At 38.9% G+C, this 72,089-nt stretch overlaps 3 protein-coding genes and 2 long non-coding RNA genes across 6 annotated transcripts in view; 4 read left to right on the top strand and 1 right to left on the bottom strand.

Annotated features, from left to right (window-relative positions):
* Positions 1–6,736: 6,736 nt before the first annotated feature.
* Positions 6,737–10,120, top strand: LOC125146090. Its single transcript, XR_007144605.1, has 2 exons — positions 6,737–7,431; positions 9,602–10,120. It is a non-coding gene; the product is annotated as an uncharacterized LOC125146090 (long non-coding RNA).
* id3 (inhibitor of DNA binding 3) lies at positions 8,354–10,120 on the top strand. The gene is made up of 3 exons (XM_027143080.2): positions 8,354–8,750; positions 8,873–8,964; positions 9,687–10,120. The coding sequence occupies exons 1-2, from the start codon at positions 8,457–8,459 to the stop codon at positions 8,927–8,929; spliced, it is 351 nt and encodes a 116-aa protein (XP_026998881.1). The 5' UTR covers positions 8,354–8,456; the 3' UTR covers positions 8,930–8,964; positions 9,687–10,120.
* Positions 10,121–21,605: 11,485 nt separating this feature from the next.
* LOC125146091 lies at positions 21,606–22,752 on the bottom strand. The gene is made up of 2 exons (XR_007144606.1): positions 22,614–22,752; positions 21,606–22,215 (listed from the first exon to the last, which is right to left on the bottom strand). It is a non-coding gene; the product is annotated as an uncharacterized LOC125146091 (long non-coding RNA).
* e2f2 (E2F transcription factor 2) lies at positions 22,671–40,531 on the top strand. Its single transcript, XM_027143079.2, has 7 exons — positions 22,671–22,937; positions 35,677–35,779; positions 36,327–36,546; positions 37,785–37,946; positions 38,099–38,213; positions 38,536–38,734; positions 38,881–40,531. The coding sequence occupies exons 1-7, from the start codon at positions 22,671–22,673 to the stop codon at positions 39,138–39,140; spliced, it is 1,326 nt and encodes a 441-aa protein (XP_026998880.1). The 3' UTR covers positions 39,141–40,531.
* Positions 40,532–54,684: 14,153 nt separating this feature from the next.
* The window catches only part of asap3 (ArfGAP with SH3 domain, ankyrin repeat and PH domain 3), a 43,986-nt gene continuing 26,581 nt past the window's right edge, over positions 54,685–72,089 (top strand). Inside the window, exons 1-3 of one of the 2 annotated variants that reach the window (XR_007144515.1) lie at positions 54,685–55,067; positions 64,084–64,156; positions 70,933–71,078. Coding sequence is in view for 1 of the 2 variants with exons in the window: in XM_027143012.2 (XP_026998813.2) it covers positions 54,942–55,067; positions 64,084–64,156; positions 70,933–71,078 (345 nt within the window). In the remaining variant the exon portion in view is untranslated. The remainder of the gene's footprint in view (positions 55,068–64,083; positions 64,157–70,932; positions 71,079–72,089) is intronic. The other variant, XM_027143012.2, reaches the window with a different exon arrangement.

Below are 72,089 nucleotides of genomic sequence, written 5' to 3' on the forward strand. Positions count from 1 at the left end.
ACTTTACCATGGTACTAATATAATAATCAATAATCAGAAATTTAAGTTAATTAATATTAATTTATAAAACATATAAAACTAGCAGAAACAAGCATCTGCTAATTTAATACCTGTTACTACTTTGGTTGATGCTTTGAGCATCCATGTTGATTTGATGTCACTTGCTGAACCTGGGTTTGAGGAGACTGTCCCTAGTTTCCAAGTATAAAATTTAGAGAATAGGAGTTTTCATTTATTTGTCATTACCACCAGTTCTGACTTATGTTTTAGACAAATGCAATACCCCAACTCTTTGGTGCATCTATGTTCATGAGGACAGTAATCTAAAAATTAGATTAGCGTCTTGGAGTCCAGATGGCTGGTGAAGATGACAGGTGAAGATGCTAGATGTGGAGGTCCTGGGCTGATGTGGTTACACGTGGTCTGCGGTTCTGAGGCCGTTTGGATGTACTGCCAAATTCTCTGAAACACCTTTGGAGACAGCTTATGGTAGAGAAATGAACATTCAATTCACAGGCAAAGGCTCTGGTGGACATTCCTGCAGTCAGCATGGATGGAGTGTGCCAATTGCACATTCCCTCAAAACTTTCGACATCTGTGGCATTGTGCTGTGTGATAAAACCTGCACATTTTAGAGTGGTCTCTTATTGTGGCCAGCCTAAGGCACACCTGTGCAATAATCATGCTGTCTAATCAGCATCTTGATATGCCACACCTGTGAGGTCCATGGATTATCTCGGCAAGGAAAAGTGCTCACTAACACAGATTTAGACAGATTTGTGAACAATATTTGAGAGAATCAGGCCTTTTGTAAACATAGAAAAAGTCTTAGATCTTTGAGTTCAGCTCAAAAACAAAAGTGTTGCGTTTATAATTTTGTGTACGTACATACTTGGGGTGTAACGTAAGTCATTTAGAATATATAGAGTATGTGTGTTACACTTATACAAACACTGATATCTGTATACTGATATATCCCAAGACAACTGGATAAAACTCGTCTGCCTATACGCAGGGGACACAAGAAAAGTGTCAACCAAGCAACAACGAAAGATCACGTTCATTAAAATGAACCTGTGGTGCTGAAGATACAATTACGGCATTCATTCAGGCATACTTAGTAACAGTCTGCTTGACCTCGGTTGTTTATTTAGGCTTCTTATTTGTTTATATTTTGGAAATATATTTGTTAAAAAATATTGCCAGCGGGTACAAATTAAATTAAAAATGATAGCCAGCTGTGGCCAGGAGACTGAGAGAGCCAAATTGGCCATGCTGTCAGGATGGGATGGACGGAATAGTCTCTGTCTCCTACTAATTGCAGTGACATTAGACTACATCTGGGCATCTGTGAGCTCATGTAGGTGGAAGAATGCAGATAGAGCTTTCCCTTAAGTCAGCGGTGTCCAATCTTTCTCTTTAAAGTGATGTGACATATAGCTAAGTATGGTGACCCATACTCAGAATTCGTTCTCTGCATTTAACCCATCAAAAGTACACACACACAGCAGTGAACACACACACCGTGAATACGCACCCGGAGCAGTGGGCAGCCATTTATGCTGCGGCACCTGGGGAGCAGTTGGGGGGTTCGGTGCCTTGTTCAAGGCACCTCAGTCGTGGCCGGCCCAAGACTCGAACCCACAGGGTTAGGTCCAACTCTCTAACCATTAGGCCACGACTTCCCCAGTCTTACCCAGAAAGGGTCGGTGTTGGTGCAGGTTTTCATTCCAATCAAACAGAAGCCACACCAGAGTCTACTAAAAGCCAAGAACAACTGATTAGACAGGTGGAATCAGGAGTGGCTTCTGCTTGGTTGGAATGAAAACCTGCACCCACACCGGCCCTTTCTGGATAGAATTGGACACCGCTGCCTTAAGTGTATAATGCTGCTCCTGTGATGCAGCATGAGCAAAAGTTTAAACAATGAATGGTGGTGACAAACATGTTAGACTTCACGTTCTTTGGTTGGGGTGAGTGGTCAGCACATATGCATGGGTTTCTTTGAGGTTCTATCCCCCAGTCCAAAGACATTGCATTGGACACATATTGTATTTGTGTGAGGTGAGTGATTGTGCCCTGCACTGGGTATTGTTTTAATGCACTAATTAATAATAAAATAAATAAATAAATAAAAACACCTGCTTGGGAAACAGTACAATCAAAACACTTATTTTATTAACAAAAAGAATTGAACGTCACGGTTTAGTGCTTGGCCTATTAAATAATGTATAACAGCTTTTCTCCAGAATATTCCCTGATCTTTTCTTTAGCTTCGCATGTCCCTCGGTAAGAGCTGATAAATAAAGAGTCTTTGTGCACGGGGATGGGGTTAAAGACGCCCTGAAAGCTTTTCTTTGGGAGGAGGCACTAATTATGCGCGCCGATTGTCGACAGCTCGATTGTGCGCGTCCAGCTGCACGCGGGAAGGTCGTGCGAGAGAAGAAGAGCGCGCGGGTGCGTGTGTGTGTGCGTGTGTGTGCGTGTGTGTGCTTTGAGTGCGAGAAGGCGAGAGCGCGAGGCAGACACACTGACGCCGCTCGCCAAATTCTTCCCATGCGCTGGGGGAGAGAGAGAGAGAGAGAGAGAGAGAGAGAGAGAGAGAGAGAGAGAGAGAGAGAGAGAGAGAGAGAGAGAGAGACGATTGTGTCTCTCCTTTATATATTCTTTTCCTCCCCGAGATGAGCGCGTGATGTGGGGGGTGTTTGGGACTCACCTGGTCCTCGCCACTATGCTGGAAACACAAACACAGCGCGAGACAATTGTTATAACGTGTTATAACTCCTTTGTGCAAGATGAGCCAGCTTTTCTGTTAAGATTAACTGTAAAATGTTGAATTGTTGGATTGTAAATGATTCAATATAATGACCAAGAAACACAAAACGCTGACATTCCTTATAATACGTGACAGATGTTGATAAATGCAGAAAAACAGCTTCAAATTTGTCTAAATTGAATTTGAGAAATTTTCAAGTCTTAAAGGTGCTTAAGCTATGAAAGTAAAACCCAAAGAAAGATTCACAAAATAAATATTGTACATTGATTTTAGTTTAGTGGTTCACAAAGAAAACAGCACAAAGCTAACTATGAACATCTTAGCATGTTAGCAACTCTGACCATACAAAATGGCTAGCTAACATACGAGAGATTAGCATTAGCTAACTCTAACTAAAACAGCTTTATTCCTAATTGTTTAAATATTAGTTAGCAAAAGTTAGCAACGTTCCAAAAGCTAGCTAACATTGGTGAGATTATTACAGGTAAATAACGACAGCTCTGATCCTAATAGATTAAAATGTTAGCATGATACTCTGACAATGCTAAATGCTAATAGTTAGAGGGGGAAAAAGAAAGAAACAAAGCAACATATTATATTTGTTTGGATTCAGGGCCAACTCCTGGAAGGTCTCGGATGTTAATAAGTCAGCATATACAATATGATTATGGAGAAATACATTTACAGCATTTACCTGACACCCTTATCCAGGGGTGCCTTACATTTCAGTTTATACAACTGAGCAATTGAGGGTTAAGGGCCTTGCTCGGGGGCTCAGCAGTGGTAACTTGGTGGACCTGGGATTTGAACTCATGACCTTCCGATCAGTAGTCCAACACCTTAACCACATCCCAAGATCAAATATGATTATGGGGAAATGGAGTGTTTGGAAATGTAAGGAATAAAGGTTAAGAAAGAAAGAAAAACTCGTTATCAGATTCACAGGCTCATTAAAATGTAATTAAAAAGTGTTATAAGTTCAAATGTGCTTACAGCAAAATGTGCTTACTCGTACTAAAAAAAGTCTGCTACTGAAGGTGAATAGATTATACTGCACGTGAATGCACAAGGTTTAAGATGACTCACATTATTATGAAATATCAAGGGCAGGCTATCACTATATCTAGACAAAATAGCTCATCAGGCCAGATATTTTGAGTGTTGCCAAGTAGAACTATCAGGGCAAGTGCGCTCAAAGGCATATTATCCACTTTCAGATAATTCTGTCCTGAAACTTCTTAATTGGATGTCAAAGTCGCTGAAAATGTTAGATAGAACAGTTCAATGGTGGTCACATCGTGTTTGGTCTAAATCAGCTTTCTAGTTTTGCTTTCAAACATATTCTTTGTCCTTATTAAGAACAACAGCACTTATTTTTTATTCAAGATCTTTTCCATTGTCATGAATAGTAACTGTAGTTTTTACTTTTTGTACACGTGTCATGAAAAAAACTCAGACTGCAGAATGAAGCAACGTCTTGTTTTTGTCATATGTAATGCGTTATAGGGTGTGACTTACATAATTTGCGGATAATTATGGTTGTATACCTGGTATTATCCCACACTAAACCAAGAAAGGAGGAGGTTGGATCATTGTATTTGTTTAGCACTCATCCCACTGAAGAACTTTGTTTCACAGGGAACTCCTTGCAATGAATCCATGGTTTTATAAATTGTATACAGTGTTAAAATAGTACATAAGCATTTACTTTGGGCAGGCTTTCTACATACAGTATGCAGTACCTTTTTTTATGCACCTTTATTATACAGTTAATGTTCCTATTTTTATTTTCTTATTTTAAAAATATTTTTATGTTTATACTCACAATTTTCTTGGCTTATATGTCTTATGTCTTTATATTTATGCTTCTTTGCTCACCAGTATATACCTGTACACCAAGGAAAAGTGTACAATGCATGTAAACTGAGGGTACTTGGCAATAAGGTGGTCCTGATTTTAATGTAAAAACCCTGAAAGAGAGTAAGAAATTAGATAAATATATTGGTATGTTTTATTTATATTTTTTTTATGTGTTATAGTCAGAGCTGGCTCATAGGTGAGCTCTTGGATCCTGCAAACATTAAGTTTAGTTTTATTTGTGTAGCAATTTTAACGGTAGATTTTGTCACAGCCCAGCCTTACAGAAATCTCGATGTAAATATAGATCCCTAACAAGCAAGCCACTGATGACAGTGTTGAGGAAAACTCCCTAGGACAACATGAAGAAACTCAATCCTCTTTAAGGTGACACTGGATAGTGATTACTCTCCAAAAACTGTATACTGCAATGTTAAACGCTACTAAGTGGGTTGAAAGTATGTTCAGTATGAGCATATTGTGGATAAGTGTACTGGGACAAGCACAGGAAAGTCTTTGAGATTACATACTTCCTATGAGAGCTTATTCCCTAATCTCACCCTTTCTTTTCTTGAGGGGAAAAATGATATTTCCTCAAGCAACATATAGGCTGTAAAATGTGCCATAAATTTAGTGTATACATGACAGGTAAATATATCTTTTTTTTTTTTTTTTTGCAAGCAAGGTATATGGTTAATGGTACATGTGAAACAGAGCATCACTAACCGCTAGTTAATTAAGCTGTCTAAAATAATTGCTTACGAATTATTCCAAAATTCTATTCTACTAAGCAGTAATGTTTAATTTGACAGTTCCTTTTTAATTTCCTGTTAAAACAATATTTACATGTAATATTGTAATGACATGAGCTTGCAAAACATTAGTAGGCTTCAATTCACTAGGACCTTGAGTCCCTAAATATTGACTTATCTGTAGCTTAATGCTAACAACAAACAAATCTACATATAGGTTACATACGGACTACTGATTAGAGGGTTGTGAGTTCAAATCCCATCTCTGCCAAGCCAACATTTCTGGGGCCTTGAGCTAGGCCCTTAATCCTCAACTGCTCAGTTATATAAATGAGATAAATGTAAGTTACTCTTGTTAAAAGGCAAATGCCTAATGCTATTGAAACTTGTTGAAAGTATCAATTACCGTGATAATAGTAATATAACAGACATGTTTAAAGCGTGTCAACACACATCTCAATAACAGTCATTTTCTGTCTTTTCTCAGCCTCAGCTATCAGACCGTTTACAGAAAACAATCTCACTGGATATGAAAACAAATCCGAATGTCAGTGAGCCAACACCCCAGTCAGGTAAAAGGGTTAATTATTAAACAGAAAACATTGTGAGTGCTGCAGGCTAATGCCGTCACAGTGATAGCTTTGTGAGAATGCTGAACAGCATTACTCTTAAATTGCATATGCAGTCTTTAGCACACAAGGGCCCAAGGCTCTTACCCGTTATAGGTTAAATTGGGTAATAGCACTCAGAAACATAGCTTTAACACCGTAGATGAGCAGAGATGACTGCCAAAAAAAAATTTATGAAATGTGAACAGTTTTAATGCACTGTTCTGAAAATCTGTTTAACTATGTGATCATTTAGGTCCAAATCAATCAACCAATATTATTTTTTTATTATAGTATAAGGGTTGCATTATTATTCTTAATTCTTAATTAGTTCCTTGGCTACATGTGTCATGCCCACTGATCTCAGGGCTGGAGCCAGCACAACCATGACCAAGATGATAAATGACTGGACTAACTGAATGTGTTTAAAATGATGACAGCTTCATTAATTCCTATTTCATTTCCTAGTATAAAGCTTAATAATAAATGAATAATGTCACATGGAATTAAGATGATGCTCTTTAGATCTTTTAACTATTTTAACTATATTATTTTAAGTAAGCACCTCTATTTCTGAGATGCTGGATTCTTTTCATTAAATAAAGAAAGAAAGAAAGAAAGAAAGAAAGAAAGAAAGAAAGAAAGAAAGAAAGAAAGAAAGAAAGAAAGAAAGGGGGTAGGTTAAAGGAGTTTGATAAATGTTTCAGAAGTTCTCGTGCAGGCATCGCTTTCACCGTGTGGGCGGGACCTTGTTGCTGCCCACTTGAGTGTCATCTCGATTGACCAATGAGAGTTGTGCTAGAGCTCCGGCCGGCGGAGAACGCTGGAGAGCGTGAATGGGTGACGTCACGAGGCTGGCGCCAGGCTGTCTGGGAGTCGCGCGTTAGATCAACACAGCTGGAGCGGGCTAGGACACACAGCTGGGCCGCCAGCGCATTCCTGCACAAAAACAGGATTGTGAGAAAAAGGAAAAATGGGAACAGAGGTGGGGCGGGAGGGGCACACACACACACACACACACACACACACACACACACTTCGGAGTGTACTAAAAATGTATGAGTTAAAAAGAGAAAGGGAACAGCTTGGAGATCTCCCCAACACACACACACACACACACACCCCTCTCTCTCACGAGTTTATTTTTGGGGTTTTCGGGATGAGGAGTAACACTTTTAGAATGCACTAAGACCACGCAGTCATTTCTTTCCGTTTGTAAACATTTCCTCCACGCGATCTGATCTGGTCTGTTGAATTCCTTCAGTGTTAAACAATGCTCGATTTTTTCACAAGACAGTGTAGATTCACTCTAACCAAAAAGTCTAATTATATCCATATACCCAATTATCTCATAGCAGGAGCTCACTAGCTCTGTCTCCTACTTTCACTCTTTGTGTGTGTGTGTGTGTGTGTGTGTGTGTGTGTGTGTGTGTGTGTAGTCTGTCATGGGAGTTCGTTCCTGACGCCAGGGTGTCTGCTGGCCATGGGAGTAACAGATTTACGTGCTTATGCCATAACGCGACGTGTGTGTGTGTGGAGAGAGAGAGAGAGAGAGAGAGAGAGAGAGAGAGAGAGAGAGAGAGAGAGAGAGAGAGAGAGAGAGAGAGAGAGAGAGAGAGAGAGAGAGAGAGAGAGAGAGAGAGAGAGAGAAAGAGAGAGAAAGAGAGAGATGAAGAGAGAGATGTATGGATGAGGAGAGAGAGTGTGTGTTAGGTGTGTGAGAGAGAGATGTTGTGGTAAGTTGATAGACGATAGAGTGTAGTCCATAGATAGATAGATAGATAGATAGATAGATAGATAGATAGATAGATAGATAGATAGATAGATAGATAGATAAAATCCACAGTTATTTAGGTTGCAGGTAACATCCAATCTACACCTACAAATATTTAGACATATTTAACACCTTTTTTCGCCCAGAGAAACCTTGGGGGGGGGGGGGGTTAAATTGTAGTTAAATTGGTTCTTGTGTAAAAATTGCCTCAGGCTGTGTAACTGTCCAGGTCTTGGTAATCATTTAACTAGAGAACTCAACAGAAGCAGAGCCAGCTGTGCTTGTTCTTCCAGCTGCATGCCGTTGCTCTTGCTGACACCGGGCTGTTTGGGTTCACTGCCCTCAAATCTCCACTAGAATTCATCGCCCAGATTATTTTAGGCAATTTTAGTTTATTAAAACTGCTCTGTCTCTGCCAGCTTTCCTCATTCCACTACAGTGCCTTTGACTGGCATTTCACTTCAACCAATCAAGAGTTAAAGAATCAAACCCGACTCGAGCTTTATTTGCATGGAGCATTATTATTGGCTGTGGCTTTGTTTACATTGCAGACGAGGCGGAGCCACGCTCTCACATCCTATATAAAACCGTGGAACGGGTGACAGCTGTATAGGAGGTTTGAGCTGAGCTGTTAGTCTGGATATCGCCGTCGCTTTGGATTTTTCTTTTGTAAAAGAAGAAACGTAGAAATGAAGGCAATTAGTCCTGTTCGCTCGTTGAGAAGCTGCTACGAGGCTGTGTGTTGTATTTCGGATCAGAGTTTGTCCATTAGCCGGAGCCGGAGTCCAAGCGAGGAGCAGGTCGGCACTCTGAACGACATGAACGACTGTTACTCCCGTCTGAAGGAGCTGGTTCCGAGCATCCCACCGAATAAATCCGTCAGCCAGATCGAGATCCTACAGCATGTCATTGACTACATTTTCGATCTCCAGATAGCGCTGGAAAGCCCTACAGGCGCTCCGGACATGCTGATGGCACTCAAGGTGAGTTTCCATCCTCCATCCATCCATCCATCCTTCCTTCCTCCTCCGTCCTGACTGTGATGGCCCTGACATGCAAAACGTAATAAATATTAATGTTTGTGTTTGGTTTTGTGTTTGGACAGAGCTCAGAGATCAAGCACAGTCTGTCCAAAGAAAGTGATGGAGCTCTGTGCCATTAGAAGAGAGCGCGCGCATCAAGCTGTTTCTTCCATTGGTAGGTTTCTAAACTTGAATGGTCTCAGACTCCACCTTTGAACTTATATATGTTTTTGTTATGTATTTACTGCATGATAAGTAAAGTTGGGTAATATAAATGTTTTGGAAAGTAACAAACCAACTCATCAGACTTCTATTGGTCCTAAAATGTTTTAACACACTTAAAACACACTTTTTTTTCAGCACACTCTTTAGTGCCCTAATGAGTTTATGACTTATTTAACAAAAATGAGTCGTATTTCTTTTTAGTGTTATCTCCTTACATCTTACTTTAAAAAAAACATCCCACATTCTTCCTGTTAGTCATCAAGACAGTCATCAAAAAGTTCACATGTCTATCTTTAGTAGATTTATTTTTTATCAGATCACTTCCTGCATTTTTTTTTTAAATGTAGTCAATGTGAAAGTTACTCTGCTACTTTAAAGACAGGGCAAAATCTCACAAGAGAGCACAAAAGAGTCCAGCGCTTATCAGCTTGGGTTAATGAAAGTTTTCCAACTGGCGCCAGACTGTCTGCAGTTTGAATTGTGTGTGTGTGTGTGTGTGTGTGTGTGTGTGTGTGTGTGTGTGTGTGTGTGTGTGTGTGTGTGTGTGTGAGAGAGAGAGAGAGAGAGAGAGAGAGAGAGAGAGAGAGAGAGAGAGAGAGAGAGATTGATTGAGGGGGAGGAGAGAAAGGGAGAGCGCTGACTTTACTTTTCTCTTTCCCATCTATGTTGCAGGTGCAGGACAGAAACTTCTCCACTCATGGACAAGAGAGAAAGGGAGTGAAGGGGCTGAACACACACACACACACACACACACACACACACACACACACACACACACACACACAAGGAGTGCAGCTATTCAGAGTGTGGGAAAAGAACCTGCACTCCACTCGAACCATGCAGTCTTTGGTCACTGGACACTTGAACACACCAAAGCTGAAGATTTCTGAAGTTTGGATGGAAAGCTCTCTTATAAAGTGTTTTTTTTTTTTTTTTTTTAATACAATCATTTTTCTTTTTGTGATGCTACAATCAGGCATTATGTATTGCTGACTGGTTACATTCCAAGCTATTGGACGACACACACTTTACATTCCCTCTCTCTCTCTCTCTCTCTCTCTCTCTCTCTCTCTCTCTCTCTCTCTCTCTCTCTCTCTCTCTCTCTCTCTCTCTCAGTGATAAGTAATTTCCAAGCCATTTGGTTACAAATGGACATCAATTTATCAAATTATTGTTATTGTTTAAGTATATGTATATATTCTTTTTTTTTGGTGGGGTATGTATGGATTATAGACAGATTATAATGTGAACTCTATAAATATAGAGTGAATTGTAAATGTTTGTGGGGATTTTACATTTCTGCAGACTTTAAATGTATCTGCTGAGTTTTATAAACTCTTATCAGTTGTGTTTTGTATACATTCACTTTTTTGCATACTGAAATAAATCACTTGAAGAAAATGAAGCCTAGCATGCATGTCCGATATTGCCATCCGATACAATGCTGAAACTCAGGCTCCTATTGAGACACACAGCTGGTCATTGGGTAGTTTGTTCGTTACCAGTGAATGAGAATAATGCATGTTCAGCGGTGACTGACACGGCTGTGGGGACTCATTTAGCTTGCTTTTAAATAGCTCTTGAGTGAAAAATCCCTCAATGGGATTTTTTTTAAACACTTTTTCAAGTAGGAGTGCTGATACAGAAGTCTTGAGTTTAATCATCTATTATTTATAATTATTAATTTGGCAGATGTTTTTTATCTAAATGGAGCTGAGGAGTGTGGATTAAACAGTGTGGCAGCTCCTATCCTAGTCCAGAGCCCCAATTGCTTAACAGAACCATAGACTCAGGTTTAAGATGTCTTTCTTGAGATTAGACCCTAATTTTTAAAAGTCACCATTACATAACCATATCTAGAGCAATACACAGTTACTACACATTTAAACTAAATATTGGCTGTTTTTGTTGCTTTTTAAAATGTATGATGATATTGACAACATGCATTTGGTTCTAATTACAGACAGACATTTAAAAATAGCCACAGACTTTACTTAGATACAACAAAAAAGTGACTAGTGGAGTGAGATAATTACCCGTTATAATTTAGCACCATCTAGTGGTCAGTGAATTATTTAGCAGCCTGTGCAGTTGTGTTCCTGTTCCCAATCTAAAGATTATACTACAGCCTTTCTACTGCACAGGATTTTCTGGTGATGACTGAAATTTACTAAATAAGAAAATAGCAAAGGCCAATTAACTGAGAGTTTTACACTAAAGTTCTAACTCAGACCACAATAATAAACAAGTAACAGTTATCTATATATTAGTAAATGATTAAAAAATAAAAAATGACTGAATAATAGCCAGAGCAGAAGGCCAATAGAATCTATATTGAGTATGTAGTAAAATTAAATACAATATCTAGAATGAACAGATAATAATATGTTCATTCTATGATACTGAGACTAGTAACACACTAGTATTTGCCACAAAAAATCACAGGACCAGGATTCTTTTGGGATGCATAAAAAAAAAATCACACGATCATTTAATTTTTATTCTCATGCTGTCAGATTTATATTTGTGGGACAAACAAAGATCATGTTCATTAACACGAATGTACAGCACAGTTTGATGGATTTGCAGCATCCTTAGTAGCTGCCTGGTCAGGGCCATAGTGTTTTAAAGGCTACTAGTTTGTTTATATTGTAGGAAATAGTGGTTTAGAAGCCAACAAAATTTATTCATAGAAAACATCAAGGGCATGTTATTTGCTGTATGAACAAATAATAATAATAATAATAATAATAATAATAATAATAATAATAATAATAATAATAATAATAAACTAGTCAGATTACAGCTTAGCTAGTAAGAATAATTCAGACTGCTAGACAAACATAACCAAGAGAAAGTTTTGTTTACAGTTTTTTTGGATTGCTTAAGCACGATTTTCAAAACAGGGCCCGTGTTTTCAAAACACTACACACAATTAGCACAACCACACACACAATTAGCAAAACACTACAGATCCCTTGCATAATTAAACACTCTTGTAAAAACTATACACTTCTGTTTAAAAACCACACTTTGTTACCATATGAAACACACACGTTTCACATTACTATACTCTGTTTGCACGAGTTACACTCTGCTGTGATAAACCTAAAACACTTTTAGCACTTCTACTTCCCTATGATTAGAGTAGGCTACCATCAATAAAGTACAAATATAATGTAAATTCACCAAACACTACACAAGACCAATGTTGCAGACTGAAGAAACTCATTTATTTGTCAACACGCCCAAAATGTTGACATGTACTGTAAGTTTATGGTAAAAAATACAAAAAAAAAACTAGACATTGTCTCTTCGCCTAGTTGGATCTAGCAAGAGAATTTCATCAACATCGCAGGCAATGTTGTCATTAGCAAGACACCTTGGAAAGAAACGTCATGAATGACGAATCCGTCCTTGCATTGCTGCTACCTCCATCTGGTCACAGGCCTCCTCCATGGCTTGGATGAGGGGTACCTCAGCCTGGAGACGGAGATCATATACCTTCCACCAACTCCATTCTGTGTAATGGCTGCACAGAGTGTTATAGTATATTACCCCCACGTTGCCCTGGGACATTGACTATAGCCCTGAGGCCAATGATGTTTCTTCTCCTCCATCGTGTTCTCATCAGGTTGAACCCAGCCTCATCTACGTATATGAACTCATGCTGGATCTCCTCTCCATCCATTCGTAAAACTCTCTGAAGAACAGTGTCATGCAAAATTGTGTAGTTCAGTGTAGATATGATGTTGATATGATGATATTTTTACAATACACTGTACCTATTTTCCAGTTGAAATGTTATCACACTTGCCACTGTGTATCGGCTTAGATTTGGCTGTACTCGCAGTCCAGCCTCCCTCAGCGTCAGGCCGTGGGTGACAACGTGGTCAACCAGTGTTGTGTGGATCTCATTTGTCAGATTCGGACATCTTCTTGTCTTCCTCTTCCTCTACCTCTACCTCCAGCATGGCCTCCATCTCTTACTCTTCCTATGTTGATTCCTCCTCTGTTGATTCCTCTTCCTCCCCTTCCTCCTGCTCCTTCACGTTCTCCTTGTTCTCCTCCTCGTCTTACTCTTTCTCTGACTCTTTACAGTGTGCTTGAAGACCGATGAACTCACCTGCTGCTTTTTATATTCAATTCAGGTTCAATTCAATTCAAGTTTAATTGTATAGCGCTTTTTACAATAGACATTGTCTCAAAGCAGCTTTACAGAACATAAACATAGAGCAGAAGGTAAACATATATTATAGTGCTTATACACCTGATTGGTTAATCAGGTGTACAATTAAGCAAACAAGTGTTTGCACACCTGATGACTGTGTTGACCCGACTGGTTGGACGGTGCAGTAATTTGACAGTCAGTGCTTTGGTATTGCATGGAAGTGACTTCATGATAGATTTTTGTGTGTAATGTATGTTAAGTGTGTTTAGTGTTTTGCAAATCACTGTGTGTAGAGTTTTGCAACAAGTGTGAGGTTGACAATGTGCTTATAGTTGTGCAAATATGGGCTGATGTTTTGCCTCTTGAGTGTAAGGTTTTGCTAATAGTGTACTACTTTTAATTTTAGTGTGTAAGCAATCCAAAAAAAACTGTAAATTGATAATACTTTTGTTTAAATCATAAGTTGATTATTTTATTAAATTGTATAATTAAATTTAACTAAAATGCTGTGCACTGTATATCATAAAGCCAGAACTTTTATGACTCTAGCACTTTTACCACACAGCATATTTATGGTTAACCCTAGTGAAAAGAAGTGTGTGTGTGTGTGTGTGTGTGTGTGTGTGTGTGTGTGTGTGTGTGTGTGTGTGTGTGTGTGTGTGTGTGTGTGTGTGTGTGTGTGTGTGTGTGTGTGTGTGAAATATTGCAGTGTGTAAAACTACATTCAGTTCAGAAGCATTAAACAGATACAGTACAACTATAGCACTTTAACGGTTAAATGATCAGGAACAGTGCATTAAGTCATCAGCATGCTTTCATCAGATCGAATATTATCAAAAGTCTGTAAATATTGTTGTTTTTTAGTAGAGGGAGCTATTTGCAAGCATGTAAGATTTTTTGGGATGTAAACTTTTTCTGCTTAGAACTAATTTTGCACATTTTGTGTAAAGTTTATATGAAAAGATTTAACATAGCAGAACATATGAGCCACAGTCATTTGAGTACAGGCCCTACCACTTTGACATGACTACGACTGAACCTGCTAATGATGCCAGCTAACTTCATCTTCTTCCTGAATTTCGATTGGACTCTAGTTTGCACAAGTGGCCACAGTAAATAGAGTTGACGAAATAGATTTAATGATTTCATGTCATTTGCTGGTGGATGCTGCTTTAAAAAGAATCCAAGTTTTGACTTTCTATAATTATTTCTTCCACATTTTTGCAAACTATACCAATTTTTTCAAAGTTTTCATTGTTACATCTTGTGTGATGTCACATTCCACAATATTAAATGTAAATTTAAAAGCATACACATAATCATTTTACTGTATATCAGTCTCTAAAATTGCTGTACTAGGTCATTTTTTAATTAATTAATTAACTTTACAATTAAGTAACTCATTTAACGTGTTAATATATTTTCCTTATATCCTGTATAGTCTAGCCTTCAACCAATATTTATTTACTGTCTGGCCAGAATCATCCCCAAAAAAGGTGTTTTGAGTGTGGCAAATTAATAAATCATCACCAGAAGGGGGTGCTGTCTTAAAACACTCGAGAGTTTAAATCAACAGCTATATTCAAAAATGGATGGACGATGCAAAAGGTCACCTCAATCTTCGTCTCACTGAGCACATCATGCTAATATGTGTGCTATCTACAGTGGAATTTCTTGGTCATGAGTTGAAATCAGCGATGATGTCAAATGCTCACTGATTTAGCCCTTTTGTGTATATCTGCTGTGTCAGATATTTCAGAAGAAAATCTCAGAATGTTAATAACTAATGACTCTCTAATTGAATCACTCTAATTGAATCACTTCTGATTAAGGATTATGATTGCCTATTTGTCATAATCAGAAGTATATTAGGAGTACGTTTGCCAGTGATACCACAGAAATTCAAGCAATTCAGCCAAGACCTCATTAAAAAGTGTCTGTACAAACAATACTATAAAAATATTAAAATCTTGAAACACACAGATACTGAATCGTTTAGGAAGGAGGCACAAATTAAATCTCTGGGATGAATGAATTTTGTTCTGAGAGGTTTAACTGAACACCAAGACAGCAACCAAAAACTGGTGAAGGAGTTGGAGGCTTCACCTATTGAATATATACATTCACCATTAACAGCATCTGACATCATCATGGCCTTAAAGTCTGTTGTGCAAACAAGAAGCCCCTATTCCAAAACCAGTATAAAAAAGGTAGACTGAAGTGCCTAGGTTTGCACCATTCCCACTGTGAAGCATGGGGGTGGCAGCATCACAATGTTTTGGGTGCTTTGGGTTTAAAAGGGATTGGTGGTTGAAGTAAGATTAGCGTGAAATACTGTAATTATCATCCAGAAAGGTGATTGCAACTAGGTTTTCCAGGTATAGCATACCTCTAATACCTATAATGTAAGCTTTCTTTAGTATCCTGAATGAAAATGATGGCCCATGGCAGTGAGTCTAGGAACCACAATTAGCAGTGTTCTCTGAGTGGGAGGGACAATATTCTCTCTCTCTACCCCTGTGGCACTTCCCAACTGTAGGCATCTGTGAGATCATGCATGTAGAAGAGGGTTGATAACGCTTTTCTCTGGGTATGTTATGCTGCTCTCTGATACAGCATGAGTTTGAAAAAATAAGGTTAGCTGGCTTTACATGTCTCAGAGGAAGCGTGTTGGCCTTCACCCTTCATGAAAGGGCAGAGCTAGTGGGTTTCTGAGAGAAAATGGGAACCACTACAAATTGATCTATTTTGTAACAAATGAACTGGTCAGTTATGCAGCTACTGATTAAACATTTTCTACTTTTCTAAATTGGGCAAACATGGAAATGTTCCATTAATTAAGTATTTTTCAAGATGAGCTCTAGCAGCTTCTGTATACTGAATTGTGTCATTTTCAAGGTAGTGCCAAATGGTGCAGTGCTACAATACCCATCAGTCTGCACCCTGCATGTCACATGATCTGGTGATATGTTCCCTAATCACTCTGAGTTATGTTTTATTACCACATAACGCCACTATTAAAGTTCTAGTTTTTCTGTGACTGTTTGCCAGGCTTCTGTTACTGTCGTTTGCTGTCGTGGTGAAACATTCTAGGTTCTAGACTGTGTATTTCTACCTCGTTCCCATAGCTCATGTTCATGATTCAGGGTTAGACAGTTATCAGTATTACAATATTAATATAGGGGATAAATGCATTGTACTTCTATAATACATTGATGGACTCTAAAAATAAATTTGCAGAATAGAACACAAAGTTTCTACAGAAATAGGAAGTCCTGCATCAGCAAGAAACTGCTGCTGAAGCTGCAGAACATGAAATCAGTTGTGTTTTTCACATAAGGGCATAAGTAATAGTAATTTTACTGTTTTTTAAATGAATTTTCAGTTTAATTTGAATCAAGTTACCAAGACAGAGGTCTTACTTTTTTTAATACCCTGTATATGCCTTGATAGGAAACAAACATGTTCACTTAACAGAACAGGTAAAAACAGTGCCAGCTTGTGGCTGAGAAGAAACAGGAAGTGTTTTATGCGCATTAAGGCAAATTGCAGGGTTGGATCTGCAGACGTTATCAGTGTCAACAGGAGTCCTGTTGTTTTCTTTGTGTTTTTTGTGAGATAAGAGAATGTTCTGTGTGAATCTTCTCTTCTCTGCAGAGAGGACATAAGCTTTGTAGTCGTGTATAGTCTGATTGAGCCTTACGGTAAGGAAGTCTTGTGTAACTGTAGCTGTGTGGTTTAAAATATCCCTCACATTGAGAGTGGTAAGGCGACAACATCCAAACATCCCAGTTCACCAAACCCTCTATGCCCATGAACCCTGCACCTGTTGATCGTGGCAAATTATAAACAACAAAAGGTTTACCAAATAAGGATGATGATGAGAGTTTGGCAAGGTAAAGAAGATTTAGGTGTAGGGTCAGATGTCTGATTACATTTGACAGCTAGTAAATAATCTCTTAATGAATTAGTGAATATTCATTCATTCAGTTTCTACCGCTTATCCGAACTTCTCGGGTCACCTCAGGCGTCATCGGGCATCAAGAGAGAATACACCCTGGACGGAGTGCCAACCCATCGCAGGGCACACACACACTCTCAGTCACTCACGCAATCACACACTAAGGACAATTTTCCAGAGATGCCAATCAACCCACCATGCAAGTCTTTGGACCAGGGGAGGAAACTGGAGTACCCGAATGAAACCCCCGAGGCACGGGGAGAACATGCAAACTCCACACACACAAGGTGGAGATGGGAATCGAACCCCCAACCATCGAGGTGTGAGGCAAACGTGCTAACCACTAAGCCACTGTACCCCCCAAGTGAATATTAGATTATTGAAATTTTTCAGTACTTTGCTTTGGTTGGGTGATGGATGTTCCAAGAGTGCCTTTATTTCCTCAACATAAATTAGGTTTTTACCCGTTTATGTCATTCCACTTGTCTATGGTTGCCACATTAAATTCCACTTCCTCTTCCCAGTCCAAATCTGTTACTTCAGTAGAGTTAGTGAAATAATCAGTGGACATAGAAAAGAATATTATTCAAGTGAATAATTTAAAAGGCTTAAAACATGAAGGATCTTCATCTCTTTTTACCAGGAGCACCTTTACCTGGAATGTCAATGTCAACAAATCAATGTCAGCTATCTAGCCAGCTAGTGGATCATTTTCTGCTAGTGTAGCAAAAATTTGGCCGTGTCATTACTCAAGAATGAAATGTCTTATACTTAATATTAACTGCTCTTGTATAAAGACATTATACTTGCAATAATGATTTATTATATTGTATCTGACATGAATAGTATTTTTAACATATGCTTATGTAACCTGAGTGAATCATAGCTGAGCAATGTGTGGAACCTGGAGCCTATCCCAGGGGAAGTGGCACAAGGTGGAGAAACCCTGGACAGAGTGCCAGTCCATCACAGGGCACAATCACACACTCACACACCCATTCACAAAATTGCATACAATTCAGGCATGCCAGTCAATCTACAACCAATCAGTCTAAGAAGGATGACTAGCATGGCTAGTCCAAATACATATGCTTTCCCTGCTCTAAAACACCTACAATCCAGGAAGGGTTTTTAATTTGCTGATTAGTTATGTTTACATTTGATTTACATTTTCAGCATTTGGCAGACACCCTTAGGGCAAGTCGTGGCCTAATGGTTAGAGAGTCTGACTCGTAATCCTAAGGTTGTGGGTTCGAGTCTCGGGCCGGCCATGACTGAGGTGCCCTTGAGCAAGGCACCGAACCCCCCAACTGCTCCCCGGGTGTCGCAGCATAAATGGCTGCCCACTGCTCTGGGGGGGGTGTTCACTGCTGTGTGTGTGCACTTTGGATGGGTCACTTTCACTTTATCCTAAGCGACTTTTTAGTCTGATTTTATACAACTCTATGATCGAGGGTTAAGGGCCTTGCTCAAGGGCCCAGTGGTGGCTGTATGGTGGACCTGAGGTTCAAAATCACAACCTAGATTCTCAATTAGTAGACCAATACCATAACCACTAAACTACCACATCACATCCCAAAACAGCAGAAACACAAAAATATGCAGGACAAATTGTTTGTATATGTAAGCATATGTGTTTTTATCAGTCTGTTTGATCAAGTCCATTTTACGTTTTATGATGTTTTGTGTGTGTGTTTATGATGTTTTGTGTGTGTTTGTGTGTGTGTGTGTATGTGTGTTTGTGTGTGTGTCAAGTCAAAACAAGTGGATAAGCCCAGAGGCCACTAACTGTAGCAGTGCATAACCGGGGGTCTGAACAGTTGTTCAGGCAGGACGGTGAGTTCAACCAGATTTAAATAACATATATTTTATCTTACAAAACAATTGAAATGGCTAATAAGATTATTTATTTATTTATTTATTATACCAAGGATCAGTCTTGTAAAAACACACATTTTTCTATTAGTTTTCATTAGTTACTAAATAATTCATAGTAGTTGGCATATCATATGCTTTAGGTTTAGCGCCGTACAAAAGTGCTTTTAAGTCTCTATTGATGGATACATTAACACTGGATCACTAAATTACAGAATTAGGATACCATGAGCCTAAACTCTGTTTTTTTTATTCAAATTTAATTTTAACTTATTTTTTTGTTGTATGCATATAATACAAAAAGGGGAAAAGTGCTAGTTTAAGATTTTCAGAAAGACCATTATTTCTTCACCCATCATTTGAAGATAACCAGTAGGCTGTTCATTCCATCATCATGGTGCCAGAACAAAAAAAAGTCTTGTATACCTACCTCTAACCTTGAGAGATGGTGCTCTGAAAATGCTCCTATACTCCTTATGTCAAATAACGAAAAGATCTTGAAGTATTTTGATAGGTAGGTCTGAAGGTTATTGATAATATAGTTCACATAATTAGATTAGATTATTATTTATTGTCAGTAGACATGTACAAGTACAAGGCAATGGAATGCAGTTTAGGTCTAACCAGAGTGCAAAAGCAGCAAGTGCAGGATATAGTGTTTACAAGAGTTAAATAAATTAAATAAAGTGGTAATATAGAAGTAATTTACAGATGTGTGTGTACTATGAACTTAATATACAGAATTACAGAAGGATATGTGACAAAATATATGGCTATTACTATAAACAGTAATTTACAGATCTGTATGTACTGTGAATATAATATACAGATAGACATGGTTTGAGGCATTTTTTAAGTAGTAGGGTGAATTTCCTTGACTATGGCCTTCAAATAGTCCTGTGTAAAGTGTTTTTGTATATCAAAGTGGATTAATGTCTTCACAACGATATGTATATGTGACCTTGTGGGAACATTTGAATTAATGTCTTCACAGCGATATGTATATGTGACCTTGTGGGAACATTTGTTCTCACATTTAGTTCCTAAATGTTTCCCCTGGGTTACTGAAATTAAGGTTAAGGTTAGATTTAGGTGTAATTTATCATTACTTATTAATAAAGTCATTGGAATGTTATCACGACCATTGTGTGTGTGTGTGTGTGTGTGTGTGTGTGTGTGTGTGTGTGTGTGTGTGTGTGTGTGTGTGTGTGTGTGTGTGTGTGTGTGTGTGTGTGTGTGTGTGTGTGGGTGGGTGTGTGGTCTCCCTCTGGGTGCCTGCAAGAAAATAAGAGATCTAGAAAATTCCTAAGATTCCTGATAAGACAGTCACGTCAACATTATAAACATTCCGAATGTTTCCCTTTTTTTTTAAATTAAAACTAATCATTCATCACACAAACTGATCTAAACTTATGTAGTGTTGTGATATTGATATAGAACATCGATATAACCTGAAACCATGATAACTTTTGTCTGTTGATGTTAATAAATAACAGCATTGCAATACTGAAATGTCTGAACAGTCTATGTAAAGGATGAGAGACACTATGACGTAATCACAGGTGGGTTAACCAGACAGACCGTCTCTGAGCCAACACTTAGTATTAATTACCACTAGTTCCGCAACCTTTTTGTCACAAACATGGTTCTTATTTGTGCCACATGCTATACCTATAGTAAGCTGGAAAAAAAATGAAAAAAAGAAAAGAACAAAAAAAAAAAGAAGAAGAAAAGCAGCAATGAAACAACCCTTATCTATATATGCAGCAAAACCTGTCTTAATAAAAGGCAATACATTTTAAGACAAATAATTCAGGTGACAATATATTTTTGGCTAATGCAATAGAAACAAATGTCATATGTCATCAAAATATATATTTTGTTGCTTACCAACACCTGAGTGATTAGATAGATAGATAGATAGATAGATAGATAGATAGATAGATAGATAGATAGATAGATAGATAGATAGATAGATAGATAGATAGATAGATAGATAGATAGATAGGAAATTGGTTTGCTCGAGCGGCCAAACATAGCCAGCCATACAATACAAAAGATAAAAGATATAAAAATAAAGTGGATAGTGGTAGACAAAAAAATGTACACTGTACAAAACTTTGCAAACTTTACGCACAAAAAAATCAAGTAAGTTCTCTCTTTTTTGATGATGTCATGGTATGTGACATATGCTTTGCCAGGCTTTATGACATTTGACTAGAAAAAGCCAAAGAATATACACCCGAAAATCTCCTCAGCCCTGAGTTCAGTATATGACGTCATGTCAACATGGCTGGTGGTGACGTCAACTGCATGTAAAATCTCACTTCACTGCTTTAAAATGAGTTTGTAGTAGTTTTACTTTAAATCAACCAATATAGACATGGCTGGTTAAATCCTTATCACTGTTCTGACAAAGTAAATACATCATAAACTTATGATCAGTAACAAAACACACTCTCTATTAAACAGTCCATGTTTTTCAATAATTTTGCAATAATGAGCTCAATAATGACGTAATTCCAATTCCATAATTTCTATTTCAGGGTTACACTGCATGCAGCATTTGGTCTAAACAAAATCATTGCTTTTATTTTTGTATTTTATTATTATTTGGAGATGCACAAGACAAGGAAAGCTTCGGAATATGATATTTCAGAGGATTTCCATATGCAATCATCATCCTGGTGTTGCTTTTTAATTTTTCATCACCCCATCTTGGGCCAAAATGTCTTCCTGTGTCCCTGCTGCTTAATATGCATTTAAAAGAAAAACCTGAAAACTATGTTATATTTATGACAAATATTAAAATATCTGGTAAAGAATTCCTAGCCTTAATCTACAGGCTTGGGAAATTTTTTCATCACGAATACAATTTCTCTATTTTATTGTCTTTTTTTAAAAAAAAATATTTTACAACAGAAACTCTTAACTCTTTGTTGTTGAGATAAAAGGGAAAAAGACGCGCTGGCCCTTTAAGGCCGGGGTCGCGCCGTCCTCCAACTGCTTTATGCTAATTTATGCGGAGTTGCGCGGGCCGCAGCGTGCCGTCGACCAATCAGAGCGCCCCTCAAACCGCGGGAGATCCGAATTTCGCGGGACGTAATTTGGCGCTAAAACTGCGCTCTGTCGTTCCGGCTTGGTGTCAAAGAGGGAGCAGTGTCGCCGCTGCTGGAGTCCGGAGCTCAGCTCTACTGAATTCACATCCGGGGAAAACAAACAAACAAACAAACAAAGAAGAAGATATTTAAAGATTTATTTGTGTTTTAGTGAAAATCAGCTTAATTTGTGCATCAAACGGACTGAACAGTTTGAATGAAAGGATCATTTTGAACCTCAGATAATAAGCTGAAATCCTGCTGCTACTGGAACAAAGGACACCGCACTCAAAGACCTTTACTATCAATAGGCAAATAATTTACTAAAAAAATACTGATTGTAGATTTATACATTCCTAGAGTCCTGAATTTGATCTGCTCTTTAATATAAAAAAACACTTTGAACCAAAAGAGAATTATCATCATAACTGCTGAATCATTGACTCGTACAGAAGCAACTCGGAAACGCAAAACAAAGCAAAGCAACCACACACTTTAATTTCCGATTGCTGCTTTTTTGCTGTAGCTTTAGTCGGTGCTCGGTGTGCACGATGATCCGGACTCCTAGACGCGTGTCTCCGGCCTCAGCTCGGGCTCCGGTTGCTCTGTCCTGCCCGCAGAAGAAGCTCCTCTCCGGAGTCAGGACAGATTTGCTGAGCTCGGGACTCGCGAGTCCGCCCATGAGCTCGGTGCCGCTCGGGTACTTCACACAGCTCGGAAACACACCGGCGACCGAGCGGAGAACCGCAGACTGTCTGTACGCCACTCCGCACGGTGCACGAGCTCAGAATGGCCGCCAGCCCGCTACCCGACTCCCGGTAAGACCCCCAATTTATTAACCTTCAGCAACCCGACAGTGGGGCTACGTGCGGATCAGCACATTACTGTAGTGAGTAGAAGCTTTAAACAGCACGCTGACTGTGGTCCAGTCCCACTGTGCTGCAAACATGGACACTGTCTATAGGGATATTATTCTATTAATATGGATATTGTCTAATTACTATGGGCATTATCTGATCTGATGGGGCTATTAACTTTATTAGTCAATAGGGATATTATCTGATTAATATAGACAGTATCTGATCTACTCTGGGCATTATCTGATCTGATTGGGCTATTAACTTCATTGGTCAATTAGGACATTATCTGATTAATATGGACAGTATCTGCTCTACTGTGGGAATTATCTGATCTGATGGGGCTATTAACTTCATTGGTCAATTAGGATATTATCTGATTAATATGGACAGTATCTGCTCTACTGTGGGAATTATCTGATCTGATGGGGCTATTAACTTCATTGGTCAATTAGGATATTATCTGATTAAAAGGGATATTATCTGATTAATATGAACAGTATCTGATCTACTCTGGGCATTATCTGATCTGATGGAGCTACTAACTTCATTGGTTAATAGGGATATTATGAGATTAATATGAACATTATCTGATTAATATGGACAGTATCTAATCTAATATGGTTAATATCTGCTTTCTTATTAATATGGACATAATCTGAGTGAAAATGGGCATAATCTAGTCAATGTGTGAATTATCTGACTGATATGGATATATGCGGTATCAGGAATTTTAATATGTAATGTATGTGATACTTAATGGCATTTCATATTTATCATTATTACTTATTTTATTTATTAATTATTTTCCCTTCCATATTGTCTATAACAGAGTTATTAAAAGTTTATTACAGAATTGCAAAAAATTAAAGATTAGAAATTTAAAAAACAAATTATTCTCAGATTTATGGTTTCATGTTATTTAAGGTTTTAACACAGTTTTTAACACAGATAACATAATATTTGTGTTTTGTATGTTCTCAGAGTAAGTATAGACATATTATAAACACACATTTTAAATATAAGGAAGCCGTTTCTGTGGATGAATGAATATCAATAATGATTTTTCTTGCATAGAAGAGAAAAACAGCCAATTTTGCATTTCTTTTTAAAAAGGTGATTCTCACTATGAGATCCATGAAGCAAAGGCACTTAAAAAAAGTATAAAAACCACAACTTATTACTATGATTAAAGTTTTTGTATTTATTTGCCTGTTTAACTGCTCATTTGAATAGAACAGGTTTAATCCAAACTTCAATAACTCAAAGACATTCAGGTGTGTCAACAATGGCAATAATCATCACATGTGTTTAAATAACGTTCCCGCAATAAATGTACAGTGTTACAGGGCAGTGATGGTTGAAGTGGTTAAGGCTCTAGGATGTTGATCAGAGGATCAGGGTTCAAGCCCCAGTAATGATAAGCTGCTTCTGTTGGGCCCTTGAGAAAGGCCCTTAACCCTCTTTTCTCTGTATCATGGCTATTCTTCTATTCTAGCAGCGTCTGTATAAAATTATTCTGCAAATATAGATAGATAGATAGATAGATAGATAGATAGACAGATACTTTATTGATCCCAAAGGTAATTCAAGATAATATATTTACATCTCTTATCATTTATATCTCGCATGCCCATATTGCCAAACACTTAATTTGTATTTCTCTTCATGCGCTAACAATAGTGAAAAAAAGAAAAGAAAAGAAATGTTTCTGCATTCTATATCTTCACCAGGTCGATTTCAATAAGTGAGATAATGTTTATTTATTTCAGGACTTGGTTTAAACCTATAGGTAGCTTGCTAGGTTCAATCTGTGCTTGCTGGTCTTAGGCTGCAGATCTGCAAAGTGCAGCCTGTAGTGAGCGAAAAGAAACCTGCAGATTGTGTGAGTGTATTAGAATATTATAGCTCTGACGAGTTCATGCTTAAGAGGTTTATTTAAGATCCTACAGGAGCTGAGAGAAAGAAACAGGGGGAAGGGGTGAGTAGTCTGTTTAGGTGAATATATGCCCTGGGTCTAACTGTAGTGGTAAGCTTGAGTAGGGGATGAACACCGTGTGTTTATGTCATTAGCTGTCAGCTCTTTTACACCATTTTTTCCTATATTTCCACTATTTAGAATTGCTGTTAATAAACTGCACGTTTTGGATTAGTGAAGAAAGACAGTCGTAAAGGTTGCTTATTTGATGTTTCAGTTCAATCATGAAGTCTCTTCACACCGATCACCTGTCCGCCAGGTTCGACCTGTTCGTGTCTGTTTGGAAATGATGGGTAGGTCACTGTAGCTGTAGTTGAACATTATATTTGTGTGTACACATCCTGGACCGTCACTTGTAGTTTTTGATGTGTGTGCCAAATTGGTGGGAGATTGAGCTTGTAGAATCAACAAGAGAGATCGAGAAGCTGTGATTAACTGTGAGCAAGCCAGTGACATCATTGAAATCAGACAGACAGCTTAATATTTCCAGATGTATACTACATTTTGACAATAAAATGCCCACAGAAAGCTTTTAAATACCATAGAATAGCCTCTCGTGCCCATTGGACCCTGGGTCCCATAGTCGCTTTGTCACAAGCTATATGCTACTTTCAGGTCTCTCTGAGCCACCAGAACAGCTTAATCGTCATGATTGTTAGCAGACAGTATTGCCAAAGCATCAAGAAAGAAAGAATTTAATTCAAGAAATAAAATAATATAACAATTACAAATTATAAGGTTCAAGTGAACAGAAAAACAATAAATGAATGTTATGTGAGGGAAATTATTTACAAATACACAAAATTTGCTAAATTGAAGAAGATAAATGAAAATACAAACATCAAACTACCAAAAAATACTTCCCTCTGTTGGTGTTTTGATGGCAGTGGCGAAGAGAGTTACCCGTCACTCCAAAATTTACATTTATGGCATTCAGCAGACACCCTTACTTTATACAGCTGAGCAAGTGTGGGTTAAGGGCCTTGCTCAGGGGCCCAGGAGTGGCAGCTTGGTGGCCCTGTGGTTCAAACTCACAACCTTCCAACCAGTAGCCCGACACCTTAATCACTGAGCTACCACAACCCCGTAATGTCCCACTGGATTTTAACTTGGTTGAGATAATTGAGATTTTCAGGAACATGACATGGCATTTTTTCTGTTTTACTGACATCTGGAAAGGCTGCTGAGGGAACGACCGAAAATGGCTGCTGATATATAAGAGGCAACAGATGTATAAGAGAAACAACTTGTTTTATAGATGTTATACAAGACTAAAGAATCTATAAGTAGAAAGAACAAATTGGTGTCATGCTTCTATAAGTAACAGTTGTACGGCAATTAGAGATTTCAGTTTTCTGCTTTGCATGTTGTTGAACCGATTGTTTTCAATGTCTTTTTTTTTTGCTCCCTTAAGTGAAGATGAAACTGAGCTCTTTTTCTGTCGTAGTTTCAATCTTGACATTGTTAAGTGGGGCACTGGATGCTCATGTGTGGGAGCGCTTCATGAGCTGAAACATGCTCACACTCGTAGGCGTCTGTCCCGTATGTCCATAAGCCAGTCGCACCTGTTAGGTCGGACTTTCAACGGCTGTTAGTTGAGTCTTCGAGGAATCTTTAGTAATTAATGCTGCTGTTCTTTGTCATAGTTGTTGCTGGATGGAGTTTTCTGTAACAGCAGCTCGCACAGTTGTTCTGTCAGAACCTACTTTTTTATTTATGGACTCATAAATATATATTTTTATTGTCTTGTACTATAGATTGTAGACATTGCACATAATCTAAAACAATTTAATAATAAAGGGTTTGAAAAGCAAAGAAAAACATTTGTGGTTATTGATTTTGTAAAGCAGGGGGGCATGTTAGCTTAGTGGTTAGCATATTCGCCTCACACCTCAAGGGTGGGGGTTCGATTCCCGCCTCCGCCTTGTGTCTGTGTGGAGTTTGTATGTTCTCCCCGTGCCTCGGGGGTTTCCTTCTGGTACTCCGGTTTCTTCCCCCGGTCCAAAGACATGCATGGTAGGTTGATTGGCATCTCTGGAAAATTGTCCGTAGTGTGTGATTGCGTTAATGAATGAGAGTGTGTGTGTGCCCTGCGATGGGTTGGCACTCCGTCCAGGGTGTATCCTCTCTTGATGCCCGATGACGCCTGAGATAGGCATAGGCTCCCCGTGACCCGAGAAGTTCAGATAAGTGGTAGAACATGAATGAATGAATGAATGAATGAATGATTTTGTAAAGCTTTTCTGTAGAAGGAGTCATTATTAAGAAATTAGTTATTAAGAAATCTGATATATAATTAATATAAAGTAAGTGTAATATAATAAGTAAATCTATTCTTCCATACTACTTATCCTACACAGGGTCTTGAGGAAATTGGAGACTATTCCAGGGGTCACAGTGACAGAGTGGTGACCCATTACAGGGCACAATCACACACACACACACACACACACACACACACACACACACACACACACACACACACACACACACACACACACACACCATGGACAGTTTAGAGATGCTAATCAGCCTATTTCTCAGGCCTTTGTATCTTGGGAGGAAACTGGCGTACCCAGAGGAATCAAACCCAGAGGTGCGAGAAAAACATGCAAATCCCTAAACAATCATATCCGCTTTTCTTTTTTCTTTCTTTACAAATTGATTGGAAGGAAATCTTTAAATTTGATGTTTCTCCAAATTATCCATTTAAACCCTGATATGTGTCTGATGTTTTTCAATCACATGTAACAGCATATCATGCAGTCATGGATTTGGGGATGTGATAGCTCAGTGGTTAAGGTGTTGGATTACTGATCAGAAGGCTGTGAGCTTGAATCCCAGGTCGATCATGCTGGCACTGTTGGGACCCTGAGTTTGGCCCTTAAACTTTAATTGCTCAGTTTTATGAACTGAGATAAAAAGGATTGACTGCCAAAATTCTATAGATTGATACTGGAGGAATTTCAAGCATCCAGAAGCAACATACAGAAAATAAGATTATCACAAACACAGTCGTCCTCAACACCCCCAAGCATGTGCTAGTTTTCTGTGTTTTTTGTTGTTGTTTTTTTTTAATAATGCAGATAAATGTGCTTTATAGCGTCTGTAAGCTTTGACTTTCAGCTCTTTTGGTGTTTGTAGGCTTGTTTCAGTGTGATGTTTCTCTATCATTACTTCTCTGTAAAAGAAACACTGCATGTGTTGATAACTGGACATGCCTACAGGGTTCTGTGTGTCCCTCATGCATACTTTCTGTGTGTGTTTATATGTGTGTCTGTTTGTATGTGTGTGTGTGTGTTTGTATGTGTGTGTGTGTGTGTGTGTGTGTGTGTGTGTGTGTGTGTGTGTGTGTGTGTGTGTGTGTGTGTGTGTGTGTGTGTGTGTGTTTGTGTTAAGATGAAGCTTTGTCCTTTGTCTTCCCCCAAAGTAGGACATTTATTACTCCTCGATCACTCGTCCATTACTGCGCTTTAGCACCTTCAGCCTGCAAACCTCAAAGAGCTGCATATCAAAGACAGTAAAAAGCTGAACTCCTTCAGCTTTTGTCCCTGTCTGCCTCTCTAATGCATTCACACACACACACACACACACACACACACACACACACACACACACACACACACACACACACACACACACACCAAATTCTTTTCCTTTTGCCCTGAAACCTTTGATGGCATCATCAGCAATTCAGGATGACCTTTTGCAATATGAATGAGTGTGTGTGTGTGTGTGTGTGTGTGTGTGTGTGTGTGTGTGTGTGTGTGTGTGTGTGTGTGTGTGTGTGTGTGTGTGTGTGTGTGTGTGTGTGTGTGTGTGTGAGAGAGTGTGTGCTTTCACTCTCGGGTGTGGCTGATTATGTGTGTATGTAGGCGTACTCAGGAAAAATGAAGAAATGTTCTATATGAAGAAATGGATAGAGAGCCTGTTCATCTTTTCTTTGTTTTTCAATTTATTTTGATGTATTTTAGATTCGTTTTTTTAAATGTATTTAAGAGTTAAATGGAATGTACATGCTCACATTCCTCAATTTTGCTAAACTGACTTGCATCGACTTTTAAAAGTAAACGCATTTATAAAGGGAAAAAAAAATTAAATAGTCATTTCTTGGAAATGCATTTTTTTTACTCCGGGCAAAAGACTTTTTATTTTCATTGCATTACACATCAGTAGAGGAAGAAGGGGGAGGAGCCGGTTGCTGTGCCATGTCCTGTATGGGTGTGGACCTTATTTATAGAAGTGTGTGTAAAAGGTGGGGATTTAAACACATATAAAGTTGCAGAACAGCTGCGATATTTGCAGTTTTTCCAAAAGGTATCGTTAGCCCCTTTGGCATTCTGAAACATAACAAAGCAAACAATTTTACACTGAGTACAATGGCCCCGTATTTTGTGGTTCCTCCCTGTATTGTAAAGGGATCAGTGCTGAATTTGGTTATTATGTGAACTGAACAGAGTAGAAGAGTTTATTTTGTTTTTGTCACACATACATTATGGCACGGTGAAATTCTTTCTCCATATATATCAGCTTTGGAGGTTGTGGTCAGAGCACAGAGTCAGACATGACACAGCAGAGAGGGTTAAGGTTCTTGCTCAAGGGCCCAACAGATGCAGCTTAGCATTGCTGGGGCTTGAACCCTGATTTTCCAATCAACAACCCAGAGCCTAAACCGCTCAAGCCACGCTTGGAGTGTGTTGGTGTAGTAGCTTAGCCGTTATGGTGTTGGTCTACTTTGGAAAGATTGTTTGTTTGAATCCCAGGTCCACCATGCTGCCATTGCTGGGCCCCTGAGCAAGACCCTTAATCCTTATTTGCCCAGTTACATAAAAATCCAAGTTTCTCTGGATACGACTGTCTGCAAAATGCTCTCTGATAATGTGATGATAAGGTAAAGGTGATCATGCTAATCGTTATTTGTTTCACATACACTAAAAAATGCTCGGTCAGGATGAAAAATGTCAAATTCCTTGGTGAAGGGCCCAACAGTGGCAGCATGGCAGTGCTGGGGCTTGATCCACGATCCGCCAATCAACAGTCCAGAATCTTAACCACTTGTGCCACGACTGCCCCAATAATCCCGGGTGCATGTGGGAGGAGCTATAAACGGTTCCGACTTTTGATTGGCTAAATGAAATTATTAGTCTAGTGTTCTCTCTCTGTTTTACCACAGTTAAAGTATTGGCACCCTGGGCCCAACTGTTCTCTTTCTGTTTTACCACAGTTAAAGTATTGGCACCCTGGACCCAACTGTTCTCTTTCTGTTTTACCACAGTTAAAGTATTGGCACCCTGGGCCCAACTGTTCTCTCTCTGTTTTACCACAGTTAAAGTATTGGCACCCTGGGCCCAACTGTTCTCTTTCTGTTTTACCACAGTTAAAGTATTGGCACCCTGGGCCCAACTGTTCTCTTTCTGTTTTACCACAGTTAAAGTATTGGCACCCTGGGCCCAACTGTTCTCTTTCTGTTTTACCACAGTTAAAGTATTGGCACCCTGGGCCCAACTGTTCTCTTTCTGTTTTACCACAGTTAAAGTATTGGCACCCTGGGCCCAACTGTACTCTCTCTGTTTTACCACAGTTAAAGTATTGGCACCCTGGGCCTAGTTTAGTTTAGTATCTTTACTGCAGTCCAACAGACTCCATCAGGTCTCACACGGTCTCATGCTCGATAGTAACTGTAAAAGTACCATGTATATATTAAAAAGTTAAATACATATATATAATGTATATATTATAAAGTTAAAGCTATGCATTTGTTTGTTCGATTTTGGAAATTTCAAATAGTATTTTAGTACTGCTGGATGTAACAACCACCTCTAGAGGACTCGTCCTTTTATATGTATTGTTAAATGATGGGGGAAAAAGTGCTGATAGACAACGGTCATGTACGTGAACATCAACTAGGCTTTTTGAGCATTGAGGGAAATTGTAGAAAAGGCAACAGGGCGTGCTGATATGGGGAAAAAATGGATGTCAAGTCACTTTTATTGTCACATCACCACAGCACATGTGCCTTGGTGAGTGAAATTCTTAGGAGCAAACTCCAGAAATTGCAGAACAGTTATACAGATAAAGATATAGATAATGAGTTGGCATGTGAAAATGTGCAATTTGCCCATACATATAGTCAGTACAATATATACAATTAACAAACAGATAATGAAATCAACAGTGAAATGTGCAATATGCTCATACATACCAGGATGTGGTTATATAAGTGAAGTCCCTGTTGCTGCCTATTTGTCAGGTAATAGCACTCAAAGCTTTCTTCACAAGTTTTACTCTTTCTTAAGGTTAAAAAATTCAGCTTGTCATGTTACTGCAAAACCAAAGTCACCGCTGACACAGAAACCTTCACCGCGAGGAGTATGATCCTCTGTGTAAGCTGTAACTATGGAAAAACATTAATTATAGATCACAACAACGGCGTTAATATATATGTGTCATTTGTCTCTTATAAGATGAATGAGTTCTGGATGTACCAGGTCTTGTACTGTAGGTTTGGTCACTGACATTGAAGCTTTTGTACCCTTTTGTGATAATAAAATTGGGCCACGGCTTTTCTGATACATGCAAATTTGAGAGTTTTTTCTTAGTTTTCTTAGTTTTTTCCTCTCTCAATGGTTTGGTTGCACTGCATTGAAAGAGTGCTTACTCATCACTGTGGTTTAGGTATGAGGAAAGGATCTGACATTTCTTCGCAGTTGCCCGTGTGTGTGTGTGTGTGTGTGTGTGTGTGTGTGTGTGTGTGTGTGTGTGTGTGTGTGTGTGTGTGTGTGTGTGTGTGTGTGTGTGTGTGTGTGTGTGTGTGTGTGTGAGAGAGAGACAAAGAGAGAGAGAGATACCACCTCATACTGCATAATTTTGCCTCAGGTTTATAAATAAGATTTTAAGTTGTATTAGTAGGAGGGGAAGTGTGTTGTGTTGTGTAGTACTGGTGTTCTCCTAGATTGTGATACACTGATTGAGTCCATGAGGATATATTGTAATTTTGTGTGAATGGTTTCAAATAAAATCTATATCATGAGGTTACAGAATCAGACGGATGCTTAAGAAATAACGGTTAGTAAAAAATGCTCAAGGTTGTTTTGGATCCAGGGCTGATCCTGGGAACACGATCCTGGGCTTAAAGATGGAATATCATCTGATAATACTAGAACTGCATTTGTGAATTCAGTGAATTTAGTTTAAAAGCAAGTGAGAAGCCCTGGATATCTTGTTCGGTGTGTTAAAGATGTGTTAAAAAATCATTTAGTTCTTCAAAAATTGTTACTTCTGCTTTCTCCAAATCAGCCTCAATCAGTCTGAAAACACACACACACTCTCCTCTCTCTCTCTCTCTCTCTCTCTCTCTCTCTCTCTCTCTCTCTCTCTCTCTCTCACACACACACACACACACACACACACACACACACACACACACACACACACACAAACTCCTGCTGTACTACAATTTAAAGCCTAGTTAGAACTCCTATTATATATTTCTAACCTAATTAGAATCACACTAAGCGGTCTGGGTTACGGTGTCGTTAAGAAGCCAGCTGGTGCACACATCTGTTCTTCTAGAGTGGGAGAAAGAGAAAAAGAAGATAGGATCGAATCACAGAAACTTGACCTTTCCCTCTTTCACCTGTTTTTCGGTCCAGATGTTAGAGACAGGTGGAAAACTCGTTCAGCTTAGGGACAATACCAGGCTTCTTCTTCTGACTGACACACACACACACACACACACATGCAAATGCAGATACAAAATGAGAGACAGTGACGTCTTTATGCAAATGCACATAGGATTCGGCGCCCACACACACACACACACACACACACACACATGCACCCACATGTGTACACACAAACACACACACAAAGTATGCACACTGAAATCTTGGCACATGATTTGCATCCTATTTTGTGGTTACATTGGTTAGATTCCCAGTCAGAAAACAATAGTCAGCATAAAGCTGCCAGTTATTAAAATCAAATGAGTTATTGACCTTCATATCTGTTAAATAATCTTCTGTGTAAGGTTTTAGTTTCTCAAATACAAAAGCACTCATCAGTGTCTTGTCATTTGAAAGTGACGTGACATATGGCGATCCATACTCCGAATTCGTTCTCTGCATTTGACCCATCCAAAGTGCACACACAGAGCAATGAACACACACACACCGTGAAAACACACCCGGAGCAGTGGGCAGCCATTTATGCTGCAGCACTCGGGGAGCAGTGCCTTGCTCAAGGGCACCTCAGTCGTGGCCGGCCCGAGACTCGAACCCACAACCTTAGGATTATGAGTCAGACTCTCTAATTAGGCCACAACTTTATTTTAGTGCATCTTTCAGTTAACTGTGTAGAAAAGCAGCAGTGAGCATCATATAAGTGTAGAACAGATATAGATCAGATATCGCTCTAGTATTATGGACTGCATCGTACCAACACTACAATGTTTAACTAATAACTCATAAGAGAGTCAAGTCAAGTGTCAATAAGATTTTATTGTCATTTCAAGCATATATAGCTGTTGCAGTACACAGTGAAATGAGACAACGTTTCTCCAGGACCATGGTGTGCCTTATGGTAATGCATAGATTCAGAGTCATCTTTTCTTCATATTACAGTGACACCCCTGAGTACAGCTCAATGACTGCAACACACTGATGAAATACAACACAACGGGAAATTTCTGTATTTTCACAAACGACATGAAGTCAGTGTTTCTTAAACAGTTCTTAAAAATAGTAATCGCTTACTGATATAAGAGCATTTGATCTCCCATATTTAGCAAATCAGGCCCACTTACATTTATAGCATTTGGCAGACACCCTTATCCAGAGCGACTTACATTATCTCATTTTTATACAGCTGAGCAATTGAGGGTTAAGGGCCTTGCTCAGGGGCCCAACATTAGCAGCTTGGTGGACCTGGGATCGAACTCGCAAACTTCCGATTGGTAGCCCAACACCTTAACCACTAGGCTACCACATGCAGGATTGAGTACAAGCACTACTTTAATTAACAGAACAAAAACAAACAAAACTTACATTAAACATAACATTTAAAAAAAACAACGTATGTAACCACGACGACTCACGATCACAAAGACAACATGACCGGCGCATTTAAAGCAGTACATCAAGTTAAACAAGTAGCAGGTGAGAAGGCGAGAAGGGAAAACAGGACAGTAAAGGGCGTGGCCACGTGGAAACAGTAACACCCCCCCCCCCCCCACACACACACACACACGCATGCGCACACGCACCAAGTAAGTAAATAAATAAATAAATAAAATTATTGCTACCGGTGTATGATATGAAGAATATATGGCTACTGAATATATATACTGAACTGTACCAAACACACACACTCAGTCAATATTGAAATTACATGACATATGGCTAAGTACGGTGACCCATACTCAGAATTTGTTCTCTGCATTTAACCCATCCGAAGTGCACACACAGAGCAGTGAACACACACACCATGAACACACACCCGGAGCAGTGGGCAGCCATTTATGCTGCGGCACCCGGCGAGCAGTTGGGGGGTTCGGTGCCTTGCTCAAGGGCACCTCAGTCGTGGCCGGCCCGAGACTCGAACCCACAACCTTTGGGTTACGAATCAGACTCTCTAACCATTAGGCCACGACTGCCCACATATACACCCATGTCTACAGTATATGGCTGACTCTTGAATGTTCCTTGGCTTTCAAAGTAGTGTTGCTTGTTTATTAAGCACAGATGTTAAAGTGACATTGTTCATGTTAATCTGATGGTGTTCAGCTCTGTTCTAATGCAGATCATGAGGTGTGTGTTAAAGTGCAATAGATTTGCCCAGGAGTCTTCCTGGCACTTGTTAAAGCGTGAGGTTGTTAAGTGGTTGTATTGAGGGTTGTATTGAGGGAATGTTGAGTGCTGCGGTTGAGCACTTGAGCTGACACTTTATGTTCAAGTGAAGACCGAAAGCCCACATCAACTCACCATGAACTAACTGGGAATAACAATAGCATGTTGTAAATTAAATAACTAAACAAACAGACAGACAGACAAGTGTAAGGATGTAAAGCAGTCTGTATATCGATCATATTGTTTTTATATCTACTAACTTAAAAATTAGGATTTTATTGCAAAATATTACCAATATTTCATTATGGTGGTGTATTATAGGTGCAAAAATGTTTTGTTGTTGGTTGTGATTGTGAGACTCGTCAAGGCTGAACCACCACATCTAGACCTACGACAGCTCTTACACTGCTAGTTTTATTTATAAACCAACATGCGTCTTGTTTCCTACTTATTTCTCATCCATTATTTCTGTAAAATCACAGTCTTCACACAGAGGATATTATTCATCGTGTTGTTCCCAGAGTTCAGTCTAAGCTGGGATAAAGTTTTCATTTTAAAGCCTTATCAACTTACAGGATAAAAAACTCCATGTTCTCCGTCACTGGGTGAATTTATAGCGCTTGTAGATTTTTTATTGATTGATTTATTTATTTGTTATGCCTTATTGACCAGAGTCACTCTTGTAAATAAGATTCAATCTCAATGAGATTTTATCCTGGTTAAATAAAGCTTAATAATTAAATAACAAACGTATTCCTTTTATAACTTCAGAGTAAGTTGTTAGAAATTGCTAGCTATCTTTTTATATTTACCTCTCTAAGCCACGTCAGAAATCTTCACCATATCGATGTTTGTTTTCCTTCTTCTTCTCTTTCAGGCAAAGAGACGACTGGATTTGGAGGATCCCCTCTATCTCCCGGATTTCCGCACACCCAAAGGAAAGGGGAACACGCCGTCGGCAAGACTCTCCAGCCCTAGGAGTAAGTGAGAGAGAGAAAAAGAAAAAGAGAGAGAGAGAGAGAGAGTGTGTGTGTGTGTGTGTGTGTGTGTGTGTGTGTGTGTGTGTGTGTGTGTGTGTGTGTGTGTGTGTGTGTGTGTGTGCTAAACATTTGGACAGAATTGTTGGTATCCATGTGTGTAAATATCTGGTGATACAAATGATACGGCATATTGTTCTAACTGCAAATAAGTGGAATCATAGTGAAACCTCCTAGAAACCTCGCAGCATCCGCCTGGGACTCAACAACACCCACCTAGCAATACCCTAGCAACCAGCTGAGTTTCCTTAGCAACCGACTCGCTGCATGTTCTGACACATTATCAGTAAATAGAAGCTGTTTCCGATTCTCACGTGTTTATCCATAAATAAATATCTTCATGTATAGTAAGAGCTTTTTTCCATTGGGTCCAAAGAAGAACTTTTCATCTTGTCCTCACTGTGATCAATCACAGCCCTGACCCAGATACTGTAGCTGTACTTCAGACGAATATATAACTGATTATCTTCTTCTCCTCTTTATCACACAGCACCCAAGTCTCCGGGCGAGCGAACGCGCTACGACACGTCCCTCGGCCTGCTCACCAAAAAGTTTGTGGGGCTGCTGAGCGAGTCGGCAGACGGCGTTCTGGACCTGAACTGGGCCACTGAAGTGCTGGAGGTGCAGAAGAGGAGGATCTACGACATCACTAACGTGCTGGAGGGAGTTCAGCTCATCCGCAAGAAATCCAAAAACCACATTCAGTGGCTGTACGTGCGTTCATTTTACTACACACTAAACAAAATGACAACGAGTAATGCTCATATACGACAGTGTCATTATGTTACGTTACATTTACGCCATCCGTTAGACGCCCTTATCCGGAGCAACATGCTTTTGTATATCATTTTATACAACTGAGAAGTTGAGGGTTAAACCCCATGCTCAGGGGGCCAAGGGTGGCAGCTTGGGGACCTGGGATTCAAACTCACAACCTTCTACTCAGTAGTCTAACACCTTAGCCAGTAAGCTACCACATCCCCTGCAGTGTCAGTATTAACCATGACATGAAAAGGCAGCAGGATGGTGAATAAACAGCATATTATTCTATCTGGCATCATGTGCATCGTGATGTAATCTCACCTGGATAACGCCAAGTTCTGAACCTTAAATGAACTGCCGCAGTGATCTTAAACACTGTCCTAGAGGTCTGAATGGGACTTTTTTAATGCCTCCTTCACACACTGGCGAAACTTTTGACCCAAAGTTTCTTTCATTCATTCATTCATTCATTCATTCATTCATTCATTTCATAACCAGTCCTGCCTACGCTCAAAGGAAATATGTTTAATATTAATATCAGGGAACCCACATCGTTAGGGACTCCACACTGGTGGAATGAACTTCCTCTAGAAGTCCAAACAGCTGAGTCACTGGCTGTCTTCAAACCAGGACTAAAGATTTACCTCTTCCTGAAATACTTTATTTCTTCTCAGCAGAGTTCTTAGACTTAGAGTTTTTTAAACTCTAGTTTTCGAATCAGTTTCAGGATGTATTTATTGATAGAGAATTTAATGCATTTTCTGAAGATGGCGGAATGAATCTGCTTTTATTTTGTAACCATAAGCTTCCTATCAGTACTGGGCTCATCCCAGGACTTTTATTAAGAATAAAATCAAACCGAACATTGCACATGGATTCCCCTTTTTAATCCGATCTCTCTTGAGGTGTTTTTTTTTTCTTTACTTGTTCATTAGTGATCTAAATCTACATTTTATTTACATTTATTTTATTCTTCACTTTGCAATATTATAAGCAGATGTAGCGTGTTTTATTTTGGTGTGATTTATACCTCACAAATTGTTCCATGTCTTGTCAGAGCTTGAGCTGAACATAGACTTCTCAGTGGAGTCAAGGCAAATGTGTAAAACATGTTTTATAGAACAGCAATTGTATTTAAACCTGCTCAGGTTTATGTTTAATGGTTTTGTTCTGATGTGTGTATTAGGGTTACCGGAGTGTTTGAGGGCTCGGCGAGTGCTTCGGAGCGAACCAATGCTCTGCAGAGAGAACTGGCCGAGTTGGACAGGAAGGAGAACGCTCTGGATGACCTCATTCAGTCCAGCACCAATCAGCTCCGAGAGCTCACTGAAAACAAAGACAACCAACAATATCCTTCCAGCCCTAGCAGCAGTGTGTGTGTGTGATAGGTTATATGCAGGATGTGAGTGAGTCAGCATGTGCAGTTTATACGTTTGTTTTTGTTTTTTTATTAGATAAACATATATGCCATGCAGCTATTATCCCTTAACTCACAGCCACGTATGGATATGTGACATATCAGGATATTCGGTCCATATCAAGCCTGCAGAAACAGACGGTGATTGCAGTCAAAGCTCCTTCTGAGACCAAGCTGGAGGTGCCGGAGGTATCCGAGGTGAGGGTCGTACTTTCTTCTTACCCCTTCACCTTACTCGGGTCTCGCGTCCTCCAGGAGCGCAGTTCAGACCTGATCCCTGTCTCTCTTTTCTAGGGTCTTAATGCTTATTTAATTATATTCCTTCCTCCTTCAGCAGCGTAAGGTATACATAAAGAGCTTTAATCGGTATAATCGGTGTGTCACATAATATATAAATATACAATAACCTTACTTTATGTGAGCTATGCAACTTTAGGCCTCACGTTTATGTAAAATCATTTTGAGGTAAATTCTGTGTATTTAATATTATATGATTGTTCGTTTCTTATTTTTTCATCAGGAGGGGTCTATGCAGATGTACCTGAAGAGTAAAAATGGTGCTATCGAGGTATATCTGTGTCCAGAAGAAGTGCTAGAGGATGAAAGCCCAGTAAAAGGTGGTTCTGCCAGGAAAGACCACTCATACGGTATCCCACAAACGACTCACTTCAACACGCTGTCTCATCCAAACACACCTAAACAGCAGCACGTCCAAGAAGGTAAGAGAGCGGCCGTTTCTCATTATAATAGTAATAATAATCATTATAATAGTAATACTAATACAGAAAACACTAAATGAAGAACCTCTCTGGCCAAATCAGAGAACTGACGATGAGACAAATGCCTGTTTTATTTTTCTCCACAGCTACACCATCTAAATCTCAGTGCCTCAGTAACATTAGCACATCCACCCTGATAGATGTAGAGGGCATTCTGGGGCTTCCTCCCAGCCTGTTACAGATCACTGAAGATCAGCTCCCAGGCACAGCCTTGACCTCTGACCCTTCATTCGTCAGTTTCTCACCCCCTCTCGACCACGAGGACTACCTCTGGGGGCTGGAGAACGGAGAGGGGGTTTCTGACTTTTTCGATAACTACGATCTGGGGGATCTACTCCAGAGCTGAGGACATATTCTTTAGGGTGTGAAAATGGTACAGTCCTCATGTGTGAATCGGAACGTAACTCTATGTATAATGGTTTAGTCCGAGTTTAGTTGTTTTTTTTTTTTAAAGAAAATGTGAAGAACCAAGGAAAAGAAGTGAGTTGTGATCCATTTTCCATTATGAGCTATGTTTTTTTTTTGTATGTGAAAATATCTATCCAAACCAAATTGTAGAAATTACTCCATGATCGTTCTGATACTCAAACACACTAGAGGACATTCACGGCCCTGTCTGTTACGTTAGAATATCGTAGGATGTCTCAGATGACAAAAAGGATATTTAAATGAAATTACCCCTTCTTCCCCAATACTCCCGCTTTACATTTTCTTTTTTTGGCTCTAAAACACCTAATTTAACCTCACAAAATGCCTGGAAATGCACAAATTCGCTGTGTTGGAGCAGAAAAAGACTATAATTTGTTGCGGTGGTTCAATTACACTAAACCATCACTTATTTGCTATAGCCATAGTTAATTAGCTAGGTAGTTAATTACTTCATTGTAATAGATATTTTCTGATAAAGAAAATATATTTTTGTACCTTGTAATGTAATGTAGCCAAAAAAGACGCTGTAGGAAATTTTGCTTGGTCCATTTTTTTACAGTGTCTCCTGTAGATGATTTCAACATGCATTTGTTTTTTTAATGTTTTATAAAAAATTTTTTTCTTTGATTTTAATTTGAAACTGAATCTCAGGAATTGCTGTCTTACCATGTCCAAAGCAAAGCCTTTGTACGATTGTTTATTTCATTTTTGTTGTATTATGATCATTTTGCCACTAGAGGGCAGCAGTGAGCCAGTAATGCTCCGTCTCGATCATTCCTGTACTTCAGATTGGTGCTTATGATGTTTTATCTGGGAAAATGGATCTTTATAATACATTTCCCCATCACTGGGGTGGTGCTTTTACCTTCTGCACCTTTAATACATGCTTTTTCACCTGAAAAGTTTGGATATAGTGGCTTAAAACATGAATTAGTTGGATATTTTGGACAGTACACAATAACACTTTAACTAGACACTGTATGCTGCTTGCTAGGTGAAAGATATGTACTAAAGGTTGTTTCTAAATTCCATTGAAGCCAGTATTTCATTTCTGAGACATGTACACGATATGAACTCGCATAATTCTGCCTGTGAAGTCCAGAACTAGTCTAAACCCAGAGCTTACGCCATCCACAATAATCCAAGGATAGCTCTCCATGCGCTGTTCTTGCTACCTCTTAGGTTCGACCTAGGAACAAAGTGACGTGAGTACCTCACCACTTAAACACAAAGGATACACAACTTTTCGGCAGCTAAGAGTTTATCGATGTGATCCTTTTGTTTTGGTTTTTTTTTGTTTATTTCTTTCACACAAACACACATCGATCCGAAAATCCGTATTAAACGAGAAATCGTATAATTAGTTTTTTTTTGAATGGCTTTCGAGGGAATATAATAGCAACAAATTTACTACTTGTTACAAATGTAGGAATTTTCAGACCAAAATCATCACACATACTTCAAATATTGTTGGGGGATTGTTCATAATTAAATAACAGAAATTGAACTTTTTAAATCGCTCTATTGTTTAAAAAAAAAAATTGATTAATCAATGTTTGTGTTTTAGTTATGACGTGATGACTGGTTTTAGACATGCACTTAAACTGAATTTGGCACGTGATTTAAATCAGTTCCTCAGAACCTCAGTGCAAAAATGACTCATTCTGTCAGATATTTTCTCTGAATTATTCCTTTAATAAGAATAAGAATCCGTTTGGAATTTAACGAGCTAGCTCTTTACGATAAAGAGAACAAAGACGATGCTGTGTCTTGTTTGTGTAATGCTGAATTCTTGCCCCACCTGTCCTAAAGGCAGAACCAGGACTAGTCTGGTGTGTGAGGATGAGCCAAGTAATGGCTCATTTTTAAACATTTTGTGATTCAGCCTCGTCTCTGGCCGTGTGTTTAACACTTTATTTAAAAAGTAATAAAAAAAAAGAGAGGGAGGGAGAGAGAGAGAGAGATTGGCTGAAACAATGTGACTCATTTGGTCTGAAATTGTTCAGCAAAAATATAAAGACTGAAATGTGATCTTAAGCTTTATTTAAAAATTCATCCTAAGACTACAGGTTTTGTCTGTTCAAGTGATTTGTATTTCAATCATTTATGTTATAAAATACATTTTTCGATTCTCCATGTATAAACCCGAACCTAAGATTTGCCTTTGTGTGAATGTTTAGATGCTTTTTTTCCCAGGGTTTCTCGTTTACTCGTCCCACATGTGGGACTAATGTCCTGTCCTAACAAACTTGAAAACTGTGTGCTTTTGAGCATGTGTGTGTGTGTGTGTGTATTTTTATATAATGAGGTATTAGGTAGCGAGTTTTATTTTGAAGGGAAATTGTTTAGTTGAATTTTCTAGCGTTCTTTGTAAAATGCTGTGATTTGAAGAGAATGATTTTGTATTTATATTGTATGATTTGACAGAAATACGTCTTAGTGTGTAAATAAGCATTTGTAAAAAAAAAATAAATAAAAAATAAAAAAAGGAAAGAAAGAAAAAAAGAAAAAAGCAGGGAGCACTTAATGTTTTGTGGTGTTTTTAAATAAATAAATAAATAAAACCCTGGCCTTATGACGATGTATTTTTATTTTGTTCGTTCTCACTGATTGTTCCTTGTTGTACCAAAGTGCTGATCCTGTACAGAAGCGGCTCAAATCTGCAGCTGGATCTCAAATCACAAGTTACACCGATTCTTATTCTCGTTGTCCACTTTAATAGAAACACCTGCTTAATATTCGTGGCTTTATATAAATAGGTAATCGTGTAGCAACAGCATTGCAATGCTTCAGTTTATATTCACATCAAACATTAGAATGAGGAAAGTGTGATCGCCGTGTCATGCTCATTAGTGACATATGGGCTGGTTTGAGAATATTTTAGAAACTAATTATTTGAGATTTTCACACACATGTCTCTTGCCTGTGAGTTGAGGGTCTGAAGGCTGAAACATATTGTTTAACAGAGAGATTAGACTAGAATGATCAGAGTGGTTTGATCTGACAGAAAGACAAAAGAGTAACAGAAGAGCTCATCAGGTTCCACACCCTGTAGGCCAAGTACAGGAATCTGAAGCTATCATGACTGACTCTGCCCATATGACAACCCCAGATTCCTGTTCTTGGCCTACAGGAGTAGAACCTGATAAGCACTTCTGCTGTTATAGCTCATCCACCACAAGGTCAGAATCAGGTCTGTGCATGCAGAGATGCTCTTCTGCTCACCATGGCTGATTATTTGAGTAGGTATAATCCTTCCTGGCAGCTCTAACAAATTTAGCCATTTTCTTTTGCTGTCTTTCATCATCTGTCACTCAATCATTTATTAATTTTCTACCGCTTATCTGAACTTCTCGGGTCACAGGGAGCCTTTGCCTATCTCAGGCATCATCTGGCATCAAGGCAGGATACACCCTGGACGGAGTGCCAACCCATCACAGGGCACACACACATTCTCATTCACTCACACACTACGGACAATTTTCCAGAGATGCCAATCAACCTACCATGCATGTCTGGACCGGGGGAGGAAACCGGAGTACCAGAAGGAAACCCCCGAGGCACGGGGAGAACATGCAAACTCCACACACACAAGGCGGAAGCGGGAATCAATTCCCCAACCCTGGAGGTGTGAGGCGAACGTGCTAACCACTAAGCCACCATACCCCCCTGTCACTCAATCAGTGTTTTTTTTTTTTATTTTTTATTTTCCACACCATCCTCGGTAAACTCTAAAGACACTAAAGTTCTGTGTAAAATTAGGATCCCTGATATTGCACATTTTCTTTATTCTGATGTTTGATGTGAACCCTAAAGCTCTTGATGTTTACCTGCATGATATTACACATTGCTCGGCTTCCAAATGATTCGGCTGGTTAGATAACTAATCTACAGGGGTTCCTAATAAAATGGACAGCGGGTGTATATTAAAATAACCAAATACTTTTCTGCCAGAAAAGCCATCAAGATTTTGACGTTCCTAGTTTTCTGGTTAAATGACAAGCTGGATTTTTTTTTTTATTAATTTCAGGCAAAAAAAAGTGAAACAGGTGACTTTAAAGCTGCTATCATGTAAATAAGTGATAATAAGAAGTAAATTATTGTTATCGTAGATGTTCTACAGTACATGCAACAATAGAATCTAACTCTAAACATTTTTAAATAAAAATGGGACGAATATCAAGGTGCTGTAGTATAAAAGAAACAAAACTTAATAAAACTTCAGGTCCGCTCCATGTCAGGCCACATGACACTACCCTGTCCTATAAACGTCATTTAGCATTTTCCTGCTTCATTCTTCCAAATAATTAAAAGATTATTGAGTCATTTCCTTTCACTGTATTCTTCTAGTCATAACTTTAATAGTTCTCTAAAATTTCCTGAGTGTGTATTGAATTCATTTCATGACAGATTTCACACAGCAATGCGGATATGACCCACATTACATCATTGTCTGATTCAGACAGGTACACGACTGCGTTATTTATGACTCAATCCTCCTTTCTTCAGTTGGAAACCAAATGTGATCAGAGGCAGGAACAAAAACGTCAGAGGTCAGAGGCTGGGGTTGGATTGTAAGCCCAATGGTTGCCATTAATTAAAAAAAGCTGCCAATAATTTTTTTTCCTCTTTTCCCGGCATGAGTCTAGCCGTGATACTTGATCTCACCATATAATTAGACTCCGCACATAGACATACACAGCACAGAGATAATCGTTTCTGTGTAGGTATAAAACAAAAAGAACATTTGTATTAATGCCATTAATATTGTGTTAATAATAATGTTTTTATTCATGCTCAAGAAAGTGACCTTGGTAACATATAGTACATATTTGTTGCTTCCTGGTGGAAATGTACTTAATTTGGCCAAAGAATGTAAACACTTGATCATCACTCTCATGTGCTTCTTCCGCAAAGAGTGTCCACAAACTTACACACGCACAGTTTTATCAAATGTTTTTGATATAATCCCCTTTCAGTGTAACTAAGAAGCTCAAACCCGTTCCAGCATGACAATGCGTCTGTGCACAAAGCAAAGCTTCATGAAAACGTGGCCTGAAATCAATGTGTCCGATCTATAATCAATAACTATTATATGATTTATATGAACAAATAGTAAATTATACCAAATATGACACAATACCTGTTCAGTTTAGTTACAACAAATTGAATGTTACAGGTCATCATGGACACAGCAATGGCTAGGAAATCAACTAGCTTCATGTCGTGATGTAAAAAAAAGAGCACCATAAAAATAAAGTAATGTTAGCAATCTAAGACCACTTCAGTAAGTTATGGTGTTTAGAATCTGATCACTGTTTAACATGGTGAGCAGAAAAGCATCTTAGTATGCACAAATCTTTCAGGTGGATGGTGACTACAACAGTAGAAGATCACATCATGTTTCCACTCATGTTAGCAAGAACATGAATCAAGGCAATCATGAGCAAAGAGTCACCAAAATCTCGCTGTTTGGGTCAACCTGAGTTTCCTGTTCTAGTCAATCGGCTATGTCTTGATTTAGGATTTGTTTTTATGATTTTTAGGATTGATTTTATCCTCATAAAGCATGTGCCTCATGAAAATGTTTGTACCTTACAACAAGTATTCTACCAAGTGTCTTATTATACTGAAATAAAAAAAATATAATGTTCTATAACTAACCAGAGCACTTCGATAGTTTATAATGTTTAGGATCTAATGTTTACTCCGTAGATTTTTGAAGATCTGTAGCACATTGTTACTGTACGTCATTGTATGTAACCTGACCTTTCTGTATGGGATGCTACTGTCAGGTCTATGATGGAATTTTCTTCTCTTTACAGTGACATATTGTTCTTCGGGGGAAAAAATCTAGTCTATTTTTGCTTTTAACCCAACAAACCTCTAATGCTTTGACACTGACTTGCTTCAACCTCATGAATGCTGGGCTTTGTCTTTGTGAGATATAAATGCAACAGCGTCTAGATCGTCTACATCTAAAATTAAGATATTTGTACACAAATTATGCAAAAATACATGGGTACAATGAAGAAATACAACTGTCCAAGTATTTGTTTGGAAAAACAAACAAACACACCAAAGATGCCACAGTGTAAGGCATGTCACCGGATATCAGAGCTTTGTCTTCTGGATATTTGTGAATTATATAGGATATTTTTTCAACTCTGAAACTGTGCATTCATTTGTTATACAAATACAGAAAATACGCGAAACTGGTCAGTCATGTGTGTCTGTGAGCTGGTGTATGTGGAAGAGGGCAGATAGTGCATTCCTCTGAGTGTGTAGTGCTGCGATGTTATTGGCTGGCATCACATGTCTCAGAGTAAGTACGTTAGCCTTGGCCCTTTGCTGTTAGGTGTCATGACAGACAAGAGCTGATTGGTGGGAGGAAACATGGGTTGGGGAAAATATTCCGTGAACAATAGCTGTAAATATGTATAATATATACTGTACTGTATATACACGCTCCACCCTCGCTTTAGTTCGGAGCCAATGCAACAGAATTAAAACAACAAACACGGTTTGCTCACCTCACACTGACAGTAATTACCCAGAATAACACATTCATTCTTTCATTCATTTATTCATTTTCTACAGCTTATCCGAACTACTCGGTTCACGGGGAGCCTGTGCCTATCTCAGGCGTCATCAGGCATCAAGGCAGGATACACCCTGGACGGAGAGCCAACCCATCGCAGGGCGCACACACTCTCATTCCAGAATAACACAAATAATTTTTAATTACACTGGGCTGGGATTAATGTGCAAATTTCAACACATTGTCTGACACAACAGCTCTGTGACAACTCTTAGACGGTTACACCCAGTGTGTTAAGTCATTTACAAAGTCTGCATAGTGTGTCTTTCTTTCTTTCTTTTTTTTTTTTTAAAGTCTATTCAAATTCTTAACACAGTCCAAAAAAGTCTCTAGCGGAGCCATCACAGCATGCTGTGTTCAAATGTGGGAAAAAGAAAACTGATACACTGTTTACCTCTTAATAGAGAAAGGATGTGTGTGTGAGTGAGTGACAGAGAGACATCTTAAAAAGCTGAGCCCAATGACTCATACTCTACTTTAAGCTGTCATGTTGCTGGAGTTTTGTTTCAGCTTGTGACATCTACTTGACACATACATTTGTCTCCTAAGCATGTCATTTTAAAATGTTTTTAATGTCTAAAAGATTTTTTAATGTCTAAAAGAATATTTGTTTTTAACCCTCAGGTTTCTTGCCATTTTTAATAGGTAACCAGCAGGCAAACGAGCTGCTAGTGAATGCATTCTTAGTTTCTCTAGATTAATGTCTGAAGTCATAATCATTATATACTTAGATATACAGTATATGTATGTATAACAGTAGGCAGTACTGTCAGTAGGAAATACTGTATAATGTTACCATAGCAACCATAATTATCATCATCAGCCATCAGTCCTCTGTTTCAGTCTCATGTTATGCTTTCTAATCCAAGCCAATCATTTTATAAGACTATCTGATTAGTAGAATGTTGTACCAATAAAGGGAGCAATTAAAATGTGCCTTCTTTAGGTTAGTTTAGTATCTGGAGCATCAGGAGCTGTGGGTTTCTTTACAGGCTCAAAGTCTCCAGAAAGAAACAACTTTCTTTCTTTTCATGGTAAGAACTTATCTTCCCATGCTGTGATCCACTTCCTCCATAGAACAGAGCAAACTGGTTCAAACCAGATTAGAAATAGTAGTGGGAGCACAACTGGAAACAAGGACGTTTCTAAGTGATCCCAAACGTCTAAACCTTGTATGTACAATTTATATAAGGAAATGCCAATACTTTTCTTAACTTCTTAACAAGGTTGGTTTAAAACCCCAACAAGAGTCTCAGTACTCCAAAACGTCAATCCACATTAAATGCAAATCTTATTAGACACATACTGTCCATTAAAAAAAAAAAAAAAAAAAAAAAAGGTTTCCAAAAGCTGGATTTAATTTCTTTTTTAAATAGAATAATAGACAAAATAGAATAAGATACAATAAAAAAAATAGATAAAATAAAATTAGATATGAATTTTTTTATATTTTTAAGGAAACATAAATAAATGATTGTTTGATGAAATACGGTGGCATGAATAATAGATGACTGTTATGAGTAACTGTTATCTGTGTGTTTTTGCGCATACAAATGTATAAAAATGTACAAATGTGCACAGTGACAGTTACATTAGTAACTGAGGTATATTTCCCAATGTAATTCATTTAGTTTTTAATGCTAAACTTCACACTGCTAGCAATTTATAATTTACAATTCCCAGTATCTGGTTCATTATTTATTTTATATATTTTCAATAAAGCTAATTGTTATATTTTTTTTTCCTTTTCCTCAAAACTTTCTGATTCATTGTGATTATCTTTTGGTGATTTAGAAAAAATAGATGCTGATTCTTCTTCTTCTTCTTCTTCTTCTTCTTCTTCTTCTTCTTCTTCTTCTTTGTCTACTACTTTTGGCTTTTCCCGTTAGGAGTCGCCACGGTGAATTATCTGTTTCCACCTAACTCTATCCTCGGCATCCTTTACTCTCGCACCAATTACCTTCATGTCCTCATTTAACACATCCATATATCTCCTCTATGTCCTTCCTCTTGACCTCTTACCTGCCAGTTCTATCTTCAACATCCTTCTACCAGTATAACCATCTCCCTCCTCTGTACCTGTCCAAACCATCTCGATCTATCCTCTCTGACCTTGTCCATAAAACAGCCAACCTGAGCTGTCCCTCTGACGTGCTCGTCCCTAATCCTGTCCATCCTCGTCACTCCTAAAGCTGCTATCTCCATCTCTGCCTCATGTCTGTTCCTCACTGCTACAGTCTCTAACCCATACAGCAGAGCTGCTCTCACTACTGTCTTCTACACCTTTCCTTTCATTCTTACTGACAATCTTCTGTCACACAACCTGTCACCTGACGCATTTCTCCACCCACTCCCACCCACCTCTATGTCCCATTCCTTTTTAGTTAGCCTCTTCCTCTGGATGCTGTCCTGTACGTCCTTGTTGCACCACAATGTTCCCTTATCTTCTTTTCTCCTTCCAGATGATACACCTTGTTCCCTCCTACCTGTCTCTCTGATCACTTCTGCTGTAGTTTCCCAGTCATCTGGAAGCTCTTCCTGACCACCCAAAGCCTGTCTCAGCTTCTGTCTGAACTCCTCACAACATTCTTCCTTTTTCAACTTCCACCACTTGCTCTTCTTTTCTATCTTTCCTCTCCTCTTCTTCTTGACGACCAGAGACCAGAGTCTCTAACCCATACAGCAGAGCTGCTCTCACTATTGTCTTCTACACCTTTCCTTTGATTCTTGCTGACACTCTTCTGTCACACAACAAAATATTAGACGCTTGCACTAGTTAAATCCATCACACACCCCACCCCACCCCCATCAACCAACCACAACACATCATTCTGTTTAAAATACAACAACTTTTTTAATATATTTTGAATCATGTGATCATCATGAAGCTGAAATGGAGGTGGGTGTGAGCTGCCGAGAAAAGGGGAATATTTTATATTCGAAAGCTCTTTGATGCTCTGCTTCTCTGTAGATGTGCCAGGATTCTCAGCTAAAACAATAATCTCCACAACCGTCTGTCCTGTTTTTGAGTTCACTCAAAATCCGCATGTTGATCCTTACTTATCTCATCTTCATTTATTACACTTGTTTTACAGTTTCTCTGGATATCTGGAGCTTTTGTCACTTTTACTGATAACTAATAGTTTTCCTAACGTGTTGACAGCTTTTGGACTGTGGGGCTGAGAGTCATGTGTGTGCTGGGAATGTGAAGTCTCCTCACTCACCTTTACTGGAACCCATTTTTAAATACTTTGCCCTTGATGTAGCTGATTGGACACATTCTTTTCCAAAACTCGCCCCTGTCCACATCTGATTGGTCTAGGAGTCATGTCGGAATAGAAGGTGGGGGTTTGGGAGGAGGTTGGAGTGTGAAAGTTGGAGAAAAAAACAAAGTGAAGTGAATGGAGCAGCTCACTTCCAGTACTATTCAAACAGAGCATTGACACAAATCCCCCCACACACTCTTTCTTCTTTTACACTCTCCCTCCCCCATCACACACACACACACACACACACACACACACACACACACACACACACACACACACACACACACACACACAAACACACACACTTTTTCTTTCACCCATTCTCTTTTACTCTTTCCAACACTTTCCTGTAAAACCACACACACACACACACACACACACACACACACACACACACACACACACACACACACACACACACACACACACACACACAAAACTCCTTTTTTTTAACTGGCTTTATGTAATAGTCTCAGTGAATACACATTTCCTTTTACCGTTCTCTTTCTACTTCAATAACCCTGCTCAATTGTTCGCACAAATAAATCACACCGACTTCAGCTAATGTGTATTTATGGAGCATTTTTCCATTTTTTATCCAAAATCAAGAAATAATATAGAAACATAGAAAAAGAAGATGCTCAACTTCAAATAGCCTAGGTTTTACACACACACACACACACACACACACACACACACACACACACACACACACACACACACACACACACACACACACACACACACACACACACACACACACACACACACACACACACACACACACACACACACACACACACACACACACACACAAAGCATGGCTCAGTGTGTTTTATATTGTAACCACAGCATATATTTTCTATGCAGAGGAAGAAGGGAGGCCTTAACGGTCATAATTGCTTGCAGAACACTTTCGGACAGAGTCGGAGCTCAGATACATCCAAAACATGGTGTGTGTGTGTGTGTGTGTGTGTGTGTGTGTGTGTGTGTGTGTGTGTGTGTGTGTGTGTGTGTGTGTGTGTGTGTGTGTGTGTGTGTGTGTGTTTGTGTGTGTGTGTGTGTGTGTGTGTGTGTGTGTGTGTGTGTGTGTGTGTGTGTGTGGGTTTTTTTTCCAGGATCACTTTGATTTAAAAGAACAGTCCCTGATTCTCCAACCCACCATTTAAACCCATATTTGAGATTTATATATTTTTGGGGGTTTTGATCTGTGTACTCCAGGCAATGGATTCAAAATGTGGCCGAAATTCTGCTATGGTGAGATTTAGAGTAGAGTGGTAGCTAGGCTAGTAAAAATGATGTGAGGGCAAAAGTACTTTACTGCATGTTCTCTCCTTTATATTTGTATTTACATTTACATTTATGGCATTTGGCAGATGTCCGTATCCAGAGCAGCTTAGAACGTCTAACAATAAATACATTCTGATACTGGTTCACTAGGTCACAGATTAATGCTACGTTCACAAATACAGAGACTCGCAGCGATAAAGTACCCGGAGATCATTCATTTACAATGAGAGCTTCCGACGTCCGGTGACATGAGCGACAACATCCGTTTGGCGACTAAAAGTTTAGCTTTTAAAGACAGCTTTTAAAGACAAAAAATGGAAGCACTCCACTTTGGGTTGTACCGTTCATTATTCGTTATTTAGTTTTATTCAATTTATACCATAGCAGTTTGTGTAATCAATAAAGAACATGTTGTACTTTTTATCTATTTAAAGTTACATTTAATGTCTGTGAAGTTTCCTCCCCACTGAACATTTCCACATTTTGTCACATTGCAACCACAAACTAAAATGTATTTTATTGGAATTTTATGTGATAGACAAACACAAAGTGGCAAGTAATTATGAAGTGGAAGGAAAATGATAAATGATAAATATCTGAAAAGTGTGGCAGCATGCATTTTTATTCAGCCCCTTTTACACTGATACCCATAAAATCCAGTGGAATCAACTGCCTACAGAAGTCACCTAATTAAAGTATGTGTTAAATAAATACAGGCTGCTATTACCTAATTATCAAAAACAAACTACAAATGTGTGTAATTTAATCTCAGTAAAAATATAGCTGTTCTGTAAAGATATCTGAGGTTTGTTCAAAAACATTAGTGAACAAACAGCATCATCAAGAAACACACCAAACAAGTCAGGGACAAAGTTGTGAGGAATTTTAAAGCAGGGTTAGGTTATTAATCAATATCCAAAGCCTTGAACATCTCACAGAGCACTGTAGTGTACAATCCATCATCCGAGAATGGAAACTGCAAACCTACCAAGATATGGCCGTCCACCTATACTCACAAACCGGCCAAGGAGAGCATTAATCATAGAAGCAGTAAAGAGGCCTATGGTAACTCTGAAGGAGCTGCAGAGATCCACAGATCAGGTGGGAGAATCCGTCAACAGGACAACGATTAGTCGTGCACTCCACAAATCTGGCCTTTATGGAAGACTGGCAAGAAGAAAGCCATCATTGAAACAAAGCCAGAGTTTGCATAAACTGTAAGTTTCCTAATATAAAATGTCACAATTTAAAACATGAAAAAGTATTTTTCTTTGTTAAATCACAATGCATTATTATTATTATTATTATTATTAGATGATGACAAAGGTTATTATAATCCAGACAGTTTTGTTTTAAAGAAATGATATGCACTATAGGCAGTTTTCTCAAAATACACTGAATCAGTGGTACAAAGAAAGACAGACAAAAACATTAATACAGCAGGAGATCTAATCCCAACACGCCCCGTCTGCTTTATAAAACAGGTTTTATGTAAGGCGAGCCCAACAGGGTGTGGAATGATCAGGCTCTCTTTAGAAAAACAGAGGAAAAGTACAATGTGAAGAAAAGAGTAGAAACATCCTGTAGATATGTATACAGAACATTTTAATCAGCAGTCCTGTCATTTAGGTTATCAAACATGTTCCGTCCAAGTTCATCAAACTTATAGAGGATTTGCTGATATGCCCATTAGCTAGAGGTTTCCAGTGCAAACAGGTTGTATGTTGTTCCAGTAAAGAGTGAAATGGGCACATGGGAATGTGTCACAACATTCTAAAGCAGTGATTATATGGAAATGTCTGTTTTTCAACACAGTTTATGCACAAATTATTATTTTAAGAACAATGGGTTTAATAGATTTGACTCTGAATTTTTCTGTATTTGGAAAGTAATACTTTTGGAAGTGTATATTGCATATTACGTTGTATATTATTTGTACATTTATTACAATGTACATTACATGCCATTACTCTGATTCTCATTACTTTACCAATATATATAACGTACTATATTCATTTTCATACCACATCACGGTGCCATATTCAGATCTAGTCACTGTTTTTCTAATTTTTTTTATAAATGTATTGTTCTATTGCAATTTTCCACCATATTTTCCCTATGTGGTCTTTATGTTTTATTTGATTTTATTGTATAGTATTTCTTATTTTAGTCCTTTACCTTAGTCTTAATTGGGTCTATTTTTATCTTAAGGACTTCAGTGGTATGGGTCGTGTGTACAATAGTTGGTCCATTGTCTTTCATATTAAACTCTGGTTGTGTACACTGTTTAGTAATGCATATTTGTCTTAGAGAAAAATGCTACAGATCAAGCTTGACCTGTTGAAGACACTTACAGAAGCTGCATACCAGACGCTTTAACAAAATTACTTTTTCCAAGCTAAATATTCTAAGCTAATAATTAAGCTAATGGGCCAAACATCCTATATTAGAACACAGCATTTTGCCATATTGCAACTCACTGACTTTAATGGCTTTAATCACTAAAATTCATCATATTCTTGTACATTTTACATGAACATGTGTCTGTACTTAACATGTCATATGGAAAATATGAAAAATTGAAATGAAAAATTAGTTGTCAACATTTAATGTACAACATTCACTCAATGAAACCGCTATGAAATATCTGGTATGTTTCGCAAGTGACATGAAAATTTGTCCAAATTTCATATAGATTTTTTATATATACTTTGTTTTATTAATTAATGTAATCCATTGGGTTGAACTTTTGCACTTTCCAAGTGATCTCAGTCATCACAATATCATTAGAAATTGTTTTTTTTCTTTGAACGGAAATTTGGACGAATTCTAATTCTAGTATAGAATTTGCTAATTCTATACTAGATTCTATGCTAGATAAAAAGGGAAAAGTTATAAAGGCTGAATGTTATCCCAGTTGTGGAATCACACCCATTATAAAGCATCACTTTCCACAATAGATAATTTAATAGTAACAAACGGTAATAGTTTAATAATATCTATCATTTTAATAACTCCCAGTGTTCTGAGTTCCTTGACTTATGGGATTTAGTGGATGGAGCCGCCTGGAGACTATCACACCGGTCTTCTTCAGGGACCATTTGAAGATTTCGGGAGGAAGGCATTTGTGTTGGGTCTGTGGTAAATATGGTGGTGATGAACTAGTGAAGCTTGAGACCATGTGAATTGTTAAAAGCGCTATACAAATAAATTTAATTCAATCGAGTAATATTTTTCACCAAGACCAAACCAAGCAGGGGTCTGCTTTTTGCAGCAACATGTCCGCTACGAACAAAAATCAATAAAGGATGTCTTCTTGAGACCTGAAGTGATTTGATTTTGTATGTTGCCGTATTTACTTTTGAAAAAGAAAGTTAAAGCATTATGTTGAAATGATTGATTGATTTATACAGCCAATAATGTTCAAGATGCACCAAACCACCACCAAGTCTAAAGAAACTACAGTGTAACTTAGCAAACTAGAAATATTAAAAACTAATGAGTTTTTCAACACTGGAGTATTTCTCTCCACTGCCTTCACCCTCTTTAACAAGGATCGAATCGTAAACAATGAGACGCCTTGTGTTTATAGACTTATGCCGTACATGTTTGTGTATGTTACTGATGTCAATAAAACTCCGAACTCACTTCAGTCCAGCAGTTTTTTCATACAAATTTCAGAAAAAGTGAATTATGTGCTGTATGGAAGACAGCCAGCCAGAAACACACCAATGAACCAATGAATTTCCTGCTAATAACCCAAGATACGCCCTCTATAGGTTTTTAGAGAGCATTGCAGTGGACAAACAGCATGAGTACAGAATGAGTCAATTTTTTTTATTTTAAAATGAAAACTGTGAAGTCTCTAGAAGTTTCTTTTGATTATTTTTTTTAGATCTAGTACGGGGATTATTTGTCCATAACACTAACAGACATGTACAAAAAAACTCAAACACCCATTTTGATTTTAAGGACATTTTTTCCAAAACGTTTTGGTGCAACTTCTTGTCCATTTGCACAATTTCTACCTATAAATTGCCTGATTTATGCTTGTTCAGTATTGCTGAAGTTAACGCGCAATATATCCTCAACGAGAACGCATGCACACACGGTAGAAATAGGACAATAGGCTTTTGTGGCCTTTGTATTTTTCCGCGCGCTCTATTTATTATGGAAAACCCAAACATTCCCACGTGACGCTATAACGATTAGCTCACGAGCACGCTTTACTGCAGGAGAGGGTGAAAATAAGGCAACACGCGCACACGCACCCCCCCAACACACACACACACACACACGCACACACACGCACACACACACACACACACACACACACACACACACACACACACACACACAGCAGTGAGTAGTAAGTGAGACGTGAACAGCGCGCTCTCTCCCTCTCTCTGCGCACTTTGGCTCTCGGATATGCCTCCGTTTCTGTGGAAATGTTTTCATGAGGATTTTAAAGCAACAGTTTGTCTTGTGGCTTTGATTTGATTGTGTTTAGATATATATATTTTTTGTAAACTTTGGACTCGTGGACTTTAGAGCCGCCATGCCGGAGAAAATAAACATCTCAGACTTCGTCTCGTTGGCGAACGAGGACATAACGTCGCCTTCCACGTCGTGTTTTCAGGCTAAAATTAGCGACTGTCGGAGCACAGTGACGGGAATGGAAGAGGTGAGTGAAGGCGCGAGCTTCAGTGCAAAGCGCGTGCGTTTACCTGTCCAGCACACCTGAGACACCTGAAGCGCGAGCGCTTCGTACCTAACTTCTGTGTACAGTTTATCTCATAACGGCTTAAACTAGTATCAAAACTAATTTTTTTTTTTTTTTTTTTTTACAAAACTACACGCTTTAATTAAGGTTTGATGTCGTGATGATCACGTTTCTGTTGCTTATATTAAGTTTCATAACAAACTGGTCCAGTTTGTTACACTGATACTGTTTACACTGATACTTTTGTTTTACGTAATCTGGTGTGAATAAAAAAAATCTAAATAGTTTAGCTATTTCTTTTATCTCATCATCAAAAACCCACTTGTTTACATGGTTTTGCAAAAAACATCGGTGGACTTAAATAGACGTAAATAGAAATAGCAGTTGATAACTTGGACAATACAGTACACAAATATAGAAAGGAAACGATTTATAATCTCACCAATCCTGTGTGCACAGATAATGATGGGTTCCTCTCAAGGTTTCTTCATGTCTTCTCAGGGAGTTTTTCCTTGCCATTGTTACCTCTGGCTTACTTATTAGGGATAAATTTATATCCTGAATTGATATATTTCTGTAAAGTTGCTTTGTGAAAATGTCCATTGTTAAAAGTGGTATATAAATACAGCCCAGCAGATTGTAGTATTATTAGTGAGTTGTACAGATGTACACTCATGTACTTCAGTTAAGTTTTACAGAAGACTGTAGAAGGTTTTTTCTTTTCTTTCTTTTTTTTTAAAGTCACGATTATACAATTCCTTTCTTGTGGTTTATTTTATGGTCTGCTCTTTATCAGCTATCGTTTGAAGACTCTGGAAGGAAGGAATAAGTGTTGGGTCTGTGGTGTACTCGGAAAAGACGCTGACCTGTTAGTTCCTCAGGAGCTCAGGAGTTACACAAATCCACTCGTCTACAAACCGTTGTAGGAAGGACATTATTTACATCGATTTACATATATTTCCTGTCCCGTGTCACCCAAATGAGGATGAGGTTTCCTTCTGAGTCTGTTTTCTCTCTAGGTTTCTTTCTCATATCACCATCATCTCAGGCTTGATCATCATTTTAAACTTTAAACTTTAAATTTTTATCCTGTTTCGTTACGTATCTAAAGTTGAGACAATGTGGATTGTTAAAAGTGCTATACAAAATAAATTGGTGGAAATCTTAGTGACAGCTTTACGTCTGACTGTTACAAAGTGTTGACACTAGAGACTCCTTCCATAATCTCCGATAAACGTCTCCTTCAGAACTACTGCGAGGTTTATTGAAATGTGAATCTCTTTAAATGGAATAATGCAAAGACATACTGTAGTTTAGGATTGTTTTGAGTGCTCTTTCTTTTCTTCTTTGCATTAAAGAAGAAACGAACCAGAAAACTGTTCTCGATCCACTCCTTTCGGGTGTAACCATATAAACTGGTTTTAAGTTCTCTGTAGTATATGGAACATTTTACACCCAGATATCTCTTCTAAGATGCAAGGTGAGTTAAATACAGATCACAGCTCATGTCTTGTGTGAGCGCCCAGGTGTAATTCATGGTTTGGCCCGTATAATTTCTGGACTGAATCACATCACCATGTGCGTAATTAAAGCTTTACTTTCACTTTTTACCACAACTTAGAAGAGAAGCCGGGTCTAGCACTTTTATATGCGTACATTCAGTAATAAAATATACATTATTTGGCAGCTGATAGATTCAGACTTGATAGAGTTCATTGTGTCTGAATGTGTAACAATATTCTGATGGGTTTTGCATTGCATATGTGATTCCTGGCAACATGAGCCAGTAATCCTGTGTGGCTGAAGGTGTGCGTGTGTGTGTGTGTTTAATTCCTGATGGGGTGGGGATGTGTATTGAAAATACCTGGACTGTACTGACTTAATTAATGTGCTGTGTGCATATCTGAAACATTCTTACAGTTCTGCCAAAAGGAGGGATATCTAGTGATTCTGGAGTGTGTGTGTATTTGGGTGTGTAAGGTTCTTGGCTGGAAGTGTATGGCCTAGAAGGCTGTTTAGGTTTTGTTTAAATGCGATTAAAGCCTTCAAGCTTTTTGAGCCTCTCAGTAGAGGAAGTTTGGAAGGGCAACACATGTGTACACTCACACACAACATGTACTTGTTTATTATAGGAGTGTGCCTGTAATTACTCGCACTAAAATACGACAATTTCAACACACACTGTATTTATATACAATTGCTAATTGCACTCCAGTCCTGACTAAACAAAAAAACTGCACAAAAAAACACTTACTTCTGCAATGAACCCAAAAGGATTAATTGAGTGACAATTAGTGTTTACGCACAGGTTTTTGTAACATTAAGAAATTGTGGATTTTTGATTTCCTTTTTTTTTTTGCCAGACTGTTCGTTAAACAGTCATATATTTAAGCAGAAATTGTCATCTGTTGTTCTTCTGCACCGTTACCCGTTACATGGTTTGAATTATTGTGTGTTTGTGTATTCAAGGGCAATAATCAGTAGTAGAAACATGCATGTTACTGGGAGGCGTATATCAGTCAGGTTGCAGTGTCTCTGTTACTGATTTGCATAACCTCAGATAAACCCTGATAAGCTTGTTTGGAGGAAAGGAGATGGCTAAAGATCCAAGGTTAATGCACAGGGCTGTAAACAGAAGCGATCTGTAGAAAAGTGTGTTTTAATGGCACAGTGAATGGGGTTGAGTCCAATCATAAGCATATTTCTGATAAATCTAAGCAGCAGTGAATGAGTAAGCTAGACAATATTGAAAAATTTCAATATTGATGCACGAAATAGATGATGTATGAAATTTCCAGAAACACTAGACTGCATTCAGCACTGTTGTTGATTTAAACACTGCCCAGACAATACACAGTGGTGTGTTATGGGTGTATGTCTCAAAACATATTTTTATTCATGCTGTATGAGCCAGCTGTTCTGTTTATTGCTTGACACCAAAACTTGCATCATGTGAGCCCCCCCCCAATCAAGATTTTTCTCCTTGTTTCAGGAAAACTGTTTACATTTTTTTAAAGAGTACTTTATTAAATAGTACTGTATTAAAAATTATAAATGTAGAAATACATTTATACATAAGGCAGTCAGGTGACACCTCAGGTAGTGTTGCTGTTACTACTTCACATAACCCTGAGATGAAGTCTGTGAGGGGTTTTCTGTGTGTGTGTGTGTGTGTGTGTGAGAGAGAGAGAGAGAGAGAGAGAGAGAGAGAGTGTAAGTGTGTGAGCAAGTGTGTGGGAGTGAGCAAGTGTGTGGGAGTGAGCAAGTGTGTGTGGGAGTGAGCAAGTGTGTGTGGGAGTGAGCAAGTGTGTGTGGGAGTGAGCAAGTGTGTGTGGGAGTGAGCAAGTGTGTGTGGGAGTGAGCAAGTGTGTGTGGGAGTGAGCAAGTGTGTGTGGGAGTGAGCAAGTGTGTGTGGGAGTGAGCAAGTGTGTGTGGGAGTGAGCAAGTGTGTGTGGGAGTGAGCAAGTGTGTGTGGGAGTGAGCAAGTGTGTGTGGGAGTGAGCAAGTGTGTGTGGGAGTGAGCAAGTGTGTGTGGGAGTGAGCAAGTGTGTGTGGGAGTGAGCAAGTGTGTGTGGGAGTGAGCAAGTGTGTGTTTGTGTGGGTGTGTAAGCCAGCATGTGTGTGTGAGCCTGTGTGTGTGTGAGCCTGTGTGTGTGTGAGCCTGTGTGTGTGTGAGCCTGTGTGTGTGTGAGCCTGTGTGTGTGTGAGCCTGTGTGTGTGTGAGCCTGTGTGTGTGTGAGCCTGTGTGTGTGTGAGCCTGTGTGTGTGTGAGCCTGTGTGTGTGTGAGCCTGTGTGTGTGTGAGCCTGTGTGTGTGTGAGCCTGTGTGTGTGTGTGTGAGCCTGTGTGTGTGTGTGTGAGCCTGTGTGTGTGTGTGTGAGCCTGTGTGTGTGTGTGTGAGCCTGTGTGTGTGTGTGTGAGCCTGTGTGTGTGTGTGTGAGCCTGTGTGTGTGTGTGTGAGCCTGTGTGTGTGTGTGTGAGCCTGTGTGTGTGTGTGTGAGCCTGTGTGTGTGTGTGTGAGCCTGTGTGTGTGTGTGTGAGCCTGTGTGTGTGTGTGTGAGCCTGTGTGTGTGTGTGTGAGCCTGTGTGTGTGTGTGTGAGCCTGTGTGTGTGTGTGTGAGCCTGTGTGTGTGTGTGAGAGCCTGTGTGTGTGTGTGAGAGCCTGTGTGTGTGTGAGAGCGTGTGTGTGTGTGTGAGTGTGAGCCTGTGTGTGTGAGTGTGAGCCTGTGTGTGTGAGTGTGAGCCTGTGTGTGTGAGTGTGAGCCTGTGTGTGTGAGTGTGAGCCTGTGTGTGTGAGTGTGAGCCTGTGTGTGTGAGTGTGAGCCTGTGTGTGTGAGTGTGAGCCTGTGTGTGTGAGTGTGAGCCTGTGTGTGTGAGTGTGAGCCTGTGTGTGTGAGTGTGAGCCTGTGTGTGTGAGTGTGAGCCTGTGTGTGTGTGTGAGAGCCTGTGAGCCTGAGTGTGAGCCTGTGTGTGAGAGCCTGTGTGTGAGAGCCTGAGTGTGAGCCTGTGTGTGAGCCAGTGTGTGTGTGTGTCTGAGCGAATGTGTGTCTGAGCGAATGTGTGTGTGTCTGAGCGAATGTGTGTGTGTCTGAGCGAATGTGTGTCTGAGTGAATGTGTGTGTGTGTGTGTGTGTGTGTGTGTGTGTCTGAGCGAATGTGTGTGTGTCTGAGCGAATGTGTGTCTGAGTGAATGTGTGTGTGTGTGTGTGTGTCTGAGCGAATGTGTGTGTGTCTGAGCAAGTGTGTGCGTGTTTGTGGGTGTCTGAGCGAGCGAGTGTGTGTAGGTGTCTGAGCGAGTGTGTGTAGGTGTCTGAGCGAGTGTGTGTAGGTGTCTGAGCGAGTGTGTGTGGGTGTCTGAGCGAGCGAGTGTGTGTGTGTGTGTCTGAGCGAGCGAGTATGTGTGTGTCTGAGCGAGCGAGTATGTGTGTGTCTGAGTGAGTATGTGTGTGTCTGAGTGAGTGTGTGTGTGTCTGAGTGAGTGTGTGTGTGTCTGAGCGAGTGTGTGTTAGCGAGTGTGTGTGAGCGTGTGTGTGCGTGTTTGTGTGTGTCTGAGCGAGTGTGTGTGGGTGTCTGAGCGAGCGAGTGTGTGTGTGTGTATGAGTGTGTGTGTTTGTCTGAGTGAGTGTGTGTGTGTATGAGTGAGTGTGTGTGTGTATGAGTGTGTGTGTGTGTGTATGAGTGTGTGTGTGTGTGTATGAGTGTGTGTGTGTGTGTATGAGTGTGTGTGTGTGTGTATGAGTGTGTGTGTGTGGGTGTCTGAGCGTGCGAGTGTGTGTGTGTCTGAGCGAGTGTAGATTATTTTCCTGATAATGTAGTAAATTTAAGAACCAATACTTTATTGGTCAGGTTTTGGTCACACAGTAAATTGTAGCGTACAGTGAAATGAAAACCTGGCCTTCTCCTTAGACTCGCCTTCTATCTAAATAACTTAAATATATAAGTGGATAAGAAAGAATAAGAAACATGATACAAAGATGATTTGAATTAGAGCTGAAACTATTTTCAGAGCTGCTGTTATATAAAATTATTCAGAAATGTCAGAGTATTTAAATACTTGAGACTTATTCAGTTCAATTCAAGTTTGTTATAGCGCTTTTTACAGTAGATATTGTCTCAAAGCAGCTTTACAGAACATAAACATCGAACAGAAGGTAAACATAAGGAGAAATATAGAGAATTAATAAAGTAAAAAATTCAAGATATATATAGTTCACAGTGTGTATGTATGTAATTAACTTGTATGCCTGATAAATGCCTCGTGGCTGCTATATGAAAGCTCAGTAATTGAGAACGTAACAATCGAAACAGAAAGCTCTTACAGAGATATAGTGTGTCATAACAAGCAGTGTGTGTTTACATCAATGGTACTAGTGTATCGTGGGTGGGATTTGTTCTGTGGATGTAAACCTGCATGGCCAGATTGCTCCATTTACACAGTGACAAACGCACCAGCTGGGGCATGTTCATTTTCTCTTTTACACTCACACACACACACACACACACACACACACACACACACACACACACACACACTTTATTTACGACATGTCGTTAGTCAGCCATTGGGATGAAAGCGTCTTTTCCCCCCTTTTTGTTCCATCGTAAGGCTTCTATCTTGTATTATTTGACTCATTTTATTTATTCAGCTCGCTCTCGTACGTTCATTCTTTCTTAGTACCGGCATTTAGAATAATAGCTTTTAACTTTTTTTTTGTTTGAATTTCTCTTGCTTTAAACTTGAACACACTAACAGTCAAACAACACCCATAGTGGGGAAAAGATGCATCTATCCCTTCAAATCCAGACATGACCAAATTGCATATAGTTGTCATATAGACTATTATAGATTGACCCATGGACATTTATTGAAGGGTGAGGAAACACCTAAATGTTTATATTGTTGCAGTAATCTGTCTATAAAACGTATACTTTCGATTTTTAATGTCATGAGACGTCGATGATTTTTATCAGAACAAATCTTCATAGACTTGGAAAACTGGAAAACCATTTCCAATGTCTATCAAAAGTACATTTAAAGAATTTTGTTATGATTTGTCTGCCTAAAAAATTGTTCAAGACAATTCTATAAAATGTGTGAATTTATTATGGCAATAAATCCAAAAACAAACCAATAGTTTTAGGATAATAGAAAGACAAATGAACACTACGAAATAAAACGACCATTTTATTGTTGTTTAACGATAATATTCTCATCAGTCTTCCTGATAAAGATTTCTGCACTCAAATCTGGGGAAACTGTTTAAATTTAAAAAGAAAAAACTGCTGTATTAAAAATGATAAATGCAGAAATACATTTGAACGTGAATGTGCCTGAAGGAGAGGAGAAGATTTATAAAATAGAGAAAATGCTTCTGTAAATAAGCACACCGAGCAGCGATAAGATTAAAAGCACTGACAGGTGAAGTGAATAACATTGTTCATGTGGTTACAGGGATATATTGTGCCGAAGGGAAAAAAGTGTAAGTGTAAAGATCTGAGTGACTTATACAAAATCGTGCATGTTTGTTGCTTTGGGGTACAGATCACACTAGAATGCTCTATGGGAGGATGGTAAGCCGACGTCAGCCATGTGATGCCCTGGGCAATGTTCTGCTCTTGAAGGCTTGAGTCCTGAGATTCATGCGGATGTTATTTGGACATGTACCACCTACCTAAACATTGCTGCAGACCAAGTCTACACTTTCATGGCATCAGTATGGACCCAGTGGGGACGTGGTGGCTCAGCGGTTAAGGCGTTCAGTTACTCATCAGAAGGTATCAACGTTGGTCCCTTGAGCAAAACCCTGCTCCAGGGACGCTGCCCCATGTCTGACCCTGCAGACCACAGCTTGATAATAAACTGAGATATGCCAGACCCCTTATTTGGGGTAGTGGCTGTGCAAGCGGTTAAAGCTCTGGGTTGTTGATCAGAGGATCAGGGTTCAAGCCCCAGCACTGCCAAGCTGCCACTGATGGGCCCTTGAGCAAGGCCCTTAACCCTCTCTTCGCTAGGGGTGCTGTATCATGGTAGACCCTGTTCTCTGACCCCAACTCTCAAAGTTGGGATATGTGAAGAAAGAATTTCACTGTACTGTAATGTGACAAATAAAGGCCTCTATTCTATTCTGTTCTCTTCAGCAGGAAAATGCTCCCTGCCGCACTGCAAAGATTGTTCAGGAATTGTTTCAGGAACATGAAGAGTTCAAGGTGTTGACTTGCCCTCCAGATTTGCCTGTTCTCATTTTGAGCATTTCTTAGATGTACTGGACTTAAAAGGATCTTACAGGACCTTAAGGATTTACAACAGCTTCAGAGGTCTTGTAGAGTCCATATTTTGATGTCTCTCAGCTGTTTTGGTGGCACAAGAGGGACAGAATTAGGCAGGTGGTTTGGACTGTTTGACTACTGATCGGAAGGTCAGGAGTTTGAATCCCAGGTCCACCAAGCTGCCACTGCTGGGCCCTTAATGATGAAAGAACAGATCTTCATGTAGCCTGCTTTGTTAACAGGGGCACAGTCATGCTGGAACAGGTTCGGCCCTCTTGTGCCCCTTTTCCACCAGAAAGAGCCGGGTGCTGGTTCAGAGCTAGTGCTGGTGCTGGTTCGAGGTTGGTTCCACTGACGAGCCTTCTAAGAACCGGTTTGCCTTTCCATGGGCTAGAGAGCCATCCCAGAGCCGAGTGTTACGTCACCGTATAAGTCTCATCTTTCCCAGCAACGTTAGCGCAGCAGCAGCAAACACAACATCAACAATGGCGGATGTTGCTTTACTGTTAGTGCTCATGGCTTTGTGAACCTACATTGGCACCCAAACGCGGCGAATCCAACGTGTACATGCAGCTCCATGTAATTTGTAATGGTTGCAATCGAGAAAGTACATAACATTATTTTATCAAGTTAGCCTTAGCATGTAGCTAGCTACTATCATGTGTGCTGATAATTGATCATATTGCGGTAAAGTAAATTTGTATTAAACATTGGTATACTTAAAGTACATTACCAAAGGCGCATAAAGACATTCTATACAATTGTTCTATACTATCCACCAGTTTGGCGAAGAGCCACTTATAGGTGTAATGGTCAGGTACTACATACTTGTGGCTATATAGGTTCTGTATATATTGCTGGATAACAATTCTCAGCTTCCACTAATTTTATATTTTAATATAAGCTATGACGTTTCAAACAAATGTAGTAACAGGGAAACACATTTTTCAATGACCATTATTTTTACATATTAATACTAAGAAGAATACTAATACTGCTAGCATTTAGTATACACCTGTAATCTCCACCTTCACCCTCTTTAATTCTTCCTGTACATACTGGTATTGTAGCTAGGTGAGTCTGCTGACTCAGCAGTAATGTGCTCAGGTAAACACACTCACGGTCTCACACAGAGAGATGCATCCAAAACAGGCTTGCAGGATTGTGTAGATACTGTGCATTAACACAGATCTTTCTTTGTCTTGTCTCAGGCTCTAGAGCAGGACCAGAGCTGTCTCCAGCGGATGAAGAAGTTGGTGAAGGGCATCCACACGTCTGGGCTGAGTGAGTGTTTGGGGTTGTTTTTTCTTTCGCAAGTCTCTCGACATTTATCACTTCACATAACAGAGGAAACAGCTGAGCTGTGGCAACTAAACATGAATAAGACAGATGAATAAGACAATTCGTTGCCCTAACAGAGATTAGAAATCGGCCATTAAACCCTAGAGACTCGCAGATGTTTGAGATGTTTACTAGCTAGTTATTTGTTCCACTGTTGTTTTAATAATTCAAAGGAATTAGAGCCAAATGGGCTCATCTGATTGGCTATCACAGCAGCAGCATTAACTACACCTGTACAATTTGATAGTATGATGTATTAATTTTAAAACCAACCACCCCTATAAAAAAGATGCAATTCTTTACCAGGGATCTTTCAAATCTAACTCAAAGGACGTTTTTTATTCAAAGGTATTAAAGCGGTTGTTTGTTAGAACATGCGTATTAGCACAGCGATGTTATTTGAACTACTGTCAGAGCTGATGTACCGTAATTTCCGGACTATTGAGCGCACCAGAATATAAGCCTCACCCACTGAATTTTAAAAAAATTATTATTTTGAACACAAATAAGCCGCACATGTCTATAAGCCGCAGGTGCCTACAGGTACATTGAAACAAATTAACTTCACACAGGCTTTAACGAAACACGGCTTGTACCAAAAAATAAAAATAGCAGTAAACAGTCCAAGAAAGAAAGTCATTGGACATTATCTTCCTCCTATAAGGCAAGAAGTAGGACGTGTTAATATAGGATCAGCTTTCCAGCACTGGAGAGAACTGAAAGAGCAGGAAGTTGGCCAAATATTCACAGATTGGAGTTTCCCAAGTCAATAACTCCTGAACTAAACGCTGTTACTACACAAATAACACCTCTTTTCTATCGTAGTAATGTAGAGAGGCAGCTACAACCGCGTTCTACTTCTTGCCTTATCGTAAGCCTTTCTTCGCATTCTTTCTTTGTTTTTATCCTCCGTGTCAATGTTAAAACCGCTTCCTGCTAATGTCACACATGCGCAATGAACACTCTCTCCGCCGCATATTGACAAGACACGCACCTTTCTGCTCATTGGCTACACGTTTGTTTTGATTTTTGTTTTGAATTTTAGTTTGTGGTCCCGACTCAGTTTTCTGAAGCATTTCTCAAACATCGGAGACCCTACCTTTAACCCGTTCGACAATTTCATTGGTCTAATGAAACTTCATGCCGCCAAAAAACTGAGCACATCACAGAATGTGTTTTTGTGAGAAAAAAAAATGGAAAAATCCATATATTATCGATATATACATTGTGTAAGCCGCAAGGTTCAAAACGTGAGAAAAAAGTTGCGGCTTATAGTCCGGAAAATACAGTAATAGAAAATGAATCACAATTCAGCATAAAAATGAAGGGGAACATCGTACGCTGGTGTCCGTTGGTGTACACAGACTGCACGAATGCTCTGAGGGCTCTTGAGGGCTTTGACACCTTATTGACTTCTTCCTATTTCTGCTTTATCTAAACATGTTGAGTCACTGTAAAAATTCGGAAGCTGCCTGTTAGAACTGCAGCTTTGTAATCTCCCCCGATCTAAGAACTTCATTAAGAACAGCCATATCTCTCTGTCCTTTTCTCTCTCTCTCTCTCTCTCTCTCTCTCTCTCTCTCTCTCTCTCTCCCTCCCCCTCTCCCTCCCTCTCCCTCTTTCTCTGTTTTTGAACCTGACCTATATGATGTGTGTTTCTGGGAAATGGATTGTTAACCGTCAGAAAGTGCTTCACATTTGGGAAGCAGATATGTTATGAGTCACTGTAATGCTACAGTTTGACTGTAGACCCCTACACTACCTCCCCCTCTTTTTAACACACGCGCACACACACACACACACTCCCTTGCCTCCCCCCCTGTTTCTTAACCAGACTCAGATGGTTTATTCCGGTAAAGGCAGTGCGGTCTGTGAGGCCCCGGTTTCATGGGTTCATTGGGTCCAATCTCCCTTCGGGGTATCTGATGAAGCTCTGAATCACCTCTTTCTCTCTCTCGCTCTCGCTCTTGTATTCACCCCATATTTAAGCCATATTCCTATTCATTGTGCTGTGTGTGAAAAAGAGGTCATGACCCCGCTCATTCATTTATGCCTTTTAGGTGAGGTGTATCTGTGATTTATGACTTTCTGAGTCAAAAATCGGTAAATTTTTTGAAACCATTACTAAACACAGTCATGTAGAGCATATATTGGTATAGAAGTTGTGCGATTTATTTAAATAATTACAATACTGAACTATTATCTGCTGTGGATACTTTGAATCCTTGTTGCCAGGGTGGGGATCTTGTGTAATGCCGTGTAATTGTCTTTGACAATGGTGACGCTATAATACATGTCTGTGTCTTGAATGTTCATAAACAAGTGCTGAACTTTTCACATGTGCCTGACAAGTTAATGAGAGTTTCCTGTCCTGCACCTACTGTACATCCACAATGCAGATACGTTCCATACATTCTTGTTTTGAATTGCTTGGGACTTTTTTTTTTGCTTTCTGTATCTTTGGAGATTCTTTTATGTTTCCCCCATTTTTTTTGTTATTGTGTTATTGCTCCAGTAATTTATTGATGTACCTACACATGCTGATTTGAACGGAAAACTGCACCATTATACGCATTCTGCTTGGTTTCAACTTTAATCCAGTGATTGGTGTTCGAGTAGAGAGATCGTGTGACCTTTTCAGAGTTTTCTTGGATTAGAAGTTAAAACATCTTAAAATACACAACATAAGCTTGATGTTATATGAGTTCAAATGAGCTCAAATCTCAGCACCACCAGACTGCAGCTGCTGGCTCCATGAGCAAGGCCCTTAGCCCCATAACTGCTAAGCTATAGGAATGAAATAAATGTAAGTCACTCTGGATAAAGGTGTCTACCAAATGTTAAGGGTTAAATCAGATATTCATGTTGTTGCAGTAATAGTAATAGTTTCTATTCATCATTTCATTTCTATTTCATCGGGGGTTTCCTCCGGGTACTCCGGTTTCCTCCCCTGGTCCAAAGACATGCATGGTAGGTTGATTGGCATCTCTGGAAAATTGTCCGTAGTGTGGGAGTGAATGAGAGTGTGTGTGCCCTGCGATGGGTTGGCACTCTTTCCAGGGTGTATCCTGCCTCGATGCCCGATGACGCCTGAGACCCCGTGACCCGAGAAGTTTGGATAAGCGGTAGAAAATGAATGAATGAATGAATGAATGAATGAAAATTTGAAAGGCTTTTTTATAAGACGGATCCATGAAAACTATGTTTCTAAATTTAAAGACTCATTTAAAGACTTAAAAAAAAAAATATATATATATATATATATATATATATTTGTTAGTAAATTCCTTTGCTATAAGAGGAATAAAACACTTCAAGATGTTCATTTAGTGGGAATAAAACACTCATCCCCCCAGGTGCTTTATTCCTTTAATTTTTGACACACTGATCACTGGCTTTTCATCTTTACCTTGATTGCTTTACCGTATAAAGTCTCAGGCTCATATAACTTTGGCTTGTGTTTGAAACCAGTCAAGCCATCAGTGATGTAAGTTCCCTTCTGTTTGATATTGTTTAATATAGGAGGTGAAGTCAGGCCACTTCTGTAATTTATTCTCGTAGACCTAAATATATATTTTCTCCAACACAAGCAATAAACACTTCACTCACAACCTCAGAACTTTCTTGTCATTGTAGCCCGTATAAACCATCTGAACATCCCTACTATAATCTCAGCAGTCTTTGAAATCTACATCTGTATAGCTTTAGAACAAAAACAGCATAGACGTGAAAGCGTTTACAGCAACACGAAGGATTTACGTTTACAGCCTGGCTGTAGTTTATGTAACGTGGCACACATGGCGGTTCAGCTGAGCTGCTTTGTGTTCGTGTCTAACACATTTTTCAGAGAGTGTGAGCTCCGCTAAACCTTCTTTGATGTCTGAGTGTGTGTCTGCCTGCAGTGTGTTTATGCCTGTGTTCTGATAAGAAATCAAAAGTCCTAAGCCTTTTATCTCGCGCTGTGTCAATAGCTAAGCATAACTTTTACAATGACGTGGCTTTCATGTGTGTTCTTTTGCTCAGTTTTAATGCATTTGAAGGGAAACTGGGATGTTCATCATGCACAGGAGAACCGCAGATTTAAGTCTTCTATTGGGTTGCTGAAACAGTTATAAAACAGGCATGAGACCATCAATTTAATGAAATATTCTGGACTGCATGCCGTTAATTCAGTAATTCCTTTTCACTGTTGAATTTACGTATTTTTCTGGGTGTGGTAGCCTAATGGTCAAGATAAAATTTTTATTATTTTTGCTTTAAGTCTGACCGACTTGCCGGTTGTAAATTTCTGTTAAGACCGACCATTTTTTTTTTGCTTTTCAAACAACTAATACAAAAGCAATAAAATATTAATTATATTTTAGTAAGTATTGTAAGTATATAAATCGCCTAGGCCTACATACAAACGAAGGCTACGTTCTTTCTTTTAAATAAAAACCCGTGACGTCATCTATGTTTACACTATTGGTTACCGGATGTCACACTTTGGCCTGTGCGTTCGCTTCGTCTCGTTCTCTCATTCACTGTCAGAGTCGACGGTTCATGCTCGGTAATGATGGCTGTGGCTGCAGTAAACAAAATGTTCGCAGTCACCGTTCAAAGTCATACGGGTTCGGGCGCCATAATACATCTAAAAAATTCACTAAGACAGCTCGACACTGCTTTAACTGAAAAAACTGTGCCAGCATCAAAATAAGGTTGAAGACCCAGTCGGTGACGTCACGATATGCTAATTTGTTTAAAGTCATACCTACGTAATCCCCATCACCAAAATTGTACTTTTTTTTTACATTGAAACTTGAAAAAAATAAAATAAAATAGACCGACCTTCCGACCCCCCCCCCCCCCCTTTTTAAACTGTTACTGCAAACCAAAATATTTTTAACGATGGCCTCAATCGGAGGTTTGAGTGAGTTCCAGATTCTCCAAGCTGATACATCTGGGCCCCTGAGCAAGGCCCTTAACCCTCAATTGTTCAGCTGTATAAAAATGAGATAAAATGTAAGTCACTCTGGATAAGGGCATCTGCCAAATGATGTAAATGTTTCTGGTCATTTCTTTTTACCAGAGATCACCTGTTTTGGAAAGCTGCATTCAGCACTGAATGTATTTGTGATGTCCCACTCCACATTAGAGGTTAATATCTCCTAAATATTGTAACTTTATTGCGTCAGTAGTATATAGTGTATTAATTTGTCTTTAGTTGTGTTGTCTGGTTTATCTCTGTACCACTGTTATTGTTAAGAAGTTAACTGTTTCCTTTCCCATCACTGAGCTCATCATGAGTCATGATACTCTATATACAGAAACCCAACAGTGCGACGTCAATAAAGGAATTCATTTGTTTATACTGTTTGATAAGTCGATTTCAGTTCTGGAATGGAATGACTGCCAGTGTACTGAACGGGTTAACCAGGATTAGCACATTGGTTCAAGCGATTTGTACAGTGTTTGCAACATGAATATAAATTGATTCTGAAATTAAAATTGTTTTTTTAAGAATATGTTGTCTCTTTTTGTCATAAGATAGAATATATCTAGATATAACCATCCTGAAGACTTTCCCATGTAGCCAGAAGTATGTTATGAACAGCAGCTACGCTAGTTCCTCTCCACTTGCTTTACTTTTTGTCCATCCCAATGCGACCTCCTAATCAATACACAACTGTGGGACTGTATCGGGACTGTAGAAAGGACTGTCTTTTTGCTGTTTATAAGAGTTTATAATCACACCCTTCAGTGTCACTCAAATGAGGATGAGGTTTTTAAGGGTGAGTTTTTCCTCACCACAGTCACCTTAGGCTTAATCATTAGGGATAAATCCAAACAAATAAATGTAAGTCTAATATTAATCTTGAACTTTTTGTACTATATTTCTGATATTCTGTAAAGATGCTATGGGTCAAAGCCCATTGTTAAAATTGCTATACAAATAAAATTGAATTGAAAAAATTGAAAAGTATGTTTGTACTTCTGAATACATGGAAACGTCCTCAGGATGTCATTTGCACTTTATGGTATCTTGGTCAGGTGATTAGCTAATTTTTATTTATTGTATTAACTTTCGATGAGTGTATATAGAAGAGTACAATATACATATACTTTAGAACTTAATTATAATAAGATTTAACCGTTTTGTGAATGTTCAATAACATTAAATGTAACTACAAACCATTACAAACACCAATTCTGTCATACATCAATTTTTTGATGATTTATATTGTGGTTTTATTACTCTGGTGTTGTTTAGCAAGCTTAGTCTTTTTTTCAACTTTTAGTTTACAGCTAAGTTAAGGGTCAAATACACTTGGTTGCAGTGTTTTTTCCAGGCCATAGCTGCTAACTGCTATGCACTTTATAGTTGAGGGATGATATATTTTAAATATAAATTTCTATAAATGTTTTCTAAATCTTTATATAATTGTAATCACATCAAAATAATAAACATACTGTGTATAAAGTAAACCTGTGTGTATTTCACTGAGGTAAAAATCTGTTAGCCACACTTAGCCACACTTAGCGTTAGCCACACTTAGCGTTTAGTCGTTTATCAAAAATGTATGGAAATCGTTTCTCTTACAACAAGCGTTAACATAAAAAGCAAGCTAAGCTAAACTGTTTTGAGAAATATTGTGTGGATGGACTACAGGCCAACCTAATTTTTGTTTACTTGTATGTAGACACAAGTTATGTATATTTGCCTATTTTGTGTGTTTTAGGTCATGCAGAGTATAACGAGCAATACATCGAGATTTTGGAGAACCTGGGAAACAGTCATCTATCTCAGGACAATAATGAAATCTCCACAGGGTTCCTTAACCTGGCAGTGTTCACACGGGAGGTCACAACGCTCCTCAAAACTCTGGTGAGACTTCAGCTATACAGTAATATTACTAATAGAACAGAATATATATTGTGTGTGGCTAGTTTTTTATATATATATATTTATATATTTATATATATATATATGCATGGATGGCGAGGGAGAGAGCATTTTATTTTTGTGTGTGTGCTCGCGTGTGCGTGTGTGTCTCAGACATCTTTGTTTGCTTAGGAATGATTAATGGTTTGGCTCCAGATGTACTGCAAGAGTGCACTAGGGGACTTTGAAGGGTGTGTGTGTGTGTGTGTGTGTGTGTGTGTGTGTGTGTGTGTGTGTGTGTGTGTGTGTGTGTGTGTGTCAAGCCAAGGCCCTCTCAAACCGGACTGGTCCGGGACACTCTGACCGATTGTCTCCATAGTGATCTTGATTCATCTCAGATCTGAGTGAGTGAGTGGGCAGTGAGGGAGTGGGCAGTGCCTAACCGCTACGCTGTCAATCACAATATCAGCAAGGGATGCTGACCTCATACAGAAACTGGGCTTGGAAAATAAACTTATTTCTTTTTGATCCAGTGTGTGTCCTCTGCTGACTCCATCTGGCTTCATGTATCAGAAGTGTATTTCCTTTTTCCTTTTTTAAATACATTAAGTTTCCCTGTTTGTAGAACTATATAAAAGATAAAATATGAGATAAGATTTGCTTCATTAATGAATTAACTTGGTAAAAAATATAGAGAGACCAAGTGTAGGTAAGAAATAATGCAAGTGTTAAGTGTATACTGTAGATTGGATACTGCAGACTCGATGGTGTAGACTGGATATTGTAGACTGGATATTGCAGGCTTGATAGTATAGATTAAATGCTGTAGACTTGATACTGTAAATTAGACACTGTAGACCTGATATGTTGACTTTATTTTATACTGTAGATTTTATACTGTAAACCAGATAGTGTTAATTGGATATTGTAGATTAGATTCTGTAGACTGGATACTGCAGATATGATACTGTACATTGGATGCTGTGGACTGGATTCTGTAGATTAGACACTGAG

The sequence above is a fragment of the Tachysurus fulvidraco genome, chromosome 12 (genome assembly GCF_022655615.1).
Source record: "Tachysurus fulvidraco isolate hzauxx_2018 chromosome 12, HZAU_PFXX_2.0, whole genome shotgun sequence".
In the NCBI taxonomy this organism is placed as follows: domain Eukaryota; kingdom Metazoa; phylum Chordata; class Actinopteri; order Siluriformes; family Bagridae; genus Tachysurus; species Tachysurus fulvidraco.

Bases quoted from the DNA above. Each gene is read 5' to 3' on its own strand.
- id3 (XM_027143080.2), top strand. From the start codon at position 8,457: ATGAAGGCAATTAGTCCTGTTCGCTCGTTGAGAAGCTGCTACGAGGCT. The intron at 8,751-8,872 runs GTGAGTTTCCAT...GTGTTTGGACAG, and splicing joins ACATGCTGATGGCACTCAAG to AGCTCAGAGATCAAGCACAG.
- e2f2 (XM_027143079.2), top strand. From the start codon at position 22,671: ATGATCCGGACTCCTAGACGCGTGTCTCCGGCCTCAGCTCGGGCTCCG. The intron at 37,947-38,098 runs ATATCCTTCCAG...ACTCACAGCCAC, and splicing joins GAAAACAAAGACAACCAACA to GTATGGATATGTGACATATC. The intron at 38,735-38,880 runs GTAAGAGAGCGG...TTTTCTCCACAG, and splicing joins ACAGCAGCACGTCCAAGAAG to CTACACCATCTAAATCTCAG.